Source organism: Equus asinus, chromosome 1, assembly GCF_041296235.1.
Source record: "Equus asinus isolate D_3611 breed Donkey chromosome 1, EquAss-T2T_v2, whole genome shotgun sequence".
In the NCBI taxonomy this organism is placed as follows: Eukaryota; Metazoa; Chordata; class Mammalia; order Perissodactyla; family Equidae; genus Equus; species Equus asinus.
Genome location: NC_091790.1, coordinates 114,385,590 through 114,457,678, shown reverse-complemented (window position 1 = coordinate 114,457,678; position 72,089 = coordinate 114,385,590).

Below are 72,089 nucleotides of genomic sequence, written 5' to 3'. Positions count from 1 at the left end.
ATGGGGAAATTCTATGTAGAGAACCAAAAATGAACTTGGCGAAATTAAAAGGATGAGAACTGATACTATTTTTGAATATCTCCAAAGAAGTGTGTTCGAGGCAATGCTAATGAAATAATCAAGTGTTTAATATGCCGCTCTGCTCTTATTTGTGTCACTGAAATCGTTTTGTGACAGTTCTGACTCATTTTCTTTTGTCTTATCCTGTGGTTCCTGGAGACAGGATGAGAATAAAGTTCTCTCTCAGGTAACTTTTTAAAAAATATCCTTACTTGAACTTGTCTGATAGACCTAATTTTCTAACCCATTGCTTTCCCATAAACCCTGAAAGTCCAAAATTTAAGCCAGTGGAAGCAGAATGTTTGAAATTCAGGTTAGTACGTTATTTCATTTCTTTGTAAAGTGTCCTTCCATCCCCACTAGTGTCATAATTCACATAATCTTTGATATATATTGCAACCTTCTCTCTTCAAGTCCTCTGGTCTTATAAAAATGTTTCAGCAAGATGCTATGCTCAGTAGCCGATGTCAAACAGTTATGCCAGCTGGCTTAATTTATTAAATACCAGTCAAAAAAGAGAAAAACTAAATAAATTCCATTTCCACCTACATGTAATTGAAAGTTTTGCGAAGTGTTAAAAGAATGCCATTCACTTTCATTTCTTGACAGTCACCAAATACGTTATATAAAATAACAATCAGGAAAAAAATCTGCTGTCAATGCTCCATCGCTTAGCCCAAGTTGACATATATATAGTTATTCAATTTCCTCCAAGAAAAACCGGGTTGGTATTTTTTTTTTCCACTAGTACTCAGTAAATAGATTTAATACCTATGGCTTTGAGATTAACTGAGTGCCAGATTTATTTTAATATGGTCTTCTCTTCAACAGCCCTCTGTCTTCCCTCCCCTGGATTCTTTTCTTAATCGCTTGTACAGTGTTCCTTTTACCATGTCAGGTAACATATTCACAGGTGTCAAGGATTAGGATGTGGACATTTTGGGCTGGTCATTGATCTGCCTACTAAATCAAAACAAAGCGGAACATGATTCCTCCTCCAAGAAGCCTCTCTTGATTGGCTCAGGCACACTAAGGTTTCTCCTTATAGGCTCACAGAGTAATTGTGTACCTCTGTTGGTCCTTGCATGATTACCTAGCTTAGTCTACTAAACTGTGAGTGCTACGAGGGCAGGGCTGTGGCATCTTCAATTATGTCTCTCCAATTACGATCACGTTACTGGGCATTTAGTAGATTAAAACAATATACTGGCTGATTGCCAAACTACTAACCACAGTTAGGATTAAAATTAAAGTATTCTTAAATTGAGACCTTTTTTGTTGTCTCCTGATAGAACTGTATTTATCCACACGTGGTTTCTAGAGATTGTGTTATCATGGGAAAAAGAAATCAATAAATTAGTCTGCTCCCAAACTAGTAATTTTCTAGACTGACAGACGCTAACGTTAAGTCATATATTTTCCCTCCTTCAGTGTTAGCCAAGGATTTGTTCCCATCTGCTTTTTCCCTATAGGCACCAAAAATTTCAATGTATTTATAGTCGTAAATCATCATGTGAAATAACTTAACATTTCATCTTTGGAAAATAGATAATAGTCCACAAACTACTATGTATTATAAGAAATCCAAGATCTATTATCCAGGAAAAGAATATGAATTTTCTTATAACCATATTGATTTATAAATACTGTATTTAAAAAAAGAATTTGGTCATGACATTAAGCAAGAGACTTAACTTATAACAACTAGATTTCAAAATGTGCTTTTAGAGTTTTTTTTCAATTGTAGAAAAAATTCTCATCTGTATATGTTGGAAGCGAGAAAAAAGAAATTTAATATCTTTACAGATTGTTCTAGGTAGGGCTGATTCTGTTTAGAGAAGTTAACAATATAATGATCTCAATATTTATTAATAAATATCTGCATGCCATATGGTTTGCTGTCACAAAAATGACTGTTTTTCAATAAAATATTTATTAGGTCTGTAGCATGTTACACAGACTGCAGAATCAATAAAAGGAATGGCACACACTTGATCAATACTACGAAAAGCAGAGGGAGTCTGGACAATTTACCGCTAACTGAAAGGATTCTCTGTGCACGTAACTGAGCAGCAGCATCAGTGGGAATACCAGGCATTGACGGCGACAGAGCGAGGTACCTACTGTCATATTTCAATAACTGGATCAGGTTTTGTAGTTGGGTTTGCCTCCCCATTTCACTTCTTTTCTAGCCTCATAACAGCCATAAAATGAAACTAGTACCAGTCCTGTTGGGTTTTTCGGGAGCAAACAACAGACTAAGTCACAACATGAGACAAAAGGAGACTTTTTAAACTCAGTCCCTCCTTGTCAGTTGTGCCAACCGCTTATAAATTACAGTTGCCTAGTAGGCCAGCAAGCAAGCATTACACTTCCACAAACGTGAATTCATAGCAAAGTCAATAGATGTTAGTGATTGCAACTGAAGAAAACTGCAATATAATTATTTCAATTATAATGGAATAAATTTAATAAATTTTAATAAATTTAATAAATGGAATAAAATTAATAAATTTTTGAGAGACAGAAACATTTGCAAAAATCACTTTACTTTGTATACATATGTAGAGGAGGAAAGACTTTCCCTCTATCCTCCTAGGTTCTATAGCTGAGTCTTTGAAATAACCTGGTAACAGGCAGATTAACATGAGAACATGTATACAAATTTATTAATTTTTGATATTACATGCACGGGGCATCACAGGGGGGAGAAAAGTGAATACCCAAAAAAGCGGTAAGATTTGAAAGCTTATATGTCATCTTAATAGGGGAAGGGGAGGGGAGATGGAGGTCTCTTGGGGAGAGTAAAAGATTTTTAGGAAAGATGGACGGGCCCTTAGAAGAGTAGATGGGAGGTATGAGAGTCTGTGATGAAGTCTGTCTGGGTGTGGTGTCGACTTCTGCTCTCCTCTCTTGTGATGAGTCAGTCTTGCCTGGCAATGAAACTCCCGGGGAGGATTTATCACAACTGAGTTCCTCTTCCTGCTGGGGGATCCATCTTTAAGTAGATGAGAGGGAGTTCAGAGAAAGCCTCTCCCTGCGTTGGCTCTTTCTCAAATACCCTCAGCTCAAAATACCCAATATACCAAAGTGGCGTATTTGGGGGTGGCATATCCTGAGCGCCTTCATTTATCTACTGATATTAAATTATCCCCCAAATTCAGAGTGCTAATACATCAAGAAGAAATTCAGGCTCTGCAGATTAGAAATATGTTTCCTCCACAAACAGAATGATAAATGTTTTTGAAATTTCTGAATTTGGAAGTTAAATTCTTTAGGAACTCTGTTGATCGCTTAGAGGGAGATTAAATCTCGTCCATTACCTTTATATCCTACATAAATCTAACTGAGCTGTTTTCATTTTCCTTTATCTCTTTTCACGTTATTTTAAAAGTATGTGCTTTTTAATGCCAATATCCTCAAGATGAGATTCATGTGTTCTCACAGGAGTGAAATGAAAGACAGAAATGAAGACACATTTTGCAAAATTGGTGATGTAGTCATTTTTTGACTGGCATTAGATAGCACAACAGAGTCATTGTCATAGTCTAAGCAGTGCTTTTTCGGTGACATGAGTCACCTGAGTTGCTTTTCTATCATTCCTGTCATTCTCTCTAAGGACGGTCCATCTGAATCGCAAAGGGTGTGTTATCAATGTCCTTTGGCGAGGACACATGACAGACAAAACAGTGGCCCTCACAGAGCGCACCATTGTACTCACATTAAGTGAACCTGAAAAGGGTCAAACTTTTTCAAATTAATTGTCTTCGGTTAACGGTCCTAAGAGAGCAGAAAATTATCATTTTACAGGAATTCAGCAAAGTGGGCTTTCTTATGTCTTCGAATAAGATGGGAAGAAAAATTTTACATGACCATGGATATCTAAAAGTTCTAATATTTTATGTGTATGTGTAAGCCCATTGTGCATATAATTATTTGGAAAACTAACTTCTCTTTAGTTTGGGATGAATTTGTAACTAATAGTCATGACGCATAATGCTCCAGACTTCACAAATGCTTCCACAGACATTATTTTAATTAAATCTCACAAACTTCCTGTGAAATACGCATTATAATTTGACTTTTAGAATAGAGAAGCTGATGCTCAAAGATCTTATGGTATCTGGCCAAAAGATGAATCTTCTAACTCCATTTCCTCTGTTCTTTTCATTAAACCTCAGTAAGTCTTACTTGTATCGAGCATATGACAAAATGCTCTAAATGTAAAAGCCTTGGGATTTCTATTAAGATGTTTATCACTTTTTATGACAAATATTTGCCAAACAAAAGACCATTCTTCAATCTGAAACAGATGTCAAATTCTAGGTTAAAAAAATTTAAAAGAGTGGGGTTAAATATCCTAAACGCGACAGAAAGAAAAATTTTTATTAGAAAAGATATTCCCAATTGTAAGTGTAAACAATTTAGCATACTTTAAGGACAAATGTAGTTTTGAGTTCCTCATCTCATAAACAAAACTAAGGTAGACACTATGGGTTGGCTACACAGAAGCCATCCACAACCAAATTTCCCCTTTTCTTCCTCTAATAAACAGGCCAGAAATGTAAAATACTCACTTTGCCAGGCTACCTCAAAAGTGGACATGACTTGAGGACCCGTTCTGCCCAGGAAAGGCAAGGAGAAGGCACTGAGTATGGGCTGCAAGGAAGGTTTGTAAAGGAACAGATTAAGGGAGCGTTTATCTTTCCTGCTCCTCCCCCTCGGAACTCAGATGCAGAGTCTAAGAGAACAGGATCAACTTATGACCAGAGATGAAAGACACATGCACAGGATGGACAATCAGGAAAATGGAAGACTCTGTCTTTGCATAGTGACCCCAAGCTCCCGACTCAGGGAGGTATAAAAATCTCATATTGTTGAAGCTGCCGTTATTTGCACCAAACAGAATCTTAACAAATAGAAAATTTCTGCCTGAAATTGGGATGCTGACAAAATAGAAACGGTGATCTTGACTCCCCTAGGTGTAGAAGAAGTGGGCTGCTGAGAGGAAAGTCGTGACGATTTCTGGGGAGGAGAGTATCAATTCTCGTTATGTGAAGAAAAACATCTGGAGTAGCTATAGTCTGCTATAGACCACGTGCTGAGTCAGGTTGCAACTTTAAGGGAAATAAGAAAAATTCAGTATGTGTGTCTGTGCTAATTTCAGCAAACTCTCACAGGAAAGGGTGGGTCTTCCAGATTTGGTCTGCCAAATCTGCAAATCAAAGAGAGACGCTCTTGGTAGTTGTAATCCACACTGACTGATAGTCCCATAATTTGCAGTCGTGTCAGTGTTGAAAGGGCCAACACAGGTTCAGGATGAGAGATTCAGGAAAATGGAAGGGTCTGCATAATTGAACAGGTTAGAGGCTGCAGGTGGTGAGTGTGCCTTACTGGAAACAAGATTGGAGTGCCAGCATTTCTCTGCCTGTTGCAACGCTCTGCCACTCAAAGGTCTGGAAGTGGCTGGCAAAAATGGAATGAAGAGTTTTACCTCATTAAAGTTCCCATTTTTCAAAACTTGCATCAAACTCAGAGCTGGGAAGATGAGTAGAACAGAAAGGCAGCCACCTAAGAACCAAAACCTCTGAGATTTAAAGACTAAATATAGCGAAGATCTGTGATCACTTTCTCACAGAGATAACCAAATGCACGTTGACTGAGTACTTCCTAATTTTAGAGAGAATTGAATTGCCGAATATTTCCCAAATATAGACCTCAGGAGCCAATGAGCGTTCAAAATTGAGACAAACGCCAGGCCCCTAAACTCAGACCAAGAGAAGACAAGAAAACTCTGCGGCCCTTAGTGACAGCATCATCCCAGAGTCCACCTGGGGTGTCACCAAGGAGGATAAGCGATAAGGAAGCTCTTCCCAAGAACAGAACCAAAGATTCTGATGAGGAATTTTCTTCATCACCGCAGTCAAGTTGTTGCTATTTCTAAATAGCAGAATTTGATAATGGTTATGGATAAGTTGCTCATTATTTCCCCTTCTCCCTTTTTTCAAAAATTTTTTTTAAAAAATTACAGAAATCTCCTAGTTCTCCACCACCGTCTACGGGACGTGTGAAAGCGGATAACTTATACGCTGACAGGCCTCATCCACATCTGATAGAGAAACTGTGAATCCCCCAATGTCCTAAACTGGGTCCTGGAGGCAATAACTGAATGGTCCTTTTGGATTGTGTCTCTCAGGGAGGAGGTGAGTACATTAACTATAAAATAGGAAACAAGATGCCTATGGATATCGAGTGGCTAGAAGATTGTGGCAGACGAGGTAGGTTAGTTCCCCAAAAGGCATGCATAACCTGTTTTGGTTTGGCCTTTCCCAACTCCAGCAGCTACAAAGCAGAAATACCCCCCATCCCACCTTAAGAAAACAAGTGGTCATGAGATCCTATTCTAGACAATGAGATGTTTCTTGAAGCTAATGAGGGGCTTCTGGAGAGATTTTTTTAAGGGAACAGATCTGAAAGCCTTCTAGCCTCCAGCCTTTTCCCCTGCCCCTTGTTTTCCTACCTAGACGTGCATTTGATGTCTATAGGTGCAGCAGCCATTTTCTGACCATATAGATGAAAAAGCCGTAAGATAAATTTTGACAGAAGAGGAACATTGAAGGATCTGGGTCTATGATAATATATTTAAAAGATTCCAATAACCCAAGACTTCCTCCTTCAAGAATTTTTGTTACATAAGTAAACACCATAAATGTATTGATTAACTGTTACTTAATAGCAAAGCTTCCCAAAATTCAGAGGCTTAGCATTCCTGGATCCGAGGATCTATTAATAAAGGATGGGCTCAGTTGGGGCGGACTGGCTTTGCTCCTCATGGCTTTCATCCCTTTTCTGAGACCAGCAGAACAGCCAAGCAAATTCTCACAGTGATGGCAGAAGCACCTGAAAGCAAACGGAAATCCAAAAGGCCCCTCGGAGCCTCGAGTTGGAACCGGCTCACCTCATCTATTAGCTAAAGAAGTCACATGCCGAATCCTGGTCACAGGTGGGAAATAGGTTGCAGCCCATTTAAGGTAAAGAACTGCAAAGTCACACGACAACGGACAATGGCTCCAGGGAGGTGTGGATATTTGGGGCAAATAATGTAATATACCACAGTCGATGTTATTCACATTTTCTATTAGTTGCATACAAATACAAATCTAAATAAATCACTTGACTGATTACTGTAAGGGTTGAATTAACAACGTAAAGCAACAAATACAATGCCAGGAATAAGACAGGCAATAAATAGTTATTATTATTATTATTACCCAAATGTGTCTTCAACACAATCCAAATTGAAGTCAACAAAGGAAATATCCTAAAATTCTCAGACACAATAATTGTAATATTATGAGTGATTTTATGCTTTTGCAAATTTTATTTTATGATAACATGATTTAATATATCTTAATTTTAGCAAAGACACTACTGTAAAACTACGATAAGATTGGAGAACAAAAATATTCCTGATGATTCTGAGATCTTTTGTAATCTGCTATGTAGACAATAGTTATAATAAACAATAGCATACATTCCCATCCATAGAAAATAAAGATTGCATTGACAACCAGGCCTAGTAAAACGTAAGCAATGCGTTGTATTTGAAGTCGAATGCTTTATTGACACCTTTTTTAAGCCTTCATTAAAAATAAATTAATTTTCAAAATTATAAAATAATATAAATAAGACGGGAGTTTAAACATTAAAAATTTGACTTAGAAAGGCTCTTTTCAATACTCACTAGCTGAAATTTCTAAAATTGCAAGTAAGGATCAGATGCATGTAACGCTGAGTGAGTGGTCATTGATGCAATCATCAAGGAAGAAAAGGGAAAAACAGCAGCCATCCAGAAAACACAACATTGGCACATGGACTGGCTGCCTCTCAGATAATCGTCACCCTATGGAGACTTCCTGAAGACACTATAAACAGGATAGTTCTCAGAGCGAAGAGTCAGCCGGGTCCTGCTTTATCAGCGGAAATCTGGTCAGGTGACAGTGCAACACTTCGCTGTCCAGGCTCTTTTACTAAATGAAAGCCAGCTGCATTGTCTGGAGAAGGAACCCGCCTCAGTCCCAAAGTCGTTAACATGAAGCCCTCTGCGTACTCTGGGGTCCACTTAGAGGAACTCAGCATTATCGTTATCACACATTCTCATGACTATAGGACAACGCCTGTGTCAGACCTGAGTAAGAAGGGTCTCTGACTTGGGTCCTATGTTTATGTTGGGGGTCTTCTGTTGTGAGGGATACCCTCTTCCCTCTTTTTCTCTCCTCTCCTCTCCTGTCTCCAATACACACACACACACACATACTCACACACACTTAAAACTTAACTAGAAATCACATAGATCAATCTATCACTTGAGATCCAACAGTCAGCATGAGTGGGACACAACCAGGCTATAAACATCTGCTCTCATGATAAATGTAAATACCAAGGAAGACAAAACATTTCCCATCTCCTGCCCTAATCCCAGAAATGTAAGTCAACCGTTCCCGAAAGCCATGAAGGTGTGTGGCTCAGATTGTTGCTGACATTGGAGGGGGACACTGTTTCAGAGTTCTAGAAGGATTTTACTGGTGGGACACTTAGGTAAGAGAAAAGACAAGTGATAACATATACTCTTTCCTCTCAAATAACATAAAACAATAGATTTTTGCAGAATGAAATAAAACTTCACAGTAGTGCCAAATACCCATTTTCTTTTTCTCTTTGTGCCCAAAGCTTGGTTCTGGAGGTTTTCAAGAATTATCATGTTTGCAAAGCTACACATGGCAAACGGAGAAAGTTTTGTGGAATTAAACAATTCATATTACTCTCAAACTTGTATATCTGCAGGTCTAGATTAACATGGATGAGGCATGTAACAATTGTTCACATTACCAAACATGTCTAGATATTAGTTTAAGAGAGAGCAAAAAATCATTGCATAAGTGAGGTAGGTTTTATGACAAAAGTTTAACTTTTCTGTAATAGTGTGATCATTATAATTTATCACAATGCTATTCTTTTACAGCGTTTGAGCATGAAAAGTAAAATTCATTGTTAATTTCTGAATCTAAGTTTTGCAAGAAATTTATTAGTAATTTCCATTTAGTCATAACTGCAGCAGAGCAAACTGTAAATTAATACGAATAAAACATTACTTAAGAAATATGACTCAAGAACACTTCAATTTGGCATTACTGTCACAAGAACGCAATTTGTGTGAAAGTCATTATTTTAACAACAGAATTTGGCTTGAAATAAAAGCAAAATTATTTTATGAAGTAAATACTAAATAATCTATAAATTCTATGTATCCATTTTATCAGTCAGTCAAGCATAATTAATCAATCAATTGAACAATAAATATAATTGTTTTTGCTATTTAGCCAAATCCCAATGATATGGCTTTATATACATATATACATATATATATATATATATATTTAACCTTCTTATTAAAAAGCTACATTTTCCAAGGTAGGCGATAGAACATATTTTAGGAGTTCTAACCTGATATGCAGCTTTGCAATACATAGACAGTTAATATGGACCTCCATGTGTAGAGACGGACCACAAGAGATTTAAGCTTGAAAAAGTGGCTTACAAATCTTATGACTTCTTTTCAAATTTCACATTTTGTTTATATGAAAAGGGAAGCTCAAAAAAAATGATGCCTCAGATTCCACAGAAGGAACGATGAGTTCATACCACCGAGGCCCAGGAGAGACTTGGTGGAAGTGCTTCACTGCCTCCAAGGCTGACCAGCTGGATGCTCCAGAGGGCGGTGACTGGAACAACCTCCCGTTCTGGCCGTGAGGTCAGATGCAGTCAGGGGGAGGAGAAATTGGAGATGCCCAGCAGGGGTTGGAGACAGGACCCTGCAGGGACTCCAGGCTGGAGGAGCAAAGGAGAACGTTTAAGTTCTTTGGATTTCACAGACGCCTTAGAAGTGGTTCCCTGGGTAGTTCAGGTGAGTCCCCGGCCCCGGCCAGTACTGGGGTCCCCAGAGTCTTCAGATGGGCAGAGACGACCCCAGGAGCGGGTCTCTGCCTCTCGCAGCCCTTCTGCAGGCAACGGGGCCATGAATCTCTGCCTCCTATACGTCTACCTAACCAGTAGGAATCAAGGGTGGCACCAGTTATTTGGGCATTTGGCGGAAGTTGGGTCCTCAGGGCTAAAGTCAAGGCCAGAAAGATGAGTGAAATTGTGTGTCGGAGACACAGTCCTAGAGAGAACCAAGGGTGGAGCTGAGAGATCCAAGATCAGTTCACAGACCAAGAGCAAGCAAAATTAATGAACTAAATCAGAAGTGAAAAAGCAAGAGTCTGAAGGCAAGCAGACTCGATAAGGGGTGAGACGCCAGAATGAATTTAACATTGCCCCAGCTTGACTTGCCTTATGATAAAAATAGTCATACGAGGAAAATTAAACTAACTCTGGTTGCAGGATCCCTGAGCATTACATGCACGAGTCTGTAACTGCCAGTAATAATTTCGGTTTATACGATAAGTAGAAATATGTGTTTTGTGTTGGTGCTGAGTTACCATCAGGATAAGAAGAGATCGTCCCTGGCCTGCAGGACAGAGCAGCAAAGGAGTCTCTCATGGGACATTGAAAACCCCACACACATAGAGGGCAGAAAATCGTGCTCCTGGAAAAATGTATCTGTCCCAGTGTCAGAGCATATCCACCTGGAATCACTAAGCTTTCAAAGCTCAGGACAATTAGTTAAGGCTACAAGGGATAAAGGAGAAAAAGGAAGTCACTAAGGCCCATGTTGTATTTTCTTCCTTCTCTTAGCCTGAGTTTTTCCTCATGATGCATCTAAGATGTTAGCGCAAATAGATTCCAGGCAGGCCCTCATTTTTCCCTCCTGGACATACCTGGAAATATTGAATCTTGGGATTTTATGCTAGTGCTACACTTACATGAATAATTATTCCAAGCAGTACCACATATGGATGTGGAAACTGTGGTTAAAATCTAGGCTTCAATATCGGCTATGCTATCGCAGCGTATCAGTCACCTATTGCTGCGTAAGAAATGGTTCTTGAACATAATGGCACACAATAGCGATAGGCTTTTGTGATCGCTTCTGGTTTCTGTAAGTCAGTGATTGGGCAAAGGCTCAGCTGGGTAACATGCTCCCCAGGGTTCACATCTGACTGCAGTTAGATGTCCCCAGGGGTTGCAGTCCTCCGAGAGTTTGGCTGGAGGTCCATTTGCAAGGGGGCTCACTCACAATGACACTTCAGTGTGAACTCTTGGACAAGATCTCCACTCCCCTGCACATTGGACTGTTCATGTGGCTGCTTAAGCGTGCACCTGGCGTGACAGCCGGATTCCCCAGAGCGAGGGATCTGAGAGTCCAAGGTGCCAACGGCAATGCTTTATGACAGTTCCTCACCACTCCTGCCATATTTTGTAGCTCACACAAGGCCAGGACTGACTCAGAGCGAGGGGCACCAAACAGAGGTGTGGGCACCAGGAATAAAGATTACTGGGACCATAATAGAGGCTGGCTACCACAATGGAAAATGTAGTCAACCATACTCATCTTCAAATTCCAGGTCTGTAAAATTAGAGTAGGAATTCCTTCATCATGGTGATGTCGTTATATTAGAAGAGCTAAGTTTTTAAGTGGCTGGCACATAGCAGTGGCTCAGGACATTTTAGTTATTTCCCTTTTGTTTAATTTTTCTCTACTGTGCCTTTCAGTAAGCTGTCTACCTATTGTACTTTCTTACATTAAAATCTAAGGGACTGAGGGTGCATATGAATCCTGGCTAGGGATGAGAGCTAATTTCTTAGGCAAGCAATCCTGGCAAGTCACGTAAAATCTCACAGCCTGATTATTTTCATCTGTTAAATGAGAATAATATGTTGGTTCTACTTCTATAACTTTATTATTGTGAGGAACAAATGAAATAACAGATAAAAACTTGCTTTTTAAGCTAAAAAGTGGTATTCAAATAATAAGAAGTAAATCAGCGAGCTACCTGTGGCTTTTAGGTCTATTGTCATCTTGGCTTACACACTTTGATGAAGCGAGCTGCCATGTGGGAGAGGCCCACTGAGGCAGTGAGGTTGAAGGGGGTCTCCAGCTATCAGCCAATAGGGAATATAGACCCTCATTCCATGAGACTGTGTGAAGTCCAATGACACCAACGACCACTGACTGAGCTTGAGGGGCGAACACTCCCCAATTAATTTCATGTGGCTAGTAGTACCTTATACCAAAATTGGACAAAGATAGTACAGAAAAAGGACACTACAGACCCATATCCCTCATGAATTGACACAAAATCTTTAACATAATATTAGCAAATAAAATTTAGCAATATGTTTAAGAAAATCATATACTGTGATCAAGTAGGTTTTAATCCATGGATGCAAGTCTAGTTCAATATTTGAAACTCAGTCAACATAATTTACCATATTAACAGGCAAAAGAAGAAAATCACATCATCATATGAATTGATGCAGAAAAAGCATTTGACAAAATTCAGATCCATCCATGATAAAAACTCTCAGAAAAAATAGGAACAGGACAGGACTTCCTCAAGTTGATAAAGATCATTTACAAACACCTTACAGTTATTTTGTCAAATGATGAAAAACTGAATGTTTTTCCTCTAAGATTGGGAACAAGGAAACCATCTCCACCCTTGTCACTTTTATTCAGCATAATGCTGGCAGTCCTGATCAGTGCAACAGGGCAAGCAAAAGGGGTAACAGCCATTTAGATCAGAAAGGAAGAAATAAAACCGTCCCTATTTGCAGATGCTACAATTATCTATGTCTTGCTTCTTTCTTGATTGTAGCAAGGTCAGTATCCTGGGTGTGATATCTTACTACAGTTTTGCATGTTTTTACCATTGGAAGAACCAGGCAAAGTGTACATGGGATCTCTCTATACTGTTTCTTATACCTGCATGTAAATCTACAATTATCTCAAAATAAGAAGTCCAATTTAAAAAAGACTGTTCTAAAAGCATTTGTAACTTGAACATATTCTTGCATTTGTGTTTGAATATGTGTAAAAATTGTAAAATCAAAAAAACCTTAAATGTTCATCAATATGGGGGTAGCTAGATAAATTATATGACATCCACCCAATGGAATGGTATAGAGTTGTAAATACAAATTAGGAACCTCCTGTACTGAGGAAAATTCTCCACAAAGTGTTATAATATACTACCATTTGTGTTGTTGTTTACAAGAAGAGATACTACATTTTTGTATTGACTTGAATAAAATATCCAAAAGCATAAACAATATCTGAATGACAGTGGTTACTTATTAGAAGAGATGGGAACTAGGCAGATGGAGAATACAAGGGGAATGGGGATATATAGCTACACAGTATTTTCCATATTTTTGACATTCGATATATAAGATTATATTACCTAATCACCAAAAAATGTTATTAAAAATGTTCTTCCAATACTAATTCTAAGGATTACAAATAGTGTGACATTAGCACAAAGGTACAAAGATGGAACAGTAAATCCACGGAATTGAATATTATGATTACTATAATGACAGTGGTCTTCTAAACAGTAGAGAAAGACCTATTGATTGTGTGGTGAAAACAGTTGATAGATTATTTGATAGATGGTAGAATTGAGGCCCTCTTACCAGCATCCATGATCTGAGCTGTGAAGGAAATAAAGAGTTGCATGCAGAAGCTAAAGCCACAGAAAATCTGAAGGATAGTGTGGATGTGTGTCTCTCTGATTTCAAGATAATGGGACTTCACAGTTTTGAGGAAAAAGGAAAAGGTCACGAAGAAAGAAAGGATGGTTTAGAGAACATTCAAAGTAGATCACAGAGAAGACAGCAGAGATCAAAGGCTCTATTAGACTGAAAAAACTTAGTTATCCTTAGGACAATAATGGATTTCACATGTAAACATTCACATCATTATTTACGTGGCCATAAAAATGGCAAGTGAAATTTCAGTCAAAATACAGGATTGTATTAATTTAATATTGATTTTTCCCTGAGATGGAATACAATTAAGCTATAACAAATCAGTGGAAATCAGATGATGAAATATGTTTATGGGTATGGAAAAAAATGACAATTTATATGAAAAAGCATGCCAAATAAAAAAACTTTTGAAATGATGAAATTCTGTATAGTTATCGCTTCTTTTTACTTTCGTATATTTTTCAAATGCTTTACTTTGAGTGTATGTTGCTCTTATAATTAGGAAATATATAGTTTCAATGTAGCCTTGACATCACAAATAAACTCTCAAAAACCACTATTGGGGATGTCTGATTTTGCTCCAACATGGAAACAACTTGGAAGTTGTCGCTCCCACCCTTACAACAAGAAAAAACCTTGAACAAACTGAAAATCAGTGACTTTCCTTAGATCCGTCAGAGAATTGAGGTCACAAGGCAAATCGCCACCCTGACATCTGTAAGGCAGGATTCAAACACAGAAAATCGTAGCAGAGCTCAGCTTACGACGAGCGGTCGTCATTAAAGCCAGTCACTGGTAGGCAGACTTGCGTAGCGATTCTGAGGAGTCTTGAGAGGCTGTGTGTCCCTCCTGGAGTGAAACCCGCTGGAGACCCATCTCAGGTGGGCCCCTCCTCCAATTGGTGGCCTTTTCCACCAGGAGTCCCACCAGTTTCTCACAGTAAAGACCTAGAAAAATTCCCCCATGTTTTAGACAGGGGGAGGGAAAAATAAGCATTTTGAAGTATACCCAGAGAATTCTCCCTCACAAAGGCCTATCCTCCAAGGGAACTACTTTACCAGAGCATTGTCTGACTTGGGCAATGAGACAATTCCAGCCCCTCCTACCCTTCCTGTCTCACATAAGGGGACCAAAAAAAGGCTAAGAAACACTCAGAAGGTCACAGCCTAGAGACACAGGTCAATTAAAAAATGAAAATTTAATTATAAGTTTACATAATGCTTCTCCTCTCCCAAACCTTACCACCATGTTAACTTGGCTCCAGGATAATAACAGCAAATTGCAACAATACACAGACTCAAATTAAGAAAGAATTTGTAGGGAAACTAAAAAACAAGGGAGGAAAAGAAATAAGGAAATGAAGCCTCTGGCACTTACAGCTAGAAGAAACATTAAACACAATCTACAGGGATGCTTATGTATCCTAATGTATCCTATTACTTGATACATCATGTTAGCTTTTAACAATAAACTAAAAGGCAAGAAAAAATAGTCTACAACCACAAAGCAAGAACCAGAGGCAAATTTAGATAAGACAGAGATTTTGGAATGATCAGATATGGATTTTTAAAATAACTGTGATTAAACGTTAAGGGCCCTAACGGAAAATGTTGACAACATGCAAGAACAGATGAGTAGTAAGATGAAAACTCTAAGAAATCAAAGGAAACGCTAGAAATAAAAAAGCACAGTAAGAGAAATGAAGAACATGTTTGATGAACTCGTCAGGAGACTGGACACAGCGAGGAGTCAACGAGCTCAACTGAAAATGCGTCAATAGGAACTTCCCAAATTGAAATGCAAAGAGAAAACAAGATTGAAAAATTACAGAACACTGCAGAAAAAGTATTTGAAAATATCTAACACCCATTCATGATAAACACTCTCAGCAAACTGGGGATAGAGGGTGACTTCCTCAACTTTATAAATAGTGTCTACAAAAAACCTACAGCTAACAGCATACTTAATGGTGAGAAACTAGCTTTCCTCTAACATCAGGTACAAGGCAAGGAAGTCGTCTCTCACCACTACTTTTCAATAATGTACTGTAAGTCCCAGCTAATGCAATAAAACAAGAAAAGGAAATAAAATGTATATAGATTGAGAAGGAAAAAATAAAACTGTTTTTGTTCATAGATGGCATGTTTCTCTATGTAAAAAATCCAAAAGAATTGACAGGAAACTCCTGGAATTAATGAGAATATAGTGAGGTAGCAGAATGTAAGTTTGATATACAAAAGTCAATTGCTTTTCTCTATAACAATAAATGAAAATTTGGGATTTGAAACTAAAAACACAATAGCATTTACATCTGCACCAAAAGAAGAACAAAAGAAAAAGAAATAATTAGAAATACACGTAATACTATGCATAGGATCTGCATGAGGAAAACCACAAAGTCTGACGGAAGAAATCCAGGGTCTAAATAATGAAGAGATATTCTTTGTTCGTGGATAGGAGGACTCAATATTGCTAAGATATCACTTCTTCCCAAATTTATCTATAAATTCAAAGCAACTGCAAAGAAAATCCTAGCAAGTTATTTTGTGGATATTGACAAACCAATTCTAAAGTGTATATGAGAAGGCAAGAGACATAGAGTAGACAACACAGCATGAGGAAGAAGACCACAGTCAGAAGAGTGACACCACCCGACTACAGGACTTACATAAAGGTACAGTAATCAAGACAGCGTGGTATTCATGGATGAACAGACACTCAGATCAATGGAACAGAACAGACAGCCCAGAAATAGACTTACAGAAATATAGTCAACTGATCACTGACAAAGAAGCAACAGCAATCCAATGGAGAAAGGGCAGTCTTTTCACCAAAGGTGGCTGGAACGTTGGACATTGGCATGCAAAATAAATAAAAAAGTTAATCTAGACACAGAATTAAACCTTGCACAAAAGTTAACTAAAAGTGAATCACAGACCTACATGTAAAATGCAAAACTATAAGATTTTTGGAGGATAACGTAGGAGAAAATCTGTTTAGTCTTGGGTTTTTCTATGAGTATGTAGTTACAAAACCAAAAGAATGATCCATAAAACAAAAAATTGATTAGTTAGACTTTATTGAAATTAAAAACTTCTTCCTTGTTAAAGGCACTATTAAAGAATGAAATTCAAGCCTCAGACTCAGAAAATATTTGCAAAATATATCACTGATAAAGATTTGAAGCCAAAATCCACAAAGAACTCTTGAAACTCAATGACAAAAAAATGAACAACCCTGTTAAAAAAATGGAAAAAGATCTAAACTTAACCAAAGAAGGTATACAGATGGCAAGGAAGCGTATGAAAATGTGCTCAACATTATATGTCAGTAGGGAAACGCAAGTTAAGCAACAGTCAGGTACCACTACACACCTATTAGATCGGCGAAAATCTGAAACACCGACGCCACATGCTGGCGAGGATGTGGAGCAATGGTAACTCTCATTTGTTGCTGGTAGGAATGCAAAATGGTACAGCCACTTCAGAAGACAGGTTGGCAGTTTCTTACAAAACTAAACGTAGTCTTACCATATGATCCAACAATTCCCTTTGCAGGTATTTGCCAAATGTAGTTGAAAACTTATGTTCACACAAGAACCTGAACATGAATGTTTACAGCAACTTTATTCATAATTGTCAAATCCTAGAAGTAACCAAGACTTGCTTTAGTAGGTGAATGAATGAACTGTGGTACATCCACACAACGGAATATTATTCAGTGCTAAAAATAAATGAGCTATCAAGTCACGAAAAGACATGGAAGAAACTTAAATGCATGTTGCTAAGGGAAAGAAGCCAAGATGATGCCAGCCACAAAGCATTCCGGAAAAGGCAAAACTGTGGAGATGGTAAAAGGTCAGCAGTTTCCAAGGTTGGGGGGATGAAGGATCAACAGCTGGAGATATCAGGAGATATTCTGTGATACTGCAATGGTGGATACATGACATCATATTTTTGGCAAAATCCGTAGAAATTTCCAACACAGAGAGTGAACCTTATGTAAACTATGGGCTTTGGTTAATCCTGCGTCAGTACTGGTTCATTAATCGTAACAAATATACCACATTAAGGCAAGGTGTTAATAACAGGAAAACTACGTGTAAGGGAGGGAGGTATGGTTAATGGTGTACTATCCGCTCAGTTCTGTAAATCTAAATCTGCTTGAAAAAACAGTCTATGAATCAAATAAAATGACTATGGGGTAAGTCAGTTCTCATATGGAAGTTTTGTTAGTTAAGATTGTTAAAATTAATTCAACAAGGAGGCCATTAGGCTGAAGTGGCTCTAATACCATGGCTGCCTACGTAGCAAGCCAGCCAAAATCTAAGCCTGTAAATGCCTCAAGGTCACAAAATCGAAACCCAAGGACAGCCAAGCGTATGCAGCCAACCAGGTTTTAAGCTACAGTCCATCAGTAGTCTCCTCGCTTTGTTTCACACTTGCTCTGTGAGTCTCCCCAGCTCCCATCAGTGGGGTGCTTCTAACCACTTCTGGTTCAGTGCCGCCCCATTCAAATCAACTTTTACTCAAATAAACTCAGAACTTTTAATACATCTCAGTTTATCTTTTAACCAAATGAAGCACTAAGAAATCTTCCCTCCAATTTTGGGCATTCGGCTCTCATTAGTCATCACTCATTATTTCACCAGAGTAGCAAAATGAAATGTTTCTCATAATCTTGTGCCCCACTTTCCACTCACTTTATTCTGAATTTGTGCATGTAATTTTATTTCTTTCTGTCACTTCTACAGTCCTAATATGGTTTAACTTTTCAAAATACAACATAGAGTATATCATTCTGATGTGTTGTCGCAAGTGACGTGGAAGATGGCCAACAATGTGTTTATCTAGGGTCTAATTTGTTGCCAGTATTTGTTGCTGTTACAATAAGTTTTGCTACCTTGTAAAGCTGGAAAATGTTAATAAATCACATTGCTTAACAAAATGTAATGGATGCATTTCAGATTTTCAAAAATCCAGTAAGCACTTAAAAACTCTAAACCTGAATAATTAGAAAGTTGTTTCAAGGCCTTGTGTTACCATTTTTGTGTGTGTGCCCTCAAAGGGTGATTGACCTCATGTAGAAGGAGTCTATGCTTGATCCAACACCAGCTAAGGCAGCTTTTGTGACTTCCTCCTTGATGTAGTACTTTTCTTCATTCTTGACACGGTAATTTTTAAACTGGGGCTGTCTTTTCTCCTGAGGTCTGAGATTAAGGGAGTCCATATAGCTATGAATTTTTTTACAAGTGATATTTGTTTATAGTATTTTTGAGGGAAAATGAATTTGATCATATTCTTAAAAGGTTTTTGTGAGCCATGAAAGCTACTATTTTAGAATACTGCTGAAACGCTTGTAGAGAGCAAAACTTTACCTCAATTTCTATACTATATACACGTCTTTCTAAAGATGAAGACATTGCTTCAGTGGAGATTTGGTTTACTTTGTGTTTGTCAGGTTTAAGTATATTTTTGATCTGCAAATGTTAACACACTGAGGAAAGAAAAGCCAGTTTTTAAAAGGAGACAATTATCTTCAATTCTTAGCCAACGGCACCTGAGAAGCATTCTGCTGGTTTGCTTTTCTAACATAACAATGTATTTCAATATAAGATATTCTAATTATCTTATTTTCATTTTTCAAAATGCTATTTTGGAGCCTGTTTTATTATTATTATTGTCATCTGCAGGTGACTGATTCCCTTTGGTTGAATTCACATCCTCTAGGCCACGTATTTCCTTTCTCCAGTTACCAATGGATGGGATGCAGTAGGTCCTCCCATGCAAAGCACAATTCTTCATCCATCACTTGGGTTTTTTGAGTCTAAATTTCTGTCTGCTTTTGCAGCCTACTAACTCCAGCCCAGACATAGTATTTTAATGATCTTTTTTCCCCACATAAAACTCAGAGACAGCACTAAGTGGTCAATTATGCACTTACTCAGAGGCATCTCAAAGTAACAGCCTTTCCCAGGTTGAGGTCTAACCTCCACATCAGGGAAGTGTGGACAGAGAAGAAGAGAAGGAATTCAGAAATGATCAACAAATGATGTTAAAAATCACGTGTGAGAAAAAGATCCATTCAAAATGTTGGTTAGACCAGGAATTTTAATTTAACGAAGTGTGAAAAATTTGTTGATATTCTACCAAGTTATATATGGCAAATAACTTTTAAGAAACTATCATTTGAGTTTTGTTTGGTAGTGAAACTATCAAAGAACAATACCACTATTATCTGAAAAGATTAATAAAAATAGTCCTACTTTTCCCAACTATGTATCTCTGAGGGCCTCCTACAATACTTGAACCAAAACAACATATGGCAACAGAATGAACACAAAGGTAGATAAGAAATACCAGCTGTCTTAGTATAAAAATCTAGCTGTTCATACAGACATTAGAGATTTTCAAAAATGTAAATAGTGACGTTCTTATCTTAAATTTTTTGTTTTGGAAAGTAGATATCATTCTCAAAAATATATTAAACACAAGAAATTAAGAAGAGTTTCAAATAGAAGAACAGAAAAATGAGAAACAGAAAACATCAAAGAAATAATAGATTTTCCAAGATAAAGACATGAGATTTCCACTCAAAATGGTCTTGAGTTCGAACTTTTAAATGCACCTATTTATCCCAAATGATACCAATAAAATTTTTGTTGATTAAATGAAATATGTAGAGCTATGATCAACAACAAGAAGAAAAATGAATCACTATAGGTTATAAATTACAAAGTGGGCACAAAACCTCAGATCTATTTGGCGTTAAATTCAGATATAAGGAGAAGCTGCCAGTTCTTCGGCCCTTATAAAGTAACTGGGACCCAAAAAACCCACTACAGGTGATTTGGAGAGGAAAGAGCCAAGCTCACAATATGAAATCAAAGTCTGGAATGGACACTCTCCCTCCATGGAAAGATGCTAAGTATAACTGTAATTTCTCCTTTGGCTGTCACCAAGAACTTAGTTTGGCAAGTGGCATAGAGACAGCCACCAAATCAGGACGTATGCCAACTCAATTGCTGGCTCCATGATGGATCTGAGATAGCCCCAGTGTCGCCATGGGACAGGTGCCAAGAATCTTATATATGACCTGCTTCTTGACTGAGCTGGAGACTGGACAGATGGAGCCAAATGCAGTGAGAGGATGAGAGAGAAAGAAGCAAACGGAACAAACCAAAATTAGGACTCAAGGTGAGCCCGCAAGTGAACACGGCAAAACACCTGACAACCAAATCTACTACACGAAAAACTAGAGTCAACACAACAGGTTGGAAAGGACGAGGACCACTGGTCACGTTGCAGGTGAGGATATACAATGGGACAGTCACTTTGTAGATGGATCTGGAAGTTTCTCTACACCTGCATCTATCCTACGATCCTACCATTCCACTTCTAGGTATTTGCCAAAGAGAAAAAAAAAACGGGTTGTCTAAAAGACCTGTAAAAAATTGTTTATGGAAGTTTTGATTGTAATATTCAAATACTGGAAATAACTCATATGTCTGCCAACCAGGAAAGAGATTTGTTTTCGTGTGGTGTAGTCACATATGCAACAATATGGATGATTCTCAAAAACATTTTATTTAATGAAGAGTCTGGACACAGAAGAATATCTACTGTAAGCTTGCATTTGTATGAAGTTCAAGAACAAGCAAAACTAATCAATGGCGATGGAGGTCAGAAGAGTGGTTGTCTGCAGCAGGTGAAGATTGATTAGAAAGGGGTATGAGGGATTATACAATTATGATCTATGCAGTTCACAGGATATAAATTTCATCTAGATAAAAAAATTGAAATGAGAAAAAATAAACTAGCCAACAAAATTAATAATTACACCAATGTGAAAATAATAGCTTTGAAATAATAACCTTAAGATATAGATTTTTAACTCATTAAAAAGATAATAAAAGTGACATCTATAAAAATCAATGAGACATTATGAGAAAACTCAGGCTGACATTAGTCAAACACAGTTGTCTATGAAAGAGAAGCAATTAGAAACATAGCATATACGCCTTTTTTGTAATCAGGTTTAAAGAATGAGTGTAAGGAATACCCTCTAGATTTGTCCAATAGAATTTTCCGTGATATGGAAAGATTTCATATCTGTACTTCCAATATGGTAGCCATGAGTCACTTCTGGCTAATAAGCAATTGAAATATAGCTACTGTGACTGAAGACCTGAATTTTTAATTTTCTTTAATTGTTAAATTAATTTAAATTGGTTTAAATGAGCACATGTGGCTACTATCTATAAGACAGTAGAGTGAGATAGAACATGGTGTGAGAAAGAAATAGAAGTTTGAAATGTAGCACTCAAAAATTTGTCCAGAAGGTGACATAAGGAGATAGATACAAAAATTGAAAAGGGTAAATAATGGAAAATGTAATTGAGCAAGACTTTGAAACATATGTCTAAATGAATTTACAATAGTAGAAAATAGAGGGGATGCTGGTGAATAAACGTGTGAAGAGAAAATGGCTGAAAATTGCACAAAAATAGAGATTTCAGACTGAAAACCTGCTCTGTGATTAAGAAAATAAAGATAAAAACACATTTAAATATAGTCCAGTGAAACTGAAAAATAACAAGGGTGAAGAAAAAAAAATACACCCTAAAAATTACAAAAGGGAAACGAAAAATTATCTACAATCAAATGACAGCTAGACTTAGAGAAAGTTTCTCATCAGAAACAATTTTGGCCAGAAGAAAAGAAATATAGTTTCAGAATGAAGGAAAATAACTGACAACCTATAATTCAACGTTCAGACAGATTCCTGTTTCTGAGGGCAAAATAGTTTTTTCCAGAAATAACACAAACAAAAGCATTTGTTTTAGGTTCATTTTACAAATTTGATAGACCCTTCATGAAGGAAGCATTTCAAAATGAAGAAATGTTTACTCAAAAGTGGGATGCAAGAAAAGAAGGAAAAAAGAAATTTGCAAGAAACATTGTCGAATCTATTGCAACTGTTAGGTTGCAAGTAACAGACTTCCCAGTCAAACTATTTCATAAACAATCAGGGAATTTTCTGTGTCAAATAACTGGAACGTTTTGAGGAAGATAAACTTCTGGGTGGGTTCACCCAGTGGCTCTACAAGAGCTCTAATCCAAGACCCAGCTTCCTTTTATTTCTCAGTTCTACCATTCACAATTTTGGCTTCATTCCAAAGGTGGGTCCCTCGTAAGGCTGACAAGGATGACACTCTTTGTAGCCATAGGATGGATGCCAGAAATGAATTGGACTACGCAGATTCACCTTCACATCCAACAAGAGAGTGACAGATTTCAGCTTCACTATGACTAACCATCCTAGCATCAGTCACCATGAAAACAAAAATGCCATGGGCTGACGGTAGTGCATTTGGATGAAGTGGACACCTAACAATGCCTGGAGGGGCTAAATTACTTATTTTCTATAGACCCACAAGCCAACTCTTGTGGCTTTTAACTGGTACATTGGATGGATAGTAGAAAAACTAATATGGTCACTTTAATTATTGGCTATAATGAGTGTACTATTTAATTTCTATGCTTGACAAAAGGTGGAATTAAAATTGTAGACTATAAAAAGGAAGATAAGTTGGGTGATTGAGTAGGTATTTAAAAAATGCAACATTTCCTATCTTGCTCTATTTTTCTGTGAGAAGAATAGAGGTGCTAACGTGATTCAGAATTGTTACAGAAGTATAAAGTTTGATCTATGTGTTAAAAATTTAGGGATATACATTGAAGACTAAAATAAAATCTATAGTTTGCAACAAAGGAATAAACGGAAAATAAACTGTTTTAAATTCACTGGAGTGAAAAAATAAAGAAATAAAAGTAAAGAGATAAAAAAAGATGATAAAGTGAAAACTCAAAAATACATGACTGAAATATGTCCAAATGTATTAGTAATAAAAATATATAACATATTTAATTTACCTATTAAAAGACAAATACATATGATTTTTAAAATTTCTAGTTATGTGCTTTACGTGAAAAGCACATTGAAATAAATTACACTGAATGGTTGGAAAAGCTATACTTCACAAATATTACCAGCAGAAATTGGGTATCATAATTTTAATATAATAAAAGTAGAATTTAAGGTAAAATATTAATGAAAAGAAAGAAACTATCAGATAGTAAAAAAAAGAACGAACAACTTACTAACGTGATATCTCAACCACAAACATCTATGACCTTTATAACAAGGCTTACAATTATGCTTGGCAAAATTGACAGAATTAGATGGCAAGATTGAGCAATTCACATTTATGCTGGGGCATTTTTAACCCAGCTGTCTCAGAAAATTATGAATCAGAAAAATCCCAAAATTTGGGTAAGGCACAGAAGATTAAAATAACACAGTTAATCAACTAGATCAAACAGCTTTAGCTATAACTCTGCGCTACATAAAAATGTACATTCTTTTCTAGGACGCACGAACATTATGGAAGAATTGACCACCTAAAAATTATAAACATGAAAGGATGTATACAATAAACCACATTCTCTAAGTAAAATGCAGTTCAACTTAGAAAACCACTGAGACCAATTATTAGTAACTCAGAACTGAGGAAAAGAGAAGAAATGAGGAAAGGACCGTCTGACAGGAGAGGCTGGGTTCCAGTAGTCTGGCTTCTGGACTAGACTATGCACAGAAATGGCTAGAAATAGCTTCCCGTGGAGCAGATGGTTGAAGATCTGTAGGGACAGAGGATCTGATCAAGGGTAAATGGTTTCATATTTGTTCTATAACTCTCTTACCTTCAAACCAGTAAAAGTCTGTTAAATGTAACAAACATTTTGTAGTGGTGCTTTCCAAAATAAAGCAGGTATGGGTGTATTCACCTTTAGGAGCAAAATGGATGAAACCGAACAGATCCCAGCAGTATGTAGAAGAAAAGAACAGATGCACCAAGGTGGGCCCAGATGGGGCAAATTTGATAGACCAGCATGACCCTGTGGTCTCAGGAACACGGGGAGGCCTGATAGACTTTCGACAGCTGTGGGGATGAGCGCTGAAGTGGTCTCTTAGAAGAATAAATGAAAGAGTAACCCCTTGATGGGGACATTCAGGTCACATTTTCATAAAACATCTTATTTAATTGGAGAATATGGCTTAGTAAACTCAAGAGAAGCCTGTTCTGCTATAGAAACAGGTTTCCAGTCTGGCATCCCTGAAAATAATTTAACACAATCTGTGTCTTCACCTCACATGAAAAGATTTACTTCTTTGAAGAACAACTAAGCCAGAAACATTGTGTTTCCTGCTCAAGAAAGAAATGTAGATGTCTCATTAAAAGGCAAAGCCATGATTTCAAAAGGATTAATTGGAGAGTACATTAAAAAGGATTCCAGGTGGTTAAGGCATTTAAAATAAGTCTAAGAAAATCTCTTAAACTTAGGCTTGATAGAACCTTTATTTGATTGCGAAGAGCATACTTCTCTTCACCATAAACTTGCTTTGTAAGATTTTATTCTTACAGGCATGCAAGAGTAAACAACAGCGGCGCAGTAAATCTTTTTAACTTAAGAAAAAAATTCTCAATTTTTGTCAACTCGAGATGACCTTGGATGGCTGATATGTTCGATGTCCAAGAATAACTGGTATGTTGATGTATTCGTTAATTAATTTAGACTTCATCCTTCAAAATCTGAAGTTTATTAGCAAGGCACAGATTATCAACACTAATTCATTCTTCCATTGGCGCTCGCTATGAGCGCCTTTAGCAATAAACCTCATCTACACAAACACTTGGTGTCCTGGAGTTGCAGGTTTGATAGCACGTGGACCTATATATGGATCTTAGTGGTGGGCTTGCTGTTGCCATGCTCCTCCATCTGAAAAAAATACATGGTCATGCATCACTTAATGATGGGGATACATTCTAAGAAATCTGTCAGTAGGTGATTTTGTGGTTGTGCGAACATCATGGCGTGTACTTACACAAAACTGAATGGTCCGGCCTACTGCACCCCTAGGCTCTATGGTCCTGCCTATTGCTCCTGGGCTACAAACCTGGACAGCATGTTACTGTACTGAATACTGTAGGCAACTGTAAGACAATGTAAGTATTTGTGTATCTAAGTGTATCTAAACATAGATAAGGCACAGTAAAAATATGGTATAAAAGATAAAAAATGGTGCATCTGTCTAGGGCACTTACCATGAACGGAACTTGCGGGACTGGACGTTGCTCTGGGTGAGTCAGTGAGTGAGTGGAAAGTGAATGCAAAGGCCTAGGACATCACTGTCCACTGCTGCAGACTTTACAAACACTGCATACTCAGGCTACACTAAACTTATTAAAAAAGAATTTCTGTCAATAATAAATTCACTTTAGCTTGTTGTAGTGTGTTTATCAAGTTTTTAATTTTTTAAAAAATTTTTGACTCATAACAACATAGCTTAAAACACAAACACATTGTACAGCGGTACAAACATTTTTTTTCTTTACGTCCTTACTCTGTAAACTTTTTCCTATTTTTAAAATTTTTTTTTTTTTTTACTTTTTAAACTTTTTTGTTAAAAACAAAGACACACACACACACACATTAGGCTAGGCCCACACAGGGTCTGGATCATCAGCATCACTGTCTTCCACTCCACACCTTGTCCACTGCAAGGTCTGCAGGAGCAATAACACACATGGAGCTGTCATCTCCTGTGATAACAATGCCTCTTCTGGAACACCTCCTCAAGGACCTGCCTGAGGCTCTGCTTGAGGATGTGTCACTTTCTTCAGAAATATGTCCATGGTGGTTTCTTGTTTTGTTTCTTTTCATCATAGATTTGCTTGTAAGCCTATGCCCATGAACACTCCTCTCTATTAATGAAAACCTTTCGGTATTGGAGTCCATGTTTTCAAACTTTTCAAGGAGTCTGTTGAGGTCTGCCAAAGCTTCTTACGGTAAACGCTTCACTGTGAATTTTCTTGGTTCTTGTTTTTCTTCTCCTGCAGTTTCCTTTCCTCTTGCCTCTTCTTCAGCTATGTGTTCCTGTTCCAGGTCCAACAATTCTTCATGAGTTAGTTCCTCAGGAACCACCTCTAGGAGCTCCTCAGTGTCATCCTCAGCCACACACAGGCTGAAGTTGTTTGCCATCTCAACCACAGCCTCATAGATTTCTGCAAATTCTTCATCCTTGGCAAATCCTTTGAAGTCATGGACGAACCTTTTGAGTACTTTCTTCCAGATGCCATTCATACGCTCATTGGTGACATCACCCCAAGACCAAAAAAGATTCTTGATGCAATCATAGATGTTGTAATCCTTCCAGAATCGCACCAGTGTCTTCTCAGTGTCTTCCTCAGTTGCAGCACTAGCCTGGGCAAAGGTCGTTCTCAGGTCATAGGCCTTAAAAGCTGCTATAAACTGGGGCCAGCCTGGTAGTTTAGTAGTTAAGTTCACACACTCCACTTCAGTGGCCCTGGGATCACAAGTTCAGATCCCAGACGTGGACCTACATACTGCTCAAAAAGCCATGCTGTGGTGGCATCCTACATACCAAATAGAGGAAGATTGGCACAGATGTTAGCTCAGGGCAAACTTCCTCACCCAAAACAACAAAAAGAAAAGCTGCTCTAACCCCTTGATCCATTGGTTGGATCAAAGATGTAGTGTTTGGAAGGAGAAACACCACTTTGATATGGGGATGAAGATCTCCAATAAAAGGAGGAGGTCTAAGAGCATTATGGAACATAAGCAAAATCTTGAAAGGTATGTTATTCTCCAAAGAGTACTTCTCCATTTCTCTGGCACAGCAATTCAGGAAGGCATCTTAGAAGAGGAGCTGGGTCATCCATGACTTCTTTTCACTCCTATAGTATGCTGGCGTCGTCCCCGAGCAAGACGGTTATCCTGTCCTTAAAAGCCTTGAAACCTGGCATTGACTTGGCCTCCTGAAGGATGAAAGTCCTTTCAGGCATCTGTTTCCATAATAGGGAGGTTTCATCCATATTAAATATTTGCTCTGGCAAGAAATTTTCCTCTACAATCAGCTTACCTAGAGTTTCCAAAAATTCTTCAGCTGCCTTCATGTCAGCACTCGCAGACTCACCACTCACTTTCACATCATGTAATGAATAACAACTCTTGAATCATTTGAACCACCCAGAGCCAGGAGTAAATTCAACACCATAGTCTGGTCCAGCCTTTTCTTTCAACATCTCAAACAAACTTTTTGCTTTGGCCTTATTGTCATGGTGCCGAGGAGGTTAGTCTTCAATCCAGGTCATTGGAATTTTCTCCATGTCTGATATAGCCCCTTCTCAATTTTTTTTTAGTCTTGTTGCCTTCACTGAAGCAGATCATTTAGCAGCCTCCATCACTTTGTTCTTGTTCTTCACCCCATGGTAGCTATGGTGGATGGGCATGCCTGACAGTGAGCAATAACCATCACTGATTTTCCACCTTCGTAGTCCTTAATGACTTTTAATTTTGTTTCCAGTCCAGTCATTCCATGTGGCCTCTTACTGGCAACATCAGCAGTAGATTTTGTGTGCTTAGGGGCCATGATGAAGAAAACAACATGAGATTAAATCGAGCACAAGAGAAAATGATACAATCAAGAGACACAGTAAACATGAGACGTATGAGGCTGTTGCCAGCGTAACGTGGCATACCGCTTGACAGTAAGCTTTTTATTATAAGTGGAGAGAGTACACTTAAAGATGAAAAGTAGAGGTTAGTACATACTTAGTAACGCACTCTTTATTACTGTTATCAAGTATTATGTACACTACACAATTGTATGTGCTATACTTTTATAAGACTGGCAGCACAGTCGGTGTGTGTACACCAACATCGTCACAAACGTGAGTGATGCATTGCACTATGATGCTATGATGGCTATGATGTCACTAGGTGATAAGAATTTTTCGGCTTCATTATAACCTTACGGGACCACCACTGCATATGCATTCTGTTGACTGAAACATTACGTGGCACATGACTTTCCAAACAGTTCCAAATTTTCAACGGAAGAGCTTGTGAACATGAGCAATCCTTCAGTCCAAGATGGCAGTCATTACACAATCTTATAATATTTGAACGAGTTCCAGAGAGTTTAACACAATTAATCTTTCAAAACTTTTTTACACATTCTTGAATGTGTGAATTGACCTCATTCTGTTACAAGCCAAAAACTGAGACAGCCCTCTCACAAGGTACTGGTGAGAGAATGTGGAAGAATCATTGTACCTCGTCACCATTACAGGAAAACAATTTGGAGAGCATTTTCTACAAAGTGCACTGTCTTTGATCCATAGTTAAAGGATCATCACATCTGAAATGGTTCTATAGTTTAAACGACGGAAGCAAGATTTCAGTTTGCACTTCAAATATATTAATTTTTTCTGAGATGTTGGCTTTAAATGAGTCATAGCAGACAAATAACGTGATGCTATAGCCCACAGCCCACCATAAGCTCCAGTCGAGCAGGGACTGTAATCTCTACTGTAAACAGCATCTAAAGCACACTGGCTCAGACTAGACAGCCAACCAACACCTACAACTGAATAATAAAATGGGTGTTTCCATAAGAGCCTTTCAAGAAATAGAACAGCGTGTGCAGTAAGTTCAACAAACAGTCGCATTATTCATTCATTCATTTAAATTTATTCTACTGTGGCATGATATGAGAGAGCAGAATTTGAGTCCACGCTCCAAAGATTACTATTTGAATCACCTTAGACAAGTTATTTAACTTCTCAATTCTTACCTTCTTCACCACAAAATAGGACTAATTATAATATGTACCTTACATACCTAACCATTTTATTATAAGGATGAACAACAAGATACTATGAAAGCTTTTTGTAAATTATATTGTATTAGGCATACTAATTTAAAGCAATTCCTACCATCAAAATTTAAAGGTTTTAAAAATTTAAGAGTTAAAGTTTATTTCTATTAACAAAGTAAGAGAATTGAATGTTTGTCCTAACTTTCCCAAAGCTATATGCAAATCCCTAATTAACCTAATTATAGTTGTTACTTTACAGAAAATAGATCCCATTGATTTTCTTCCTTAAGAGCAAATATTTTCTGACTAAGACCATATGCCTAAAGAACGAGACTCTCCCCCCAAAAAACTTATGTCGTACATTAAATATCATTCAGACTCTGGAAGAAAGCTTTCCCTTATTAGTGTCCTGGAAAACACTGATTTTTTTTTTTTTAACCAGGAAATGGAGTGTGAAGACAAAAAAGAAATTAGCCTAGTCTAAACTTGCTGAAGCCCCAAACACAGAGTTTAAGGACCTGCAGAGCACTGGGATAGGTCTCAGAGGTTCCTTACTTCCCTAAACTGTGGATACAGTCTGCACTTACAGACAGGGATACAGTCCGAGAGACGCATTGCCAGGCGACTTCGTCGTTGTACGAACCTCATAGAGTGCATTGACATCTACCTAGATTTATAGCCTACTACACACCTAGGCTATAGGGTGCTAATCTTATGAGACCACCGTCAGATATGCCGTCTGTCATTGACCAAAACATCTCTATGTGGCACATGACTGTAGTAGGTTGTGCGTAAGTGTCTAAGTTTTTTCCTTCTCAGGAGAAGATTCTTTATCTGTTATCAGACACTCAAATAGCTTCCCAATCCTGAAAGATTAAGAACTGCTTGCTTAAAATTGGACAGTGGGCATCAAGGTAAATCGCAAAGAAGGCTGTCACTTCAGTGGCTAAATTGTTAAATATGGTCATGGAACTCAGTGTTTATGGAAGATCTTTGTACAAAATGCTGCAAGACTCCATTTTTTATTTCACCATTTTTCCTTTAGCCCGTGGTAGAGAATATTAAAGCAATACAGTCTATGACAATACAAGCATTTAATGAGATTAATTTTATAAAACTATGGGTGAATTTTAGGCAAAATTTCTTATAGTGTCCATAAGTAAGAATTAGATTTTATTGACCAGCCGAGTAGCCTTTCCCAAAGTGGTATAAGGTTTAAATATTGCCTAAAAAGTTCTTGGAGTACTGAAGGAACAATAAAAATGCAAGAAATTACTGCATTAATATTTTGTGCTGTGCACCTTTTAGTTTCTTATGTCCTTCATTAGAGCTTTTGCTCCAGGAGTTTAGAAAAACCAATACAAATTGAACACTAAAATATTAAGCTATTTCATTTTAGAAATTGCCACAATTTTGAATTGAGAGAAGTGGCCTCATAAAGCCAATTGATTTTTAAATTTTCAGTCAAGTCATTGAATTTTCAGGTCAAGTCTTCTCAATTTTGCCTTTACAGTTTCAAGAGAAGTCATAAGAAATTGAATACTTTTTTTCTAAGTTAGTTTCTGGATATGTGCCTCACTATTATTGGAAAAGCACCCAATAAAACCTCAAACTTTGCTCTTTCTTTGTAAGGCAGGAAAGTGAACGGAGGGAACATTTTGATGATTTTTCTCTATCATTGACTTCCTAAACGTGATAAAAATTGGTAAAGATTTCTTGCAATTTATCCAAGCATGACAGAGAGTATTGAGAAGACGAAGTCAGCAAGAGGGTATCTTTTTTCAAGGGGCTTATTAAACAAAATACTCCATAATAATTGAAGAGAGATAAAGCGTCACTACGCAAACACATAAAAAATAAGATTTAAGACAATGCAGAAGATCATTCAGTCAACCCATGCTATATTTTGTACTCTTTTATTTATAATTAAATTTAGGAAAGATTTAAGATAATTTACACTTAACATATATTCTATTCAAAATTGCTAAGATTAAATGTCTCCCTTATTCCATAATTCTTTGGTTTCAAAGAAGAGAAATCAACTTAAATTCAGACAGGTTAGTGGAAGGCTCCAGGGAGAATCCAGTACATGTATTTACAAGAGGTATATGCAGGTGTTAGATGAAACAAAAATTCATCAGACGCATTTGTCCTCTCTTATCTTTATATCCTTCTCTTTCTCTCTCCCTCTTTCTCTTAATAGTACACCGAAATTCTGCTCCCAGTGCTTTACTCTTTCTATATTACATCAAGGGTTTTTGTCAATGCCTTTGTACCCCATTTCATTAGTGTGGGCAGAAAAGATTTTGTCACTCCGTTAACATTGGGGTTGGCCATATGACTTGCTTTGGCCAATGAAATGTTAGCAAACAGGGATGGTTTTCATGGTTTGGATAATTCGTATTGTTTGGCTTGGCCTCTTGTGCTGCCATAATCTGTCATAAGAGCAGATCCCAGGAAGCCACTGCCTCCTTAACCTGGGACCCCGAAGAAAAAAAATATGGAAACATATGGCATCAGACCAGAAGCCTGGAGCCCACCCCAGCCTAGCCGTTCTCACTTATATCAACTGAACCACTGGTCACGTGAAAACTGGCATGCAAGAAAATTACAGTCATTGCAGGAAACTGAGATTTTGTGGTTACTTATACACAGTAAAATCACACTAATAAATGCATCTGTTCTTTTTTGTATTTTCTTTATTATTCTGTGTCTCATTACAGATATGACTTCTCTGTTTAGTCTTCAGCATGTAAATTGTCAAATTATTAAAAATATTTGCAGTCCCCAGGCCTACATGACCTTAGAGATACAGTACCTGCCCCAGGTTCATGTGACTTTCTGTCATGTCTATTTGTTAAATCTAAATTTGAAAGAAAATCTGATTGTTAACCAGAAAATAGATTAGCTAGCAAGGAATCAGCTATCAACCAGACTCATGGTACAATCTGGGATGCTCAATTCTGGGCTGTGAGCAGACAAGTTTTCTTAAAATTATCATTAAAATGGGTGTGAACAAGAGGTAGATGAAGGATTTCCTAATACAATTTTTAAGGTAATAATGTATATTCAGCTCTTGATATGTGGGTTGACATGGCATTTTTTTTCTACCAGTACTTGCTTCAACCTGTCCAAAATTTCCGTAAAAATATATATTACAACATAGGGGAAAAAATCATAAAAGCAAAACATTGGATCTTATAGCCAACCTATGGTTAGACTCTAGGAGATATTACCACTAATGTAAAACTGATAGGGAGTTGAATTAAATACCAGGATTAATAGACTGATTTCAACAAGATGGCAGAAAAGAAAGCCCCAGACCTTGTTCCCACATAAGGACACTGACTTAACAACCATATATTGCCCAAAAAGCTTTTATGAGAATTCAAGAAACCAGTTAGAAAGTCTCAACATGCAGGCAAACCCAAAGCCAAGAACAGCTACACTGAAATGTGTAAGAAAGACCATTTTATTTAACCTCCATCAGCCTCTCCCCAAAGCTGGCACAGCTCGCATTGGGAGGAAAAGCCCAAGTCATGGCTTCATCTTTGGGGGAGAAAGAGAAGAGTGTAACATATGTCCAGAGTTCTGGCATTCGGGGAAGCTGTCTAAGCTACTGGTTTCTGTCTTGCCTGACTGACCGCACTCATGGAACTGGCATGCTTTGGATGCCTGGGGCCCACAGAGAACAAAAGAAAGCTCAGTAGCTTGTGGCAAGGCCAGAGAACTTACAATGCTGCAGACAGAAACTGGCACAGCTCATGGCCATGGGGAGAAAATATCCAGCTCATGGCTTGTTGCTTGGGAGGGAAAGAAGAGTGGGGCACACATCAAAAGTTCCAGCTTTTCAGGTGTCATCTAGATTTTTGCCTGGCCTGACTTGGAGTGCTCATGGAATTGGCATACCTTGTATTCCTGGGGGACACCAAGAACCAAAGAGCTCAGCAGCTGTGGAAGTTAACACAGTTCAATAAAAAGACACGAGAGGGAGTAGGGCTACAGATCCTGCAAAGGAAACCAGGAAAGCTCTCTACCTGAGAAATTACACACACAAGCCCAGAGAAGACGCAGCTCCATAAAAGATTTGGGAGGCTGCCAGAATCTCTAGCCAGGCTGATTGATGAAGGTCTTCCCCCATACAAAGCGAGTTCATAAAGACTAGGAGAGGTGGCTGTTTTTTCAAATGCACAAATTACTACAAAAAATAATAAGGCAAATGAAGAAACAGGGAAACACGGCCCAATCAAAGGAACAAAATAAATCTCCAAAAACTGACATTGAAGAAATGGAGATCTGTGAGTTACCTGATGAAGAATTCAAAATATCATTTTAGAGAAGGTCAGTGTATTACAAGAGAACACAGAGAGACAACTAAATAAAATCAGAAAAACAATGCATGAAAAAAATGAGAATATGAACAAAGATATATTCAAAGTATTGAAAGAAAACACTGCCAACCAAGAATACTATATCCAGCAAAGCCCTTCATCAATAATGAAAGAGAAATAAAGACCTTCCCAGATAAACAAACACTGGCAGAGTTCATCACAGTAGACCAGCCTTAAAAGAACTGCCAGAAGGAGTCCTTCATGTTGAAACAAAAGGATGCTAGGCAGGAATACGAAAGCATACAAAAATATAAAGCTCTCTGGAAAAGGTAAATATAAAGACAACTACAGATTCTCGTAATTCAGCTATGGAATTTAAAAGATAAATACATAAAAATAACAATAACTATAAAACTATGTTAAGGGATACAAAATATAAAAAATGTAATTTGTGACATTGATAACTTAAAGTGAAAGGGATGTGAAGAAGTAGAATCTTTGTATGCAGTTGAAGTTAAGCTGTTATCAGTTTAAAATAGGTTTTTATAATCATAAGATGTTTTGTGTAATCACCAAGGTAAACCATAAGAAAATACCTATAAGATATGTACAAAAGCAAATGAGAAATCATTCAAAGCATCACTACAAAACATATCAACAAAACACAAAGGAAGGCAGCAAGAAGGAAAAAATAACTATGGTACATACAGAAAACAACTAACAAAATGGCAGTAATAAGTCTGTCCCTGTCATTAATCAGTTTAAATATAAATGGACTAAACTCCACAATCAAAAAACAAAGAGTGGCTGAATAAATAAAAAAAAGAACAAGATCTAACTGCATGCAGTATATAAGAGGCTCACATTGGATGTAAGGACAGACCTAGGCTGAAGGTGAAATGATGGCAAAGATATTCAATGCAAATGGTAACCAAAAGAGAGCAGGGGTGAACCTTGAGGACACTATGCTCAGTGAAATAAGCCAGGAACAAAAAGACTGATACTGCGTGATTACACTTATATGAGGTATCTAAATCAGTCAAACTCTTAGAAACAGAAACAGAAGGATATAGAGCTTCAGTTTTTCAAGATTAAAAAGTTCTAGAGATTTGTTGCACAACAATGTGCATATAGTTACCACTATTGTACTGTTAAAATCGTTAATTTTTATCTAAAAATTATTAAGATGGTAAATTTTCTGTTGTGTTTTCTGACCATAATTTTAAAAGAACAGCTAGATAATAGCATAGGGACCTTTTCAGGTTTGAAACAAAACAATGCGTGGCTTAAAGGAAGACAAGAAGTCTGTCTCTCCCTCAGATTCCTGAGCAGGCTCCCCATCTAACACACAGGCTAGTTTGCAGGACCACCCTTCCACCTGGAAAAGAGGGACCCTTGCCCAGGGCCTGCACCTTAGAAAGCCTAGGATTTCACAAACACATCTACCCCCAAATTTATTAAGGAGCATGTGAGTGATCTGTTATTCAAATTCTGGCACTTAGCACAGACACTGAGCAATCCTGTAATCCTAAACATGCACTCTAATGCCTAACGCTAGTCACACAAACCGCAGGGAAATATTTCTCCACAGTTCTTGCTCCCAAGTCCTTGAAACCAAAAGTGTCTTAAACCAAATGTCATGAGGGTTTGTGACAGTGCCCTTGTTGACTTTGGAGAAATAGTCTGCGTTGGGGTATAGAGAGAATGTAAGCATTGACACACTTAGGTAAGGGAAAAGACAGGCTAATTTACAAGTAAATTCTTTCTCTCAGACAGCTTGAATGCATGAGATTCTTGCACAACAAAGTATGGGTTCCCAGTGCTTGCTGAGTGTCCATTTTCTCACTTTTCTTTGAGTTCAGTTTTAGGTCCTAAAATTGGCATGTGACTGGGAGCGGTTGAACTTTGCCATTGTTGCACTGGAGAATGAAGACTATTTTGCAACATTAATACAACTCATATTATTTCTAAATATGCATCTATGTACTTCTAGATATACACATATATATGAAGCATGATACTTATTCTTTACAAATACAGCCAGATGAATATTGAATGATAGAATTATGAATAGTTTTAGTCTTATGAAAGTATTTTATAAAATTTAGGTAAATTTAAAAAATAAAAAGTTCTAGCTTATTTAAATAAATTTGATTAAATGTAGATATTTATTCATCATATTAAGATTTTGCCTATTAATTTTAAGAAATACTTTTGAAGGTTTGAGAACCGTAACTTTTGAAAACATGAAAATAATTTTGGTATTTAATTTTATATTGATTTGCTGATCGCTTAAAATATTTTCAAGTTTTATGCATTTTGAATACAATTAGAATTTATTTTTAAACATTTAAGTACAAAGATGTGGCAAGTAAATAAATACATAAAATAGTGTTGACGATATGAATTTCCATCAAGGTAGAATTCATGAAGAAAAGATCAGAAGTGATAAATAGGGGCATTTTATTTTGATAAAATATTTTTCTGCAATAAGTACATTAACTTTGGATCTACATGTACATAATAGCAGCAACAAAATGTATAAATCAAAAATTTAGAAAAATGGATAGAAGAAAAATTGATAGAAGTACTATTGTTACAAGATATTTTAATGTACTTTTAGGGTCAAATAGAGTTAAGGAAGGCAAGAAACAAGTAAATATATGATTGTTTGAGTAGTATCATGAAGAAGCCTAATTAAAACATAAATTTAGGGGCTGGCCCCGTGGCCGAGTGGTTAAGTTCGCGCGCTCCGCTGCAGGCAGCCCAGTGTTTCGTTGGTTCGATTCCTGGGCGCGGACATGGCACTGCTCATCAGACCACGCTGGGGCAGCGTCCCACATGCCACAACTAGAAGGACCCGCAACGAAGAATATACAACTATGTACGGGGGGCTTTGGGGAGAAAAAGGAAAAAATAAAATCTTTAAAAAAAACATAAATTTAATATTTTCACCTTTATGAAGACTATTTATTATTTTCTAGCATCTACAAAGAAAGAAAAAAATACAAATCTACAAAGAACTCTTCCACAGTTTTGAAATAGTCCTTTTACTATTCACTTAAACAGAATGGAATGAAACTAGAAATAATTTTTTTAAGTTTTTACATACCCCAAAAATCTATAAAATCAATACGTTTAAAAAATCTTTTTATAATTATAAATAAATTCTAAAATTCCTCAGGGATAAAAAAATATCCTAGAGGAGCAAATAAATTGTCTGAAGAGTTGGAATAGTAAGGCGGAATAACTTCTATTAAAAATTTAAATTGTTCACAAAGTTACAATAACAAAGAATTGATACTGGTATCACAAATGACACATGGTAAACTGATGGGAAGAATTAGATAAAACAACAAAGATGTTAAGGAAAAATGGCTATTTAGAAACATAAAATTAAAGTATCAATTTGTCTCTATCACTCAAAATGATTTCAAAATTAACTGTTGAAAATTTAAAAATAAAGATGATGATATTGAGCTCTAACTGCTCCCTGGACAGGAAATGTTCAATGCCTTTTTAGTCACAGATAGAAATGCTGTCAGACTTGGTTACATAATATGTAAAAGATTCTTGCTATTCAAGTACAAACAAACTTAAATTTTGAAAAAGATTTGCAATAACGATGAAATATATTCAGAAATGTATTCTGCGTTATACAAAAAAATTCTTACATACAATTTGATAGCAAAAAACCAAAAAATCTAATTAAGAAATGGGCAGAGGAACTGAATAGATACTTTTCCAAAGAAGACATACAAATGGCCAACAAGTAGAGGAAAAGATGCTCAACAACACTAATCATCAGGGAAATGCAAATCAAAACTACAATGAGATATCACCTCACATCTCTTAGAATGACTATTATCAAAAAGACAAAATATAACAAGTGTTGGCAGAGATGGGGAGAAAAGGGTACCATTGTGCACTGTTGCTAGGAATGTAAATCAGTGCAGTCATGGAAAACAGTATGGAGGTTCCTCAAAAAATTAAAATGAAAACTACCATATTATCCAGCAATTCCACTTCTGGCTATTTATCCTAAGAAAATGAAAATACTAACTCAAAAAGATATATGCACCCCCATGTTCATTGCAGTATTATTTACAGTAGCCAAGACATGGAAACAACCTAAGTGTTCATCGATAGATGAATGAATAAAGAAAATATGGTATACATATACAATAGAATATTATTCAGCCATAAAAAAGAATAAACTCTTGCCATTTGCAACAACATAAATGAAACTTGAAAGCTTTATGCTATGTTAAAGAAATCAAAGACAAATATCGTATGATCTCACTTATATGTGGAATTTAAAAAACATACAAACAGAAAACCAAGTTCAGAGATACAGAGAACAGATTAGCGGTTGCCAGAGGCAAGCAGTGGGGGCTGAGTGAAACAGGAGTCAAGAGCCATACAGGCATAAACTTCAGTTATAAAATAAATACGTCATGGGGATGTAATATATAGCATAGTGAGTATAGTTAATAATACTCTATTGCGTATTCTTAAATTGTTAAGAGAGTTGATCTTAAAAGCTCTTATCACAAGAAAAAATGTTCTATAACTATATATGGTGACAGTTGTTGACTAGACTTACTGAGCCGATCATTTCACAATAGGTACAAATATCAAATCATTATGTCATACACCTGAAACTACTATAGTGTGCATCAGTTACACCTCAACAAAAACAAAATTTTAAAAACTTCTTACAAATCATTTTGAAAACTACTCTGAAAATGGGGGGAGGGCAAATCATTTAGAAAAGAAACATAAAAATGACTAACGAACAAGCGGTTTAAAAAAACCTTCACCTGTAAACAGGATGCAAATTTAAAGCAACGAGATACCATTTTTCCTCATTTAGGAAACTGTTAGATAAAATGAGAACAATACTCGGTGCTGATGAGAATGTAATAAAAAGAAGTGAGGAGAGAGGCTCAACTTCCCTTAAAAGCGATTTGTCAAAATATACTTTTCTTGAAAAATATTCATGACTTTTGATCTAGAAATTCCTTCTCAAGAAGTCTATCCTCAGTAAATTATCCATGTTGTCTGTCACAGAATATCTATGGAGCAAAATTTTGGAAACAATCTAAATGTCCAGAAATTTTAAATGGTTTGGCAAATCGTCTGGACGCATCTGGAGGGTGGGATATGATGCAATGTTTAATGCCATGTTCCAGAGGCGTCTTCTTACAGTCCTAGAGTCAGAAGTCCACAATCAAGGAGTCTGCAGCCTACGTTCCTCTAGAGGTCTCAGGGGAGAATTTGTTGCCTTGCTTTTGTCGGCTTCTCGGAGCAGTCTGCATTCCTGGGGTCTTGGCCCCTTCCTTTAACTACTTCATCCTCTGGCTGGTTTCTCTTGTTGTATCACCTATTCTCGCTGATTCTCCTGCCTAAGAACCCTTGTTGATTATGTTGGGTCCACCTGGACAATCCGGGATGGGAGGAGAACATCACAAGATCCTGAACTTCATCACATCTGCAAGATCTCTTTTACCACGCAAGGCAACAGTCGCAGATTTGGGGATTCAGACCTGAACATCTTTGGGCGGCCATTATTCAGCCTTGCTTTATGAAACAAAGTGTACAATGAAGATGACGTACTCCTATTCCTCTACATAGTGGAATTATATGTGTGATATTCATCTGTTTCCAAGATTTTTTACAAGTATGGAATACTGCCATAATCAACATTTTTCAACGTCAGCAGCCAGAATCTTTCTTAATTCTGACCTTGTTAAATTGTCTTAACAGCAGTTGTGAAAAAGGATTCTTTTTTCCATCTTAAAGCATGATACATCAAAAAATTCACTTTTCAGATGTAACTAAGTTCGAATGTCAAAAAAAAAAAAGTGCAAAATGTGCAAACACACAGCCATGCTTATTTCTTTAGATATAACACACAAAGTGTGGCCTTAACTCAAATAACGAGTCTGTGCGCTCTCTTCTTGCTCGAAACGAATCTCTTTAATGCTTGAGTGAAAGTCAAGTAGTAGTCTCTCTTTAGTTTACACAAACCAACCAAAATAAATATATAAAAGTACATTTTCTACTACTTTGCTATTTTTTTCTAACCCTTGAAATATTATCAGTTGCTTTGCATTGCTTGCTTTTTATAAATGCAAACGTATAGTGACTTGTGGGAAATTTAAGATTCTATTTGTGATCTCGCCATATTAATTTAATATTAACATTAATACTGGGGAATGAACAGTTTTTATCACTGATTTAAATATTGTGGTTTTTTTACAAAAAATTATAGATGAGTATAATAGGTCAGTTCTCATATAAACTCAGGAAATATTTCTTCTTTTAGTGATAGTCTTGAAATAATTATCAGCAGCTCTTTACTCTTTATCTATTTCTTAGAATTCGATCTGTTGATCACACATTTTATTTTTAATATTAACCCAAATCCTCATATTCTTTGTTTCATATTTCTGGCTAAATGTCATTCCTCAGAAACATATCAGTTATGAGTCTTTTTACTGTACAATTTTGTGCTAAAGTCATTAAAATGATTTTCGTCTGAAAGCAGCATTCAGTCGTAACGTTGACAATATCAAGTATTTATTAAACGGAAAGATGAAAATCTAGTAATATTTTACTGCTCTGTATAATTTCTTAAAGCATCCTGAGTTTGCTAATGGCAGCTGTAATAAACTCGTTCTGTTGGTTGGAGCAGTACTGTGCCCTCTGCTCGCTGCCTCTGGATATTTCTATTCTATTTCATTTGATAACTGTGCCAAACCATCCTGCTGTGGGATTTATGAATCTCTTGGGTGAAAATAATGGAAAAAGTAATGGCATTCATTTGGCAACTCATGGAGACTGTCTTGTTCACAGTTTAACCTCTTCTTTTACCACTAGTTTATCTTCACGACCGTGTTCTCTTTGGCCCTGTTTTTATTTGGCTTTCTCACTGCATATTTGAGAACAAAGTGATCAGAAAGTGTGTGCTGATTTTCATTCTAATTCAGCTTAAGCTGGTTAGGTTAGCTTCCATGGCTGTGCACTTGCTCTTGCTTTGAGAACATTTAATTAGTTCTCCTGAATAGCATTTATTATTTCTGTCTGGTGGCATGGAGCTTTGGCACACAGGGGTGCTCAGATAACTCCAAGAGGCCTACTGAAAACAGTATTTCAATCAAATTCCATAACAAAGAATTGATCCCTGGATGCATATGGTGAGGATTTTGAATTCTTCTCACCTTATAATTCTATTGAAGAGATATTTTATTCCATATGCACTAATTCAAAGCTATTGGTCTTTCTAACTTTCTAGCCTTTACCATCTTTGACCTGAAAAAGGAAATGTGATATAACAAACTTCTGACCCAAGTCACCAAGTTTGCTGATTAAATATCTCATTAGCTTCCATTTACGTGCCAAGTAAATCCTTTAGCCAGACTTAAAATACTTAATTTGAGTTGAGAATATTCGCATTCTTGCAAATTTGAGAATTCATTATGTTATGCTGATTTTCCCATACCACCTTTCATTATCAAATTTTAGTGATCTTATTGCGAGTAGGTTACTAAGATTTCAAGTGGTTATGTCACCACCTCCAGTCTCTTGACTGCCTTTCTGTTATCTCTGCTGGCTCTGACTGCTCCTGAAGTCATGCATTTAAGAGCTCCGGACTTGTCTTCAATCCTGGCCATGACACTCAATGAGCTTCTAGACCACAATTTGATGGGGGAGATTTGCCAATACTCAGTCACTGTGAACCCCTTTACCCATCCTCTGGTCTTGGCATAATCTCCTTCAGCTTTAAAAATACATAGAGGCTTCAATTGCTCATAAAGGGGTTCAAATTTGAGTAAGAGTTGCATATTGTAAATAAGTATTTGGTTATAAAGCTCCACAAGACTTGAGTGTACAAAACTTCAAACTGTCTTTAATTCTCCACTGAATTTAACCTAGTCTTGAGCCATTAAAAAAAAATCCTCCTATACGCGGGCTGCCAGTTTATAATTATTTCCAGTTTGAAAGTCAATTCTCAGTCTAGACTACCATTCTGATTTAAAAATATCTCAACTTAATATTCAGTCATCACCCACATTCATTTGCATCCTAGATTGACCTCTAAATTCCTGGGGAGAGATCAGGTGTGTCCCGGTGTCAGATCTGGGGAGCATCCGACCGTGTCCTTCTTGGCTGAGTAACTGGATAGCTATTATACTTTAAATTCACACTCCCACTGACCCAGGAATGCTCTTCCTGGGAATTCCTCTTATTAACAAAACTAAACAAATCCAACAAGGATGTCAAGATGTAAGTAGAAGGATGTTCAGTTTAGGCATGGTTATATAATAATGAAAACAAACAAGAATAAAAAATTCCCTAAATATCAACTAATAAGGAACAATAGACTATAACACAACCATTAAAAAGAACAATGTAGAATTATAACTAACTTGTTATGTTGCTGAGGAAAAACAAGTAGGATAGTAGTAACCATTTTATGTAAACATCAGATATCAATAGAGCATTCTGTATAATTATCCATAGAACTGAATATGGGGGGAGGATGGTTCATCTTATATGTAACATTTTATTTTAAAAAATTAGAACACAGAAAAAAGTTAAAATAAATTGTACAATGGGCAATATCTTTTATTCAATATTTTGCCATATTTCTTAGTTACTTTATCTATCTACCCATCTATTTATCTATCATCTGTCTATCCATCGGATCTCTTTACTTATTTCTATATTAATTATAGATGATTTTCGCTTCATTTTATTTGTATATGCTTCTCATTTTTCTCCTGCTTTTTTAATTAAAAAAATGCAAGCTTTATCTTCCATATCTTGTTTTAACAGACTTAAAAGCCACATCAAGTTTTTCAACCAGGATAAAATCATATCATTTTGATCCTAATTCCTGCTGGTCTTGCTACAAAGTGCCAAGTATCTGTGATACATCTGGTCCTATTCCACCATTTTTGGCATTTATAGACGGCAAGATATTTTTATTTAACTTTTCATGGATACAGTTTTTCACACGTAATAGAGTTTGCTACATATTTGTTGGAATACATAGATGTAATGTGTGTATCATGAGTTCTCTTGTCCAGGAAGAAAAGCACATACTCTTCAATATCTGATTTTTTATGCTTGATTAGCCATTCAATGCCTAACTGGTCTAGAAGCTTAATAAAGATCCACTAATAGTTTTTGATCTTTAATTAACAAATAAATAAACTTTCTCCAATATGTGACATCAATAATTTTGAAAGTTTTTCTACCACTCAAACTTTAAACTCAAAGCAAAGCACATTTTAAAAACAAAATGGAAAAAATAGGCACATTAAGAACATGCTTCAAAATCATTGATTTTCAACTGCTTGCATACACTTGCAATAATTCCTGAAAAATGACCAAAGGAATTTTAACATTAATAGAGAAAAGTCATCCTCTATTTATAATTACATTTTCTACTTGACAAAAGTCAGAAGACATTTTGAAAACATGGCAAAATAACATTAATATGAGCAGAATTTACTAAATAAATTCTATTATGTTAGGATGTCTAAAGTTTTGTGTTTTTGTTTCACTGAAGTCAATATAAGGAGAGAACAGAGCAATAAATGAAGTATTAATTCATTTTGATTCAAAGCATTTCTAAAATTTAAGATCTAGATAATGCTATGGCTGTCCATGACCTCGATTTTAATAGACAGCATGCACAGTAAGAATTCAGTTGTACCATACAGATTTCATTCAATCAAGGAAACAATGGAACAAAAATGTTCTTCAGAAAAATGTCAAACTGCTTATTGACCAGTGGGACAGAAACTACTGGAGCAAATACAATTTTGGACCAGTATTTTGACTTATGGCAGTCCCTTTACAAGAAGCAATGCCAAGATTTTAAGAGAATGGAAAGTAATGTGATTATATCAAGTTATTAGTGTCACTTAAAATAATGTTTGTTGAGCAAAGAAAATGCTTATATATTTTAATCAAGTGAAATTTGACAGGTCAAATTTCTAATTCCATTAGTTCTATATTAAAGCATTTATCATAAGATCAAAATTTAGTTTTTCTCAAGCATTGGTAAAACGTGTTAGTTTTTCCAAAATTAGTGCAGTATTTATCCACAATGGCTTTAAGCTAAGAAAAAAAAGAAAGGAATTCTCTTTTAAATTTTGTTATCCTTATAGTGTCTTGAAACAAAGCAAAAAATTTGCAACCCTCATTGTTACTAGACTGTCAATTACCTGCATTTGAAAAGTCTCTTGATAATCAGGTTAACTTTGACACTTCTGAAGAATAATGCACAAGTGAAGTATTATAGCTGAAATTACACAGGGTACGTTGCATGGGTGATATGCAGAAACTGAATAGTCCTATTATTAAAAACTATGCATCAAATAGAAAGAAAGCTATACAGCTAAGCTATATCTCCCCCCCCCCCCCCCCACTTCCCATTCCCTTTGTTGACAATGTCCTCTCCTTTTCTGCTGGAAAAAACTCTGGCCTATGATCCCACCTGCCTCCCCTCCCTCTTCTCTCTTATTTCCCACTTCCTTCTCCTCTCCTCCCCTCATTCTATGCCACTCCTCTACTCTCTACTCTGATTCTGTCCTCTCACCCCTCCCCTAATCCCTCCCTTTCTTGCCCACATCCTACCATTGGGAATTTTTCAAGAGAGTTCTTCCCAAGGATCTTTCTTCATTCAGACCTCCACGGCCTTCAGAGCTCTCTGCCTACAAGAACAGTTTTGACGATGCTATTAAAATTTTTTTGATAGAAACTGTAGTTAAAATATAAAACTCGAAACGACTAAAGTTCACAGGTTTGAAAGTTCCTATTAACATGGTCCTAACTTAGCTTTTCAATCTGATTTCCAGCCTTCCGTCTCTCACTTATTCTTTAGCCAACCTGGAATGACTACTCTAACCTAAGTTTTCTGAACATACGCCATAGGTACTAAGTCTTTGCTTACTTGGGTTCCTGTGCACAAATCCACTCAAGTAGAACCCAAAAATGTAAGTTTTTCTCTGTTCATTGCCATTTTCAGGAAACAAGTGTAGCAATCAGATATGGAATAACTGAACTTTGACCAATTAGCGCAATAGTTGAAATGGGAAACTAATCTCCAGGCTTGCTAAAAAAAGGATGCATTAATTTATTTAATGCGCCAGTCTCATAAATGTGATGGAGTTGATCCTTCACTAACAGAGTTTGTACTGCAGGAGAAAAAGAGAGAATGAAGCAAGAATTTTCATAGATTTTCTTGGGGGGAAATCACAAAGTAGAGGCAACAAATCTCTGCCATGTTGGTCAAGAAATGATCTCTTAAAAACAAGTTACTTTGACTAAAACTGAAAGGAATAAATAGGAGTTTGTCAGCTGAAGAGGAGAAGGTAGAGTGGTCTACCACATATATGAAAGCCTGGAGGTGAGAAAGAGGAGAACCTCCTCACAGAACTCATGGCTCAGCTCAGCTGGAGCCTCACGTGAAATGGCAGACGCGTTGAGAAATGATTCATGCCTGGGGAGGTCTTCAGGGGTTCAAATGTCATCCTAGAGATTGAAGAATTTAAGAATGGGAGATGATGAGTTTCATTGTTGAGAAGTAGTACTTTGCTCTGTGGAAAACTACCTATTCATCAAAAGATCTACAGACTTAGACGACAAATAACAATGATTTGCAGTCTGAGCTTCACGGGTAGACACACATTCTGTGCAACGTCCCTGGAGGCTGAGGTAAGATTTAGCATCATTTCAAGACTGTTTTTTACATATATTTTTCCAAAGGTATGACTTAGAAGCAAAAGGATATATTTTTGATTAAAATAATCTGGTGTGTTTTAACCAACAATTAATATAATTTAATAAATTATGTTAATAGTTAAGTGTAGATATCATAACATAAGACTAATAACAATTATGGACCACTGATAAGGCTTCTCAGCACTGAGCACATACAATGAATATGCTTATGAGTGAGATATGATTTATTAGGTGAAATCTTCCTTGAAAATGTTACCTTTGGAGTGTATTTTAATGTAGTCTCTTCAATCAAAAAGAGTATTGGAATAAAGTGTTTTACTAATTTCCTTACATGATGTCACTAAGCTCTGTTTTCAAGACAGTCGTTAGTGCGATCAGCTCTCTGTCACTCGGAGGCATCATACTTCCTGAGAACTAATGAGTACAATTGATCAAGGCAAATTGTTGGCATTTTCTCACAATAAAGTAAGCTGTGCCTTCCCAGAAATGGTTCCAGTCATAACACCAGTTTGAGAAGGTTTAGTTGGGGACAAATGAGGAAAGTCACTGGAAACCTGATAAGTGTTCCTTGTCTTCTTCACTGGAGAAGATAATCATCCAGAAAACACCCTTGCTTCAAGGGCAAATTTAAGTTTTGTGGAGCCACTTGAAGAAGAAGAAGACAATATTATAAACACAATATTTGAAAGGAAAGTAAATATTTACACTGAGAAGGGAAATCACACACAAAATTAACTAAAATGTAACAAATGCCACAAAAATTACAAAATCTAGGAGAAAAAATACTGATTAATCACTCCCCAACACATCTCTAGTATACTGTTGGGCTGCACAGCCTTCAATCACCTCTTCATGTGACACTGGTATCACAATATCATTTTCCATCAAGGGAATAGAAAGATAATTATTCTGTGTACCAGTGTAGTTAATAAAAAATTGATATTTGGGATAGTTGGGATTTGTAAAATATGCATCAATTCACATAGAGATGTTTGTATTATTGCTTATAGTTTGATGCGCTACAAACACAGGAACCCTGGTAAATTATATTTTGTACAATGTCCAGCATAAAAAAAAAGGCATGATACTTTTTTAACTTTATCCTCTGCATTTTTCAGTATATTTCTTGCAGGAATTTTCATTTTGACAAGGCATCAGAGAGAGCTATTCTTCTGTTTGAAATTTTGACGTGTTTGAATGTTGAAAGAGTTTTTCACAGACTAGCTTCTGGTTCTGTACATTTTTAAATTCATTACTTTCTCCTCTACTGCTCCCATATTTCCAGTACTTGGCACCATAAGATACGCCCCTATAAGGATCAGACCTCTGGACTTGTCGCTCAGACAGAGTGAGTCAGCAAGTGGGCAGCACTTCTCCTGACCAGCATTACACATGAGTGGCTAAAAATAACCCAACGTCTACGGAAGTGGTTACAAACCCCATAGCCCACAAAACCCAAATATTTCAATCATTTCAAATTCACTTTGGCTGGATCCCAAAAGTGGTCCTTGTTAGTCAACATGAAAGAGGGAACATCAGAGAGGAAAGTGATTAATTGTGGTTAAAATATATTAGTTTTTCAGATTTTACAAAAACCTGTGATCATGTGACCATATGGTAAACGACCTTCTCAGGACTCGGTTGCATCCTTCTGCAGTATACACAAAAATTTTATGAGTGTTCCTCTCCCCCCAGATTCCAGAGTCATTGCTCACTTTCCTCGCCTCCTCAAGAGGCAATAAGCCCTCTCCCTTTGGCCCGACACATATCATTACTTGATCCGAAGTTGCTGCACTTTCCCTTAAGGTTTTCCTTTAGCATGCTCATTCCTCTTAAATGGCTCCTTTTCTGAAAAATGCTTATTAATTAATCACTCAGGCTGTTTCATCTGTTTGCTGGAGGGAGTCTGACTGCTATACCCTCTCATCCATCAGGTCTTATCTTAAATATAACTTGCTCGCTGAGTCCTTTTCCAAGCAGTCTGTTGGCACCATTTTTTTTTTTCTATTGTAGTGTTTCACTAATTTTTGTCACAACACTCATTCAAGTTAGTAATTATGTATTTATTTGTTCATTTACCAATAGTTCTCTGGTTCCAAACACAGAGACTGCCATATAATAGTGATTAAAGAATTATTCAGAGTAAAACCCTATAATAAATTCACTCAGCCCCCATTCCCAAACCAGGTGAGGTTAAGTTCTCACCTTTGGAGTGAGGGATGGAAATGGAAGAGGGGGTGAGACACAAGGACAGCCACAGGGAATCGACAGGCAACCTTGTCTCACCAAAGATCTCTCTTGACCTTTCCAGGATGAATCCAAGCCTGTTCTTGGACCAGCCAAAATTATGGGCACCAAATAACTACAGGATTACTAAAATCACTGTTACTGTCCCAGATGCTCCTTCAGAGCCGCAAGAATAGGCATTAATTCTGCTGAAATTTAAGCCAGTATGCATGTCTGATACCAGGTAATGCCAAACCACAGTTGGGATTAAAACTCTTGATCTGTTAGACAATCTTCACTCCTGGTCATATTATTAAATTTGCAGTAATGCTCTCCTGCATTTATAAGACTGGACCCCACTTATTGCGTTACAGTGGGGTTTTATTGTATTGCATAAATGAGTGAATGAACTCAAGTTTATCAGTATCTCTCCTATTTTAAAGATGACAAATATGTATGGTTAAAATAATGAATGGGATAGAATGAAGAGAATTTAATTTTTTAAAGACTGAATTTAAACTAACCGTTTTGAGGGAAGTTAAATCATTTAACTTTGTCAATAGAAAAATGTTAACTCTTATAAAAGTGTTTTAAGTTATCTGCTTTCCTCTTAGGAAAAATCATGTTGAACATACTGGGAATTAGATGTGTGTGGAAATCCAATAACTTCCTATTTTTGCACAAGTCTTCTTATAAACTTTAAAAAACAAGTTTACATCTATTGAATCATTTGAGCATAAAGACCTAATGAGGTAAGTCTACTTATATGGTAAGTAAACTCAGTTAATATTTATTCTAGCCCTGTTTTCTCTTATTTCCTATATTTTAGAGCTAAAAACTAATCTTTCTAGACCAGCTTGCATCTAGCAAAGGCCATGTGGCCGTCTAGCCAAGGAAAGTATATGGAAGTTTTGGGGATTTCGGGAAAGTGTCTGTTTCCCAATACAGCACCCTCCTCTTTCTCCTTCATTACTTTTTCTTCCTGACTGGGATGAAATCATGAAGAATGGAAATACCAGAGTAGCGACATTTCAATGAATAAGAGAAGTCTCCGAACGTCACAAGACATTGGCCCTGAGATCCTTGAGATTATTGAACCAAGGCCAACAACTTTTTCTATCAGGAGAATAGAAAGAAAAGTTATTTTATCTTTTGTGATACTTACAGCCAAACACAATTAACAAACAATACAGTGATGCAGGAATATTATTATTTATCAGATGAGTAAACTGAAATTCAGCAGCGCTTGCCTAAGTTTACATAAGGGATACAGCCTGGACCTATTCAGGATGACAGAAGAAAAAAGGACTGCCCTTCACCATGAGTTTACAATCAAGGAGAGAAACAAGACTTTCCTTGAAACTAATATATTAAAATATGTGACAGTTTATTAGGCTGGATGTTTTAATAGTAAAAATAGCTAACCCTTCTTGAGTAGTATGTGTTACTCGTGTTTCTAGCTGCTTTACATACATTAACTCTAGTTTTCCTAGCATAACCCTATTACACAGGTGCTATATCTTGCACCTTTTACTGGGGAGAAAACCGAGGGTATGAGAAGTAATGAGTTCTTAAGTGACTTGTCATAAGTGACACGGCCAATAAGTGACAGAACTGGCATTTGGATTCAGGCATTATGCTCTTAGCCATCACTTCACAATATTTCTCACTGGTCTGGTGATTTCAGTCTTAACCAAATAGATATTTCATCCAAGTTTTAGGATAACAATCAAAAGTCTAAGGGTTAAAAAAAAGTTTTCAGATGCAATAGAGAAAAATATGAACACTTACATAGCACTTAGTATGTGCTAGGCACGGTTCCAAGTGATTTCCGTATATTAACCCATTTAATCCTCGTAACAAAATAGCAATCCAACGAGGCTGGAACTATGTATTATCTCTGTTTTACAGAGGAGAAAATGGAATCCTGGGACAGTTAAGACACTTGCCCAAAGTGGCACAGCTGGTACAGGGTGTGGCTGGGGTTCTAACCCAGGAAGTCTGGCTCCAACACTTAGCCCTTCAGCACTTCAATAACAAAGCAGGTAACCTTCCACCCAGTGCACGAATAGCAAAGGCTAGTAAATGCATAGAAGAGAGAGAGTAATCACTGAGCAGTCAGGGAAAGTTTCCTGGAAGAGGAAATTTGATCTGAATGAACTTCTAAGGGAGAAGAAAGTAAGTAGCAATAAGTAATGAAACTGAGATTCAGAAGTTACTATAAAAAATGAAGGAAATTTGGGAATAATTCCAGGATATCAGGGTCAAGTAGAAGATTGATGGCACTCAATGAGATCAATTGTATTCTAAAAACCAACTCTAATTTCTAAATTTGAGAATTAAAAGAAAATCCAAAGATAACTTGCTCTGCTTTAAACCAACCATACTTGTTCACTTCAATTCTTGACTATAATCAATTTATTCAATTTAATTGCATGACAATTTATGTTCTGTACTGGCAGCTCTTAAGTCCCATGAAAATAAAGTTTAGAAGCTATGGTTCCTTGCCTTCGAGGAAGTTATAATCTTCTAAATTTTTATACTATATAACTGTCACTAGCTGTCATTTTCGCCATCTCTCTTTCAATTTTTAGATCTGACTGATTTCAAAATATTACATATTCAACAGATCTAAATAATTCAACAGATTAGTTCAATAAACATTTATTGAGTGACTAGTATCTGTCAGGCATTGTCCCAGGAGCTAGGACTGCAGAATGTTGATAGGGGAGAAGACACATAGACAAGTAATTTCATTACAATGTGGGAAGTATAATGAAGCCACAGGGTCATGTGCTCTGGCACCAATAAAGAGGGTCATGCTGGGAGGGATGAAGTATGTATTGGACATTTAGAAAAAAATTTCAAAAGCCTTCATCCAAGAAATACTAGTGAATGCTTACTACATATCAGGTACTGTGGTAAGTGATCATGATATAGCACAGAAATATTCAGACCTCATCTCTACGCTTGCAAAGCTTATAGACCAATAGAATTAATGCAATCCTTTCAGCAAAGTGCTGGAAAAGAGTGCAATAGAGGAGGAAAGGAGGCAAGAAATGAAGGAACAGGGGACGGGAAAAGGGAAGGGGTTTTGCAAACAACAGAGTTTGTTCAACTTCTGAAACAGTGACTTCTCAAAACAGGGAGGGGGTATAGAGAGAAAGAGCCAAATGAGAGGGGAAAACAGGGATCAACCACAACACTTGAATACAGTAAGTTTCATAGTTTGAGAAAGGTCAGAAATCCAGATAAATCTGGAAAGAGCAAGAATCAGTGCACATAGGAGATGACTAAAAAGTAGGCAGAAGCGACGGTTCAGAGGGATTAATTTTCTTTGGAAGTGACAGGCTAGGCCTTCCAGATATGCTTTACAAAATTGTCTGTGAATGAAATCTATGCAAATCGAATCACGTTTGTGTTACACTCATGGAATTTTCAAACCAGACCTACAGCTCTGCCGGTCGAATGAAAAACGAAGAACCAATTCTAACCGGCATGATTTTCTTCTGCTTCCTTCTTTTTAGTAAACTTAAAATTTGTGTAGAAGTATTTTATTGATGGTTCAATAAGCATGTTTCCGTTTTTAAAGTGCAGTGTTAGGCCCAGTGTGGGACACTATGATGATAAGGTACAATTTGAAATTTCTTGTCAAGATAGCTTTGGAAGTGCAGACTTCAAGGAACTGCCTTTCTCCAGGTATATAGAAATGACAGACAACATACAAAATGAGTAAGCCAAACATAGACAGCAAGGTCCCCAAAAAGGTAAACATCTGTGTAAGTAAACACAAAAACACAGTTTCAGCTTAAATTAGAGGTACACTGAGCCTTCAGTCAGAAGCCAGTAGAGACGGCCGGGAAGTCCACTCCTTCTGCAACAGGGAGTGGGGTACCCAGAAGGAGACAGGAGAAATCAGTTAGGCTCAGTGATGGAGACCAGGATCTTGGGCCACTAACTCTCTGGAAAGAAAGCTGAAAAACGCGGCTCCAGATCTGCCTAGAGCTCTCGTTTATCGAGAGCTACGCCCCTAAGGAGGGAAGAAACCACAGATACACGTTCTCAACAGCAACCCGGCCAAGCTACCCACTGGCTGAGTATCTGGATCATGTGACAGGACAGACCTTCTGCTCCCAGTGGAGGTACGTAAGCCCATTCAGAGCAATCCTCCAGTGGATCCTCTGGACAAAATGCAAACACAAACCAGACGATGGCAAGCAGTAAACCAAGTCAGGCAGAACGTGCAGGAGTCGGAGCTTCGAGAGGCAACCAACATGAGACGGTTCTCATTCTGATCAAGCCCTTTCCTGACGGGGGACCCACAAAGCGAGCTTCTTAGGAGGCAGCAGGATCTGCTCGCTGTGGGGCAGGCAGCCTGGGGCCAGGCGGAGTCAGGGACAAGGCCAGCCCGACTCGCCAAGACGCGGCGATAAAAGCCCAGGGTACTTGCATCCACAATGACAGAACATCAATGATTCTATGATATTCGAATGGATTTTAAAGTAACAGTCAAAAAGTAGTATCAGAATGTCAGTTTTAGGATATAAAATGTGTTCAAATTAGGACCACACAGAGGAAAATTTTTGACTTAATCAAAAAAGTTCAAGATAAGAAAAACTAGTATTGCATAGAGAAAATAAGATGAAATGATGGAAAAAATAACCACAAACGAACTTAAAAAAAAATTTGTTGCTAGTGCCATTGAGTCAGTTCCCACTCCCACTGACCCTGTGTCCAGCAGAGCGGAACCCAGCCCGGTGTTTTTGCTCCATCCTCTCCCCTTCCAGCGCTGTATCAGAGGATGATCCTCTGCTATTCGTAGGGTTTTCAGGGCCAATATCTTTGGAGGTGAGTGGCCAGGTCCTTCTTCCCAGTCTGTCTTGGTCTGGAAGCTCCACTGAAACCCATCCACCATGGGTGACCCTGCTGGTATTTGAAATACCAGTGGCACAGCTTTCAGCATCACAGCAACACGAAGTCGCCACAGTGTAACAACCCACAGATGGGTGGTGTGGCTCCTTGGCTTTTACTTACAGGCCCTGGCAGTGAGAGGGCTGAATCTTAACCGCTAGACCACCAGGTTGGCTTAAAAAAAAATCATCAACTGAAATAAAATCCAAATTAAAGGCAAATGAATAGCAGAAATTAGACAACAGTAAATTAACATGTTGAAATAAGATGCAGGGGGAAAATAAACAAGGCAAAAGAAAAATTAAATAATATACACAATGTATGGGAAATAGAGAACAGGATCCACCCACGAAGCTAGCTATTTTCAAAGTCAGATCGGAACATTTGACAATTGCTGCCCACACCCCACTCAGCGCCAGTATGAGAGTACAAACAACCTACAGGAATCTGAAATAACCGTCTTCAGATCAAGGAACCCTCCTGTACCAGGTCAGCCTGTCACCTTGTTCCCCCGCGAGAGAAGGGCAAACGCAGATCACGGTTTTGAGACCCCCTCACTTTTGTTTTATTCCCTGGATTTTGGTTCAAGTTATTCTTAACAAGCATCTCTCTTGAATTATTTTAAAAGGAAAACTTCCTTTGTGATCTGCCTAGTTTCCTTCCGTTTTGTGTTTTAATTGCATTCTTCTAAGATTTTGGCTCATGCATTGGATTCTGCACAGAAACTTGGCGCGTATAACCGAAAGTTTGTATCCTCTGACCCACATCTCTGCATTTCCCCCACCCCCCAGCCCCTGGCAGCCACCAAAATGTACAGCATGGTTACTGTACCTGAACAATATGTACTGTATGCTGAAATTCACTACCAGAGTAGATCTCAAATGTTCTCACCACACACACACACACACACACACACACACACACAGTAACTATGTGAGGTGATGGATACGTTAACTAACTTTATTGTGGTAATTGTTTCATAATATATACATATATCAAACCATGCCTCTGTGTACTTTAAATTTACACAATGTTGTCAATTATACCTCAATAAACCTGGGAGGAGAAAGAAAAGGAAACCTTGCAGCCCACAGGCAATTGTTGCCATAAGCACGTGCCACAGGACCCTGGACGCTGCGCCCTAGCTTTGGCGCCGGGCCTCGTTCTTGTTCTCTGTGGATGGCCAGAAGCCACAGTCTGTGAATGCTCTTACTTGTCCTGGTCCTGAGATGACACCTGAAACAGTAGTTCCTACTCCGCACATGGCTTTTCACAGCTCAGCTCTCCTCCCCAAGAGGGATGTGCGCCCAGCCGCCTGCCTGTCACGCGCCCCGATGGAGCTACATCTGGCATTTGGACACAGTGCTACATGCCCTTTGGGTCTCGCTCTCACCTCGCTTCCCTATTGAGGGTGCTTTCAGCTCCCTTTATGTGAACTTCAACTAACTCCCTAATGTAAACTCATTCTCAGTTCTCTCTGCTGATGAATAATTGAGGCGACCCAGGGCTCTACCACCAGGAAAACGACTTCTTTTTTCCTTATTGCAAATAAAGAACGCAAACTGAGCATGTGCAAGGGTTGAAATAGTCTCTCGTGTATATTTTGTTGCATGTCAATGAAGTTGTTCACCGTCACTGAAGTCATGCTATACAGAAGACCATTTTTTTTCCCATAAAAGGTTTTTTATAAAATGCCTTTTATCTAAATCTCGTTTCACAGTGAAAAATATAATCAGCAGACGCTTTGAAGATTTTGTAGGTTGTACTGAAATTTTGTGGATTGTAACCACCCCTTTGGATAAAGAGAGAAAATACAAATAAAATGTGGATAATGTGAAATTGGGAGGCCCTGGGCCAGTCTGCGAACAGGAACCTGAGTCAGGAACAGTTTGTCCTCTAAAATGTTCAGGTTGGACTCGTCTCTGCACGAGTTGTGGTCTGCTTGTGTGTAAAATGACACACATTATAAATATATCTGATGTGTTGGGTTTCTTTAAAAAGCACTAGGAAAAGGTGCTCTCAGTGTAGTCCTCCTTAATGAGCAAGTATGCAATTCCTAATGATCATAGTGTCTCAGCCTATCCAAACCAACAAAAATATCTGAAAAGGAATCCATGTAGAAAAAGAGACTGTAAAGATTGTGATGAAAATTTTCGTCTCGAAGCATCATGGGGCTTCACACAGTAACTTATGAACTTAGGTAAGCACAGTATTTGAAGGTGAAGGGATGCTTGGGCAAAGCAAAAAATTACAATAAATAATTAAAACACAAAAACATTCTAAAGCAATTCTCACTGTCTATGCCTTAGTGTAAATTTCTGCTAGATGCACACTATAACTCTCTCAGGAACTTTCTAGAAAATATAGATGAACCTGTTGATAATGTTCTGATGAAGTATACAATATAGATTACGTGACTCAAGGCTGAGCATCATCCTGTCAGAGATCATTCACTCTAAAAAGATTAAGAACAGACAACATAGGGCAACACTAAAAAAAATTAAGTTAAATTAATTTTAAAAAGCTTATTCCAGTGGCCAGCCCCATGGCCTAGTGATCAAGTTCAGCGTGCTCTGCTTTGTTGGCCCAGGCTTGCCTCCCAGGCATGGAACTACACCACTTGTCAGCCATGCTGTAGTGGCGTCCCACATACAAAATAGAGGAAGATTGGCACAGGTGTTAGCTCAGGGCCAATCTTCCCTAGCAAAAAAGAAAACAAAACAAAGAAATACCTTATTCCAGGATGTAAAATTTTACCAAGCTATAAAAGAAGCTTAGAATAGGGGAACTAAGTTAGGGACAGAACCTAGGGAGGCGGGTCACACAGACTCCAACAACTAAGTCAAAATAATTCCAGAGGGCAGGCCAACATTGGTCAACAGCAGAAGTTTCAGTGCCGTCAAGTCATGGCTGGTCCCTCCATTTTCTGAGTGTATAAATGCTGTCACTATTATTTTCATGACCACCAAGTAATGAATTCCGTGCTCTGTGCCAGGTACCAAAAGGGCTTATCTGGTGTAACGCCACATGGTATACCTGTGGCAGGTGGATGCTCTTTCCCCCATTATTCAATCAGCAGACTCCTACACACCTTCCAAATATCAAATCCCAGAGGATTGTAAGACAAACATCAATAAGGGGCGTCATTTTGTGGTGATCAAACAAAGGGGATACGATCAAAGTTGCAGCAGGCTTTTCCGTAGAATTTGACAAGCTGATTTTTAATTTTATGTGGAAATGCAAAGAACTTAAAATAGCTTAAGCAATTTTTTAAAGGAATCAAGAAAAGGCCTTGCTATATCTTATTTCAAAACATATTCTAAAAGTATACTCATCAAGACAAGGTGGAACTTGAGAAAAGTGACATACAGATCAATGGAACATTGCCTTCTAGGCAATTCAAAACGTTGTTGTACCAATTGGATACCTAGATGGAAAAATAAATGAACGGTGACTCTTATCGCACAAAAATTTATCCAAAGTAGATCATAGACCTAAATATGAAAGCTAAAGCTATAATTCTCCCAGAGGAAGACATGAAAGAAAAGCTTTGCAAACTTCACGCTATCAGAGTTTTCTTAGAACACAAAAACAATGAACCATAAATTTTTTTAAAATGATAAATTGGACTTCATTAAAATTTAAAACATGCCCTTCTAAAGACACAATCAAGAAAATGAAATGGCAAGCCACAAACTGGGAGAAAATATTCACAACACATAAATCAGACAAACATATAAAGAATGCTTACAACTTAATAAGATAAACGAAGCAATTTTTTTAAAAAATGGGCAAGAGTTCAATAGTTACTTCAAAAGAGAAAGTATACAAATGACCCATAGACACATGATATATGACATCATTAGTCTTTGAGGATGTGAAGTGAAACCACATTGAGATGAAACTCCACACCCATCGGAATGGGAAAAATTAAACAAAATTAAAATGTAAATAGGAAGGATATGGGCAGCTAGGACTTTCATAGCTGGTGGGAATATAAAATGGTATAACTACATCAGAAAAGAGTTGGGAAGTTTCTTAAAAACTTAAATATACACTTTCCAACAATTCAGACATTCCACTCCTAAGTATTTGCTCAAGAGAAACAAAAATATATGGCCACACAAAGACTAGGTGACAAATGTTCATAATAGCTTTATTCCAAACAGACAAAAATTATAAATAATCCAAATGTCTAATAACACATAAATGGGTAAACAAATTGTGATATATCCATTCAATGATATACTAGTTAGCAATAAAAAGGAACTAACTATTGATTCATGCTACAACATGGGTAATTCACAAATTATGACCCTAAGTGAAAGAAAACAATCCAAAAACCAAAAAGTAAACAATAAGAAAGAAAAATGACAAATCATATAATTCTATTCATATAAAATTCTGGAGAATAAACTAATCTATAGTCACAGAAAGCAGATCAGCTATGGGGGTGTCGGAGGCATGAGTTACCAAGGATGGCAATGGATTACAGGGGATGGAAATTTTGGGGAGAAATGGAAATGTTTGTTGTCCTAACTATTTTGATCGTTTCCTAGATTTGCATACATACATCCAAACTGATCAAATTATGTACTTTAAATATGTGAAGTTTAGTGAAATTTAATTATACTTCAATGAAGTTGAAAAAAGCCAAAAAACAAAGAAGAATAAAATTACAGCCATTTCAGGGTAGGAGCTTACAGTAAAAAAAGACATTTTTTAGGATAGGTTGCCTAATGCTGTTTGACTTGAGACCATTTTTCCTATAACTGCCGTCTAATAATCACTTCTCCTAAAATTTATCACCTGTTGAATAATTAAGTGTCTGTTCAGATATTTTTAAGGGATTGGGAAAATATTTCTTGCTATTTTAAGAAAGTCATAACCAGTGTATCGAATTTAAATTTAAACCTATTTAAATTTAACTTTCCTAACAAAAAATTATGAAATTTGCAGCATTTTAGGAACGATACAAACTTTTGTGTCTCTGAGGATTGTTTTCCAGTTTACTTACTTATGAAATAATTTCTCAAAATTATACTTGAATATACCAAAACCCACCGAATTGTATACTTTATTTGAGGGAAGAACAAAATCTTTGTAAACACATGTTTATATGAGTGAGAAAATTGAGAAAGTATTCTGGAAAGGAGACTCAGGAAACTTTTAAGGCCTTGAACACCAATTACTGTTCAACCTGGAATTCACGTTTTATCATTGAAGGATTTGAACGGGCAGTAGCTGGATGTGGCTACGCTGTGAGAAGACGGAGCTGGCCGTGATGTGCGGAGTGTATAGGTGTTGAAAGCGATGAAAATCCTGCTAGAATGTTGCTACAATAAATGGAATGTCAAATTACAGAGGGTTAAACAATGAGAAGTAGCAGTAATAATAATGTTTATATAAAGGGAGTTGCGGATAATAAAAGAGTTTGAAACGTTGGCACTCGCTGGTCAAGGGGAGCAACGAGAGTGAGAATCAAAGAGCCTGGGAGAATAGACTGCTTGATGGAAGTCAGGGGAGGGTTTAGGAAGCCTATCGGTTGGAGGGGCTCAATACTGAGTAGCCTAATGTTCAGGTTCAGGCAGGACACTCAGCTGGAGAGTCCATCCAGCCATACGGAAAGCACACTCACAGCTTTCTGGAGAGACTGCAGGTAACATTTGTCATTTTGTGGCTGCTCAGTATTCAAACTCCCTGTCTGTGTTTAGGGAGCTGGATATCCTTATTGTTTTACATAAAAGGCCAGCTACTTGTTCCCCCAAGTTATTGACCCTAGACCTCAGAGATGTGTCTTAAACTTAATCAGATGTTCCAGCTCAGGGGGTGAGTCTGAAGTGGCTGATACAAAGAAGGTAGCAGGGTTCGTCTCATGCTGTCAACAAAAACACACAGTATCTGTGCCCGTTGGTGGCAGAGACAGTAGGCGCCCAGCAGTGGCCGGACCAGTGGCAGCCTGCTTGGTCCTGTGGCCAGAACTGGCTGTGCCTTCTTCTGACTGGCCCTTCCTGGTCTCTGATTGACTTTTTAAAAACAGCTTTATTGAGATACAACTCACACAATACAAAATTCACCCATTGAAAGCATACAATTCAATGCTTTTTAGTATATTCACAGAGTTTGCAACCACCACTGCAATCTAATTTTAGAGCATTTTCATCACCCCAAAAGAAACCTCGTATCCATTAGCAGGCAACCCATCTCCCTCCAGGCAACGACTTTATCTATTTTCTGTCTTTTTGCATTTGCCTATTTTGGACATTCAGATAAACGGAATCACACATAATATAATATTTTGTGAACGGCTTTTTTCACTCACCATACTATTTTCAAGGTTCATCCATGTTGTACGAGTATCAGTACTTCACGCTTTTTATTACTGAATAATTGTATGAATATACCACATTTTGTTTATCCATTCATCAGTTAACGGACAGTTGAGTTGTTTTCACTTTTTGGATATTACGAATAATGCTGCTACGAATATTTGTGTGTCCATTTTGGCGTGGACACATGCTTTCATTTCTCCTGGATAGATTTCTAGGACTGGAATTGCTGGGGCACACTGTAACTCCATGTTTGACATTTCGAGGAGCTGTCAAATGTTTTCCAAAGTAGCTGCATCATTTTATATTCTCGCCAGCAGTGTATGAGCAGTTCAATTTTTCCACATCCTCACCAACACTTATGCATCATTTTTATTATAGCCGTCCTAGTGGGTATAATGACATTTCTTTGTGGTTTTGCCTCACATTTCTAGTGACTAATGATGAGAATCTGTTCATGTGCTTATTGGTCATCCAAATACATTCTTTGGAGAAATGCCTTTTCAACTTATTTGATCATCTTTTTAATTGGGTTATTAGTCTTTTTATTATTAAATTATAAGACTTTTTCCTGTTTGATTTTTGAATCACGTTCATATTCATAATCTTCCCATCAATTGTTTATATGACTCAATCTTCTTCAATTAAATTGCTTTTCTGCTTACATTGGGAACAATGACTACCTGCTCCTTGCAACCATGAACCAGAGATCAAGTCTAGAGATATATATTTAGGGTTTGCCCAAACAAAATGGATACTTGATTTAATAAAAGCACATGGGATAAATGAGGGAGAGTAGATAAAATTTAAAAGATTAACAAGTGAATGGGAAGTGAAAGAATAAGTGGTAACTATAGAATAGTTGTCTTTTTATTTTACTATTAATCATTTTGATGATTGAGGAAAAAGGAGAAATTGCATAGTAGCTTGAAGCATCAGCAAGTTTGTTTACTCATGGGAAAAATTTAAAGAGAAGAAGATATTAAACATGAATATGTGGGAGTAGAAAATTAATGAAGGAAATTCTTTAAGGAGGCAGGAGGGAGGTGGGGGTGAATTAGCTTTAGAAAGGAGGAGAAATACTCTTCCCTAGAGATAAGGAAAAAAAAATAATAATAACTTAGCAAAGTAAAGGATTCTGAACTGGGGAGGTGCTCTGAGAGCGTCCTTAGCAGGTGGCTGTGACATTCCCTAGAGTTGGGAGTAATGTTATGCTAAGACCAAGGGTCAGAGGTTGGATGGGGATGTTGAGGGACATGGGAGTGGCTGAGTAAGAATGAGGTAGCAAGCCAAAGGGAGTGAGTTGAGAAGAATTTTCCAGCAAAAATAGTGTTCCAGCAGTGGTGAATTCAAGCATATTTTCTATCCTTCCACCAAATCTTTGAATTCTTCTTTTCTTTCTCTCTTGTACTTTACTTAATAAAAATGCACCATAAGGGAACAAAATCTTGAACCAACGCTCAAAAACGTGCCACGTTAAATATATATGAATCATTGCTCTGGCTCGTTCTTTTGAAGTTGTTCCTTTGTGTACGTTCTCACTTAACTCTTTACTGTTGGTGAATTTGGGAGTCGTCTGCTGATCATTTCTTCATATTGCAATGATAACAAAATGAAAATCTCTAGACTACACATAGGTCAAGTTACTGACTTTTTCTTTTGCATAATCTTTTTGCCCTTATTTTTGTCGTTATAAAGTTCAGATGGAGAAGACTTGAAGTGACATCCTTGGTCAGAGATTGAAATTCTGAAGTCCTGCATTTAAATCCCCAGAGATGCTTATCCTACTGGACAAGGAAATAAAAGACAACCCATTGCCATCCTCTCAAACAGCAAAAGATGGAATCCCCCTGCTTGCACTTCAAGGAGACCTTCTCTGTTCTTTTTGTATTTGCTTATATATGGTGACTTAACATGCAAAATTAAAACCACGCCTCAAAATAAAAATGTCATGGATGGAGAAAATCCACGTTTGATTTAAAAGATACTGATCAAAATACTTTTCAAAAAGGAAAAGCACTCCGTTTCATATTTCTGTGAAGCTGAGGAGTCTACACCCCCCTGAACTCTGCAGCTGAAATTGACACTCCAGGGAATTTCAGATCAGTTCAAAGTTATGTGGTCAAGGGAAAAAGAAAAAGAAATGGGTGAAATTCCTTGAGGTTAATTTCATTGTTTAGCATTTCAAAGCTTCCATCTATTCTTTTGATTAAAGCCCCCGGTTTCATCGGGTTTATGGATTTGTCAGAAATCAGGAATGTGTCCAAATTCACAGCAAGCACTTATGTATCCAGAATTAAATCAAGAAGCTTAATGGAGAAATTTCCTTTCAATTCAGAACCAAACTAAATAAAGCCTGTTCAAAGGGAGACATAATCTATAGGTAACCAATAACATGTTAGATGCACATGGAAATGAGGAACAGACCTAGGGTGGGGATTTGTGGACCCGAGGTTCCCATCCCAGCTCTTCCATTAACTAGGTATGCAACCTTCAGTACTCATTTCACCTTTCTGGCTCTTAATGTCATCTGCTATAAAATAAGATCGAATGCTTAACGAAATTGGATGTTCATTCTATTTCTAAAATTTCACTGATCTATTCCAAAGATATATTTTAATGTATACTTCTTTGGGGTATTTATATGAAATATAGCATTTACTGTTTATAATGTCTGTTAGGTACAGATAATGATAGCATGTAATTTTATTATGTGCATATAATGATGGTGATAGTGTGCATTTGTACATATACAAAGAATATTTCTTATTTTTAGAATTATACAGATTATATTTTTAGAATTTTTAGAATTATACAGATTAATTTCCACCTCAGAATTTAATCATTTTACAAGAAGATGTTAATGCTCCATAAGTGATATCCTGATATTAACCAAAAGTTTAAATTATCACCAGTATTTATTTTTTGAAGATTAGCCCTGAGCTAGCATCTGCCACCAATCCTTCTGTTTTTGCTGAGGAAGACTGGCCCTGAGCTAACATCCATGCCCATCTTCCTCTACTGCCACAGTATGGTTTGGCAAGCGGCCATGTCCGCACCCGGGATCTGAACCGGTGAACCCCGGGCCGCTGAAGTGGCAGGTGCGGACTTAACCACGGTGTCACTAGGCTGGCCCCCATCACCACTATTTTTATATGAAGAAATAGTTTTTCACACTGCAGTTGTTTTACGGTACATTGGTTGAACTTAAAATTGTGCCTCTTCACTTGCTAGTAGGTCATTTTTCTAATAAGCACTACAAAATTCCTGTGTCTTTTATAATATGACTTTCCATTTGTCCATTGCAACATATCCAGTTAATATTTCCCCAAACTTTAATCTACCAATGAGTTGGGAAGTATTGCTATTTTTTTGGTAACTTTTCCTATTCTTCAATGAAACAATAATTTTAGAAATATAAAAAAGAAGTTAATTTGGGGGAATTTGTATATATGGTGAAAGCGCAAGTTGGAAATTAAGAAGAAATTTAAAACAAAGTATTTATCAGAACAGTTGTTGTTCTCAAATTTTCCATTCTTTAAGATTGAGTGAATATTTAATATTATGTAGTCTAATTTACCTGTAACCAAGACTGTTCTTAAGAAAAACCAGAATGGATGTTAGTCTGTGAAGTATCTTATGGAACTCTAAAAGGCACTAGCCAAATATTTTTCTACCATTTTAAAAGGCTTTCATTGATGTCTTAAGTTCCACCAATAAATATCCAATCTGGTGCATAATTAAAAATGTATTTTCTATTCAAAAGTATACATCAGAGGAGAAATAATATATGTAAAATTTAGCATCTATGTCAATCTAATGAAAATGATATTGCTATGATCTTTCTCAAATGTCACTAGAAATAGCTAAATTTTGGTATTTCAAAGAAGTAATTTTAAAATGCTCCTTCATGGTACCTTTGAAGTTCCAGAATATGTTTCAGGAACCTCAACAAGAACATCTGTACTTACATTTTCCTCTAAGACTTGGCTTAGACACCTGGAAGCCAGCCCCTGGACTAGATGGAGAATAGTTTTGAAATGTGTATGATCATAATGGAAACAAAGCACCCACGGGAATGGGTGAAGAACGGAAGGAGAGGGGAGGGAGGAGCTCAGCGAACAAGGAAATGTTACCGCACAAAGGGCACGATCTGCTCACTGAGAGATAAAAGCCAATTGTCAAGAGGCAAGATCGTGGCAGAGAAAGGGCGTTTTATTACAGCTTGCCAGCAAGAGGGAAGATGGCCGACTAATGTCCAAAAGAACTATCTTCAGGGGGGCACAGAATCTCGAAGCAATTATATAGGCCAGTGGGTTACAGGGGAAGGGGTGAGGAATGCTGACCCTCTGGTGTTATAGACCAGGAGTCACCACACCAGATCTTTCAGTCTCATTGATGATGACTGTCAGCATAGATGCTCTGTTTGGGGGTCATCACATTCCTAAGGAACTCAAAAGAACGAAGTTATAGTCTTACTGCAGCTGGGAGGTATATGCACAAGCAGGGGCCATAAAATCTACAGAACAGGTGGGTCTCCTGGAGGGTGCAGATCCAGCTGGGTTAGTTAGTCAGAGGTCGTTCGAAGTTACAACATGGTCTCTTTTCTGCAATATGGCTTCCCTTATGTCAACCTTGTGTTGCGCTGGTTTCAGAAACAATGTGATAAAAAAGGTGACTGAAATAAAGGTTATCACAGCGAGGAGCTGGAGAAAGCGCACTGAAGTGGATCTTGGAAATAAAATACCTACTTTACAAATGTATTTGTACACGACAAAATATCAAATAATGCCTCAGTGTAACTCTCCAGGTGATGGTTATGATTGCTAAAGTCTGAGAATGCTTGTTCTAGTTTGTGTTATAAAATCTTGTAACATGAAAATCATGAAAGATACTTCACAATCACAAACTGGCCATTTAAAATAAACTTAGAGCTGGACATTAATTCGACTTTTCCAATCACCTAGAGTCTACTCCACGTATGATAAGTGTTTCTGGGTTTTATTGAACCCTACTGAAACGTAAGATTATCTATGTAGGTGACTACCTCACTAACTCAGTCTCACTACAGAAATTTCTACTGTTCTTTTACTTATCTAGTGTGTAAGAAAAAGTAGATTAAAAGTTATTTAGGTCTTAATTTTTTATTGTTTCATTCCAAAGCATTTACTGACCATTTAATATTGGTTATAAATAAGGCAAGTTTTAATCTCAAGGAATGAAGATGAGCAAGGTGTGATTTTATTTTTTTGCCCCCAAGTTTTTCAGTCCAACAGACATAGATAAGTAATCACAATGCAGTATATGATTTAAATTTTCATTTCATCTTCTAAATCTAAGTCAAAAGATAGCAACCCTTAATTAACACATCAATGATAATATGTTAAGTATTAAAAAGCATGGCTTATTCTACCAAATTCTAGTTTCATAACTGAGAATTTAAAGCACCTGATTATAGGTTGTGCTTTTCTTTCTTATCAGGAGAAATGATTTGAATGTCTAAGTGTGAGAAAAAAGATGAATTGAGTCTTTTACAAGACAGGGAGGAATTGCAAACCTTAGGTTTTTACTTTTGTCTTTCACCTTTCCAATTAACCTTTAAATGATTAAGAAATGTACATCTTATACTCAATACTATGCATAATAACAGGCAACGTATAGTTCTAGTTCTGTCGTTTTCAGTCTGAATGATTCTGCCCCACAGGGGATATTTGGTAATGCCTGGGGACATTTTTGATTGTCACACTGAGAGGAATACAGTCATGAGAAGCAAAATGACATGTTGATCAATGATGGATGGAGTGCATCAAGGACCACGGTGGTCCCTTAAGATTAGTACAATGCGGCCGAGGTGTGTAGTAGGCTATGCATCTAGGTTTATGGAAGTGCACTCTGTGATGGTCACACAACGACAAAATCAGCTAATGATGCATTTCTCAGAACGTATCTCTGTCGTTAAGTGACACATAACTGCATTACAGATATCTAGTGAGTAGATCAAAGATGAAGCTATACATCCTACCATGCAAAGGATACCCCCCACCAATAAAGAATTGTCTGCCACAACATGTCAATAGAGCTGCTGTTGAGAAACCCTGTTCTAGTTTAACTTATTAGTACTAAAGTTATCATTTATCGATGAAATAGCTAAATTTGCCTAGAAATGCACTTGAAATTAAAATGGTTAAGTACAAAAACAAAGCCGTTCCCTGTGGTAAGAAATATCCTATTTAGGTTAATAAAAACCCAAAAGAGAAAATTCCTCATGAGGCATTTCCTATGGCCAGATGACTGAGAAAGAAAATTCAGGCCTGCTTAACAGAGGGTTCCTCACAGTATGCAGACATGGCCTGAAAGTGGATATCTCCAGCATGGCAGCCCATTCTGGGACACCCCTAAAGGACAGTGGTAACAGGAAATTCTTCTACTGGGCAGGATTTTGAACAGTGCACCTGGTTGTTCATTTTGCCTGGAAGGAGAAATAGCCAGATAGAAGGGGCTATAATGATTGATGAGCTGTGGCCAACGGTTTGGCTATACAATAAGGGAATTGGAAGGAAGATGACTCAAACATCGGTGACAAGGAAGTCTGGGGAAGAGGTGTATAGACAGACCTGTCTGAATGGACGAAGAATCTAAAGATATTCGTGTGTCATATGAATGTCCACCAAAGGGTGACAATAAGAGTGGAGGATTTTAATAATCAAGTAGATAGGGTGACCTGTTTTTTGGACACCAGTCAGCTCCTGTTATTTCCCAATGGACTCATGAACAAAGCATCCCTGTTGTCAGAGATGAGGTTGCGCATGGGTTAAGCGACAGAACTACTTACCGAGACTGACCTGGCTACAACCATTACTAAGAGCCCAGTCTGCCAGCATCTGAGATCAACACTGAGTCCCTGATATGGCACCATTCCTCTGTGTGATCAGCCAGCTACCTGGTGGCAGATTGATTGCATTGGACTGCTTCCATCATGGAAGGGCTAATGCTTTGTTATTACTGAAATAGACACACTAGATACAGTTTTGCCTTCCCCGCATGCAAGGCTTCTGCCAAAACTACCATCCGTGCACTTACAGAATTCCTTATCCACCATTATGTATTCCACATGGCATTGCTTCCATCAAGGAACTCACTTTATAGTAAGAAAGGCCAGTGCTCACAGAATTCACCAGTCTTACCATGTTAACTATCATCCTGAAGCAGCTGGCTTAATAGAATGATGGAACAGACTTTTGAAGACTCAGTTGCAGGGCCAGCTAGGGGGAAATAGCTTGTGAGGCTGGGAAAATGTCCTCCAGGGTGCTGTGTGCTCTAAATCAGCATTCAGTATATGGTGCTGTCTCTACCACGGTCAAGATTCATGGATCCAGGAATCAAGGGGCCTAAACAGGAGCACCATCACTCAATGTTAACCCTAGTAATCCACTAGCAAAATCTTTGCTTCCTGACCCCACAACCTCAGGCTCCGCTGGTCTACATGTATCAGTTCCAAAGGAGGAATGCCCCCACCAGGAGACACAGCAATGATCCCGCTGAACTGGAAGTTATGATTGCCACCCAGCCACTTTGAGCATCTCACGCCTTTGAATCAACAGGCAAAGAGGAAAGTTACTGTCTTGGCTTGAGTGATTGATCCTGATGACCAACGGGAATTGGGCTCCTACTACATAATGGAGGTAAGAAAGAGTATATCTAGAATACAGGAAATTCCTTACAGCATCTCTTAATACTCCCACGTCCTGTGATTAAAACCAAAGGAAAATTACAAGAACCAAATTCAGGCATGGGACAGGGTTAGGAAATTGACTGCATTGGGACAAGGGGACTTTTTTGGGATGATGGAATTATTCTATATCATGATTGTGCTGGTGGCTACACAATTATATACAATTGTCAAACCCATCAAACTGTACATTTAAAATTGGCGAATTATATTTTATATAAATTTTACCTCAAAAAAAACTTTCCTATGACAATAAAGATTCCCAAACAATGTTAAAAAACAAATGGCAGATGGGAAGAACATACTTGCAACACATATACTCAATAAAGTATTTGCATTTCAACTGCAGGAGAAAAAAACTCTTATAAACATATTTATTTATTCAACAAATAGTTTTTGAGCATATGTCATACATCAAGCAAAGTTTCAGGTGCTGGAGCTATTTCACTGGAAAACAAAACACACCAAGCAAAAACACAAAACAAAAACAAGAACAAAAAACAGCCCTTAGGGAGCCAAGTTAAAGGAGACAGAAACTTAAATAAGTAAAATAAATGCAATGGCCTTGATTGTGATGAGGTTCAGAGCTACGTCTGGACCATCCATAGTTACTAAACTGGTTTTTATGGAATAGATTTTTGCATTAGCCTCTTTTGTAGCTCAAGTTTTCTCTCTGTACTGTTTTTTTCCCCCTTTCTCATCACTTTTAACTGATACGAACTTTTTTCCAAGCTGAAAGGTAGAGAATAGATAAATCAATCAATAAAGAATGCAATGCAATGTTAAAATTGGACTTTTTCTAATTTAGTTTCAATGAAGTCTCAATGGCTGAAGATATAATATGTAGCAAATCCCCAGGTTTCCATGTGACAGAGTAGATCTTTACCCAAAAATTGTCAAGGAGGTTTGGTCTCAAAACCCAGTTTTGTTGGTTTTTATACTTACCTTGAAAGCATAGAATGGTTGAAGTCAAGAAGTGGTCTGAGCATCACTTCAAAATATGCCCAGTGAAGGGGGGCATCCTCACAGAGGCGAGGCTGCCTCAGCAGAAAGACATTTTAGGCACCAAGGGAGGGGGCTATTTTGAGAAATAATCAGGAGTGCTTAAGCATCTGTCCTCCTCTGCCACCGGGAGGGAGCTCTTCCCCACACCTCACGTGAGTCAGAGGGGCCTCAGGGCATCGTTCCGACAGCTTGATATGTGTCCCACGGAGCCTGATGGGGCACACTGGGTGGGTTTTGACTCTGTGCTGGAGACAGCGAAAGCCAAAGGCTCTGACCAGATTCCCTGCCTGGAGTAGAGTTCACAGGGTGACCACTGTCGGATGAAGCCACTATCCCACCGCGGGCTCCCAGAGGTGGGTACTTCCTGGGGATTGAGGGTGGGCTCTGTGTAAGGGAGCCAGCATAGCAGCCACTTGAAAAGGCTCCACAGAATGCTGGCAGGTAATAAAACTGGCCAGCTGGGAGAGATACAGGTACGGAGATGGTTGACTTGCTAGCACAGCCATGTTCTGATGATAGTGCACTCTGGCAGGTATGCAGAAGATGACTATTTTTATCATGTGGTGCTTTCATAGGTTTCTCAAAAAGCTTCCCACTGAGAACAACAGCGGCAGCTACTCAAAGGAGGGCAAAGCCACGCCACAGCCAGCTGCTTGCCCGCCCCCTCAGCTCCTGCATCCCACAGCACTCTGCAGGCCTCCTTCTGTTCAGGTCTCAGAAGAGCGGCAAGCAGTCCCCTTGGATGGAGTCCACTTTTAAATGACACCAGGATCATCTCTTCAAAATCAGACCTTCTCATCCTCTTATATGACAAAGCCAGTTTTGAGCTATCTCCAGTAAGATACAGCATAATTGTCCTAGTAACTCACTCAAGAATAGGAGAGAAGATACCACCTATTGGTTTGTTTTTAGCCTTTGGACCTCAGCTGAAGCTGAGGCAGAAAGAATTCCATTTTTAAATTGTGTGAATAAACAAACAAATCAGATATTTAAAGTGTCAGTGCAGAAGCAAGTTAACACCATAGAGACACTATGAAAGAAAAAAGTCAACAAAGCTTGGATATGCGGGAAAAGGAGAAGTAAGAGTCAAGTATGACTCCAAGGAATAAGTTAGGGGTGTGAAAGGAGACAACAGTGAAATTTCTGCATAAATATAAGTTGGCCAGAGTCTGATTCATCTTCTCATCAAAATTCCCACTAAAATGCAACAAAGAATTAAAAAGCTAATAACCACTAAGATAAAGAGGATGGGGTAGAAGAGAATAATAACTGTGACAGTCACCCTGCAAAGCGGGAGGGACATCTACCAAGACTTAGTTTAGATGTTGAGACTAATGATGCCACTTATACACAAAGAGCGTATGAAAATGTTCATTATTCACATAATTGAGGTCTCTGGAGAGGGCAGGACAGGCGTCACAAGCAAGTCTGAAATGGCATGGGAGAGCCAAGAAACAAGACTGACCTGGGTTTTCATTCCAGTTGGGATGTGTAAACCGATGGAGAGTATGTACGTGGGCAGAGACTTGCATGGTTTGAATCTCCTGCTGGCACCAAAGGAGGGAGCACCCAGACTTTCTCATCAGCTTGCAGATGCCGGATACAAGGGCTCTAGAAAAGGGTGAGGGTCCAAAGCTGTCAGCAGTCAGCCATCAAGCAATGGGGTCCATCACCTCCTTATAGTATTTCGAGAATTCTTTGAAACAGAGAGAACAGTTGGAAGAATGGCAAATAATGTAGATGAAGGGGAAAATAATTAAAGCCGTTTTCAAGCAGAGGCAGGAAATTTTAATTGAAAGTGAAAGAATTTGTAATACAGAGATCCTGAGAGGCACATAGCAAGGACTATTAAGCTGGAGTAAGATTTATACTTTTCAGCAGCAACTTATGGGAGCCAAGGACCAATGACGTATAGCTTTCAAAACAGAGAGGGAAAATGCTTTGTCAACCATTAATCTTGTGTGAGAGCAGAAGAAAGGTAATTTTCAGACATTCAAAGCAAAACAATTTATTTATGATGATGACTTTTCTTAGGAAACAATCAGAAGATACGCTATGGTTGAACTAAACAAAGAGCAAAGAGAAGTCAAGGGCAAAAATTGTTTTCTGGCCCCAAAAAGCAAGAAATCCTAACTGGAGCTGCAAGAAGTACTCCAAGAAATAAAAGGAGGAGAAGAGGGAAGAGAGAGAAGGAAGGAAAGAAGGAAAAAACAAAGACTGACGTGCTTGAGGATTTTCAAGTTGTTTAACATATATATTGGAACACATCAGGGAAAATAGTGACATTACAATGAAAATGAACAAAAGGAAAATCTTAAGAAATTATTATCAACAGGAAAATTTCCAAGAGATAGGATAGGCAATTGTAGCACACAATTTGATTCAACAGTGAATAATATTTACAGTCTCATAGAAATATAAACATTGTTGATTTAACCAAAAATTATAATGTAATTATAATGGAAATATGGAAGAAGTAGAGATAGGAATGTGGTGTAAAAATGGCAAATCATCAGCTCCCATATCAAAGTGTCAGTAGATACAAAAATGTATTATATTTGAACGCATATTAGAAAGGCATATTTCTAATAGTAAGAAATATGAATGCAAATGATGACATAAAAATATTAAAAAGTGGCTCTTTCAGAGCAGAAAGACACTTAAAAATATAACCCCTTTAGTATTCTTTGACATTTTAACCATAGGCATATATTACTTTGGAGAAATAGAATGCTTTTAATAACTCGAAATCTAAAGTCAAATGGAATTGAGAGGAAGAAATGGGCTTAGTTTTAAACGTGCAGTTTGAGATGACGGAAGGCTGTAGCCCTCAAATCATGACTTGTTGATTGAGCATCAGGGCTGAATGGGATCAGAGTGGAGGTCATTGTAAAGTCTTAGAAGAGAGACAATATCTCAATCACAGAACCAAATGATACATTCAAGGAGTAGTTTCACCTTATGTGCAAGAAGCCAGTAACACAGATTGAGGAACAAAACAAAACAATTTGCAGTTAAATTAGAGATGGAAATCACCTCCAAATATAAATTTCTATGTTCCTTTTCCTCATGTTTCTCTGTTTTTCTGAAGTTTCAATAATTCCCTTCCTCCTTTTACTATACACAGAATACTCGCAAAACAAACAAACAAAAACCTCCCATCCCAAGAAGAACTCATTAGCAGGAATAATTTAAACGGGCAGAAGCCATCTCCAAGAAGCATGTTCCACTATGCCTGTCACGGTGCAATGGGGGTGAGGTAGATATGGTTTTCTGCATATTAAGGTAGCCATGTATTCTAGTTAAATTTAAGTAGTGCAAGTTCTACTGTTAAATGATCATATCTATTTTTTCATTGGCTAGACAAAGGATTAACATGATACATTTTAAATTTTCCTTATGATGGAAACAGAAATGCCACTTTCTTCCATGGGAATTGAACATTAACTCAAATCTTAGTAACAAATAAACACATTTTAATGGTCTTAATGCTTTCATTTCCCTTTCATAAGCTTATAAAGCACCAATCCAAAAAATTCTACAGCAGTGAACTTAAAACAGACGCAATGAAGTCCTTGACAGGATTTCAGAATGAGGAGAAATCCACATTCCTTCCACTATCTCACTTCCTAGCAAAATCGTTGCATAATAAATGATCTCACAAGAATTGCATAATTTGAACATATGTTTGGCCTCTTAAAATCTTATGGGCCTTTCAAAGTTTAAAATTAAAGAGAGACAGAAATGCAGAAAATGTCCATCTTCTGATCACAAAAAGAAAAAAATGGAAGAATGTCTACCCTTTAAAACACATAAAGTAAACTCTTTTTGGGGGCATATTTTTAATTACCCCCTTAGAGTAAATGTTGCAAGTTGAAATTGGATTTTAGATAAATATAACTTCATGACTTAAAATCTTTAGAAATAATTTGCTGAATTATATTCTACCAGCAGTTTCTCTTCCCACCTTTGCAAAAATACTGGATTATCTATTTTTGTGTGTGAGGAAGATTATCACTGAGCTAACATCTGTCCCAATCTTTCTCTATTTTGTATGTGGGACGCCACCACAGCATGGCTTGATGAGCAGTGCTAGGTCCACATCCAGGGTCTTAACCCGCGAACCCCGGGCCACTGAAGCAGAACACACGAACTTAACCACTATATCACTGGGCTGACCCTGGATTATCATTTTTTTTTTTAATGTTTGCAAATTTACTAGGAAAAAAATAATGTTGCACATTTAATCTTTTTTCCTTAGATTTTTGGAGTTGACTATTT